Raw genomic sequence first — 64,944 nt, 5'->3', positions numbered from 1 at the left:
GAACGCCGTTTGAATTTTGAAAATCGGCCGGTAAATTACCGAGATCTTAGGGGGGGGGGCCGAAACGGCCCCTCCCCCTACGGGAGGTAGGGTCCGCCGATAGCCCTACGGGGCGCGGGTTAAGTGCAAACTGGTAATGCATTTTTGATCGTGGTCAATTTGCTTACACCAGTTATTACCACACCCCTCTGGCTAATGTATTTGAATAGGACAGGCATACAATAAGATGAAAAATATCAGCGCTCGTGCGATCTTTTCACTCGGGACGTTCGGTCTCTCGTTAAAGGGACTGTCCCACCTTCAAAAAATTGCTTTGATATACTGTTCTTGTGCTGCAAGACATAGATTATGGGCCCCTTTACACGAAATTGGCAAACATTCGGCCCATAGTTGGCTAATTGTTTAAAAATTCCAATTTAAACCTTTTGGATCGATTACGTCATATGATTGTTTTTTTTATCGGGCAAAGTTTTTTTCCTAGCTGCCAAATCGGTGGCACAAAGTTTTGTTACGCTTCTGCCGCGAATAGTACAAACATTGCGCATGAAATCAAAACTCAGGAAATTGGTATTTTAATGGAAAGGATTGAAATGAAAATTGGAAAAATTGAAGCTTGAACTTTGTCAAGAAGAAGGTCGCAAACTGCAAAGAAACAAGGCGTTATTTATCATTTTTAAAAGATTATAGAATGCTCCCTAATAACCAAAAGCAAGATTTGATATTTGATTATTGATGCTGCCCCTGCCCACAATGTCTTGGGCACATGGAAGTGAGCTCAACTTCAATAATCAGACCTAAGAATCACAATGGATATAGCCATGAGCCAGACTGCAAAGTATGGCAATTTTGTCAGTGCTGACTCCTTCGTCTGGTGCGGATTTAATGTGGTGCGGTGCGGATTTGGTTTAGTGTGGTGCAGATATAGCTAAGTGCGAATTTGGCTTGCTGTGGTGCAGATGTGTAGCATTGTGGGGATTTGAGGTCAGTGCAGATTTTGACTGGCCATTTTGGGGTTTGGTGCATTTTTTGTTTACTCTCAGCCCCCTTTGGTGTGATTTTTCTGGCTCTGTTTGAATTGTTTGTGTCAATTTTGAACTTGGGCCATTGCTCCTTGGCGACTTGCGAGCCATACTCTGCAGTACTGGCCTGGGCCCATGAGGGAAGTAATATAATATAGTCTGTTCAAGATTCAATATAATAAGTCTGCAAAACACATTCCAGCAATTGTAATTGAAGCAGAATGAATTGTAGTGACCTGCATTTGTATTTTTGTTGTGTCTGTGAAAGAATAATAAATATACCTAAATGGAAAAATCGTGGCCTTTCAGCACACTTGGCAGAGTTGTGTGATTCTGATTTAGTGGCTCATGTGGAACGCAACGAGCTGCGGAACAAGCTTGAATAGCATTTTGCCTCAGGGCTATCTGCCAGAAACATTTCATCTGCATAAATTTGCCTACAGGCAAGTCTGACAAATTTGTCGATTAACTGGGGACCTTGTAAGCCTGCATATTAAATTCTAGCCCACCAGCTCAGCCCTATTCTCAGTTTCAGCATTCAGCATGATAACAGTAATTCTGATTGTCACCACTGAGACCCCAATGGAGTCCTCTGAAATTTTGCCTTTTTATTTAATTATTTGTAAGAGTTTCAGCTACATTTAGACCAAACGTTTCACTCTCAAAGATCTGCGACCTACCCCACTCGTCCAGTAGGATGCCTGGCGCGCAGACAGTCCAGCAGTGTGCTGCCAGCCGGCACGCAGGGCAGCAGCAGGCAGCGGCAGCAACGGCAACTAGTGAACAAGTCTTGGACTGCAGCCACGCCCACGACATGATCTAGGCTAGCATCTATTCAATTTGTCCATGTACAAGTCCCACAGCTCCTGCCCGAGGTCGCGCAAGCCAGGGAACTGACCACATCCAGCCCAGGCGTGGTTCACTGACTCAAGACATTTCAACTGACCAGTCAGATTTCATGTTTTGCAACTTTTATCCAAGTTATTTGTAATTGTAATATTCTTAACTGAATTTTAGGCATGACTTCATTTTTCAAGAGCTACACAGAACACACCTTCCCTGTACAGCGCGTCTATTGTCCTAACATCAGTCACATAGTTGCAAGAAGCGACTTGAATGCGGAACCTGCCTGTTTAGAAGCCCTGCTGTCTCTTGGGTGACACTGCACACTGCACAGAGGTAAGGATGGGGTGTGATTTTGCTGCTGTTCGCCAGGTGCAATATGTGTGTCAATGGTCACAAAGTACTCTTAAGGTTTAAAAAATGCACAGAATGGCCTAACAAAGCACGTTACCTAGCTTTTGACAAGCAGCGCAGCGACTGTGGTACAAAGGCCCAGTCCCATGCTCATGTTAGTAGCTGGATCTGCTCCCAGGAAACAAAGGTAAAACACTATTGGCAGCTTTAAGATGAAATCTGCAGGAAAACTAAGCCATCTATAAAATCTAACATAAGCTTAAAAGCGCAACAGAGCATTTCTGATTCTACGTGCAGCACTTCCGCTTTTATCCGCCATCAGCAACTCAGTTCAAAGAATGATACATTACATCACTAAAATTTATTTCAAAACACCTCTGCATGGTGTTTACACAAACAACAGTTCTTTACTAGACATGGTCGACCTCAGGGCACCCACACTTCAGCAAACTGGGTATTATCAATGTTTAACGGCTCAGGTTAGTCGTCTTGGATGTTCAGAAATAAAAAGGTGAACATTCATTGTCTCTTCCTTAGTTGTCACCATCAATAGATTGTGGACTCCTCAGAGCATGTCTTGATTATGGAGTTGAAACAGCAGTGAGCAAATCATTTATCATTTTGATACTATGATTAATTTCAGTGAGTTGCACACTTGAACTTGACACCTGCCGTTGATAAGTTCATGGCTCTTGCATTCTTCAGTCACATTTAGGACGGCCTCTTAACTATTTAAATACAAAAATAAAAATACTACAAGAATTAGAAGACTATTAGAATTAGTTAGGCATATCAATTTAATTCTCCACCTTGTGGCGCCGGAACGAATGGGCGCGCTGTTCCAAGAGGCGTTGTTATTTTTCAAGGTTTCAATAAAAAACAAGTCGACAGATACAGAAACTTCGGAAAAGGCGGAAACGTCACAGGTTTTAAGTGCCAATACCAATACATTGTGGCACTTATTTGCACAGATGTCAAAATCAAACACAAATTTATTTGCGATGAAGTAATTGCTGGAGAAACGGTTTTTACGGCTCTGATTTTCAAAGAACGCCCATCAAGATGGCTATCTCAACTCAATTCTAATGTTAAGGTGGGACAGTCCCTTTAACCCTCGCCGGACCTATTGGTTTTCTACATACGCGCCGGCCGAGGGGGGGGGGGGCGGGTACGACCCCCCTCGCCGTTTCGCCCCTGGTGGAGCTAGCGCGTCGCGGAAAAAACGAGCGTGTGCGCCGTTACGAGACGCAGAGATTGGTACCCGATTTTAAGGTCCTAGGTCAACCGGTGACCTCTGAGGTCAGGTCAAGTGCCCCAAGGTACGGTTCAGTTTTTGGTGAATAACTTCGCAAAAAATGGCCGCAGAGCCGCGATTTTGGCAGCATCGTGTTCGCCTCGCTCAGGCGCGTCGAATGATATACTTTTTGTTCGGGTCAGGTCAACTTGGGGTGTTGACCTCAGGTCAAGGTCAGGTCAGCACCCTAAGGTCACGAAGTTGGTCGAAAGGGGTCATGTCGCATATCATTCGATTCGGCAGGTCTTCCTGAGTCCATTGGTGGCTTTCCCGACTCGCTAGCTCAATTTGATCAAGAGTTATTGACGAAAAACTAGTATGACCTTGATGACGTCATAAATGACGTCACGCAAGGTCAACATTGCAAAAGTGACGCATCTAACCTTGCAAGGAGTGCATCAAATCACGATTCTGTGTGCTTGAGATAGTTGGAGATCGTTCCCGGCGCCAGAATAACAGTTTTCATTTTTCCCCATTGACTTATAATGGTGAGGTCACGAAAATGACCTGACCTCATATGACCTTTAGGAAAAATCCGAGATATACAAGTTGTGAGACTCATAATGGATGCTAGGTCCTGCAAGTTTCATTTCCCTGTGACATCTCCTCTGGCAGTGAGGGCGTTGCGAAGTTGCGACATCTGAAGACCGTGCAGAGGTTCACTTATGACGTCATAGGTCAGTGACCTGACCTGACCCAAAAATGCGGTTGGTGTCAAAAGATGCGGCTTGGATCAAAGGTCAGGTATGCCAAGTTTCAGCTCTCTATCGCCAGCGTGTTCGGAGCTATCGCGAAAAAAACCTATGGGGGGGCGGCACCCGCCCCCCCCCCCCTCGGCCGGCGAGGGTTAAACGATTACCACACTCGTGCTGATAATTCTTTTTATCGTCCCGGCAGACCCATGCATAATATATGTATCTTCCACTCGGAGCCATGAAGAATCATCTATATCTTCCACTCAGAGCCATGCAGAATCCTATACATCTTACGTGAGCTTGTTCAACAAAGGAATTGTTTTTTTTTTTTAATGAGTCGAAATGAGCACGCGAGCCCTTGCTGTTGAATATACATCGAGTACTTATTTCATAGTTTTGTGTCAACGTCACAATGAAATATTGTGTCCAATACTGTCCTATCTCCTGATTAGTTAGGTATGCATTTCATGACACATAGCTAAGCGCAAGGGTGGGTGCATTGAGAGATGTGTATTTTTGTCGACATACAATTTCAGTCATTATCTTATCCCGATGATAAACACAGACACTTTGACACATTGGCAGCTAAGATGGCTAATAAGTGTCGACTTTCTGTGAAACTACACAGGTGACGTTTTTCACGTGGCTGCCACTTGACACGCGTAGTACTCGGACTTTCCGGAACAATCAAGGCCTGCCCATAGGCCCGAAATGCCATCGTAATAGTTCATCAGCGCACAGTCGCCGCCCACGTAGTCGGCGTCGTCCATGTACCAGAGACTGAAGTCGTACGGGCTCCCGTCGACCCAAGTCCACGGGGCTGAGCTGTTGGCTCTGGACAGACCGATCCAGCTAGTTCTATGAGCCAGCACCTCTTGAGCTAACAATGCATTCTCCTCGGCGTCATGAATGGTGATCATTGTTGCGCCATTGTGTAGTCTGGTACATTCATGCACGGCGTCCTTATATAGGCTCTCGGCGCTGGAGACCCAGTAGCATTTGTCCCCGTGTGCTTTGAAACGAAAGGGGCAGCCGCCGGCGACGACGGTGATGGCGGCGGCCACCAGCGTCAGGCGCATCGTCCACGTCATCATGATGACGGTGACGTCACTTATGACGGTAATGACGTGCTTCTCGGCTTGGCAGCTGTGGGGTGAAATAAAGCAAGGTAAAAGTCAGTGCCGTTCTTGGCAGTGTATTGTTGAGGTTTGAGATAAGACAAGATATCCATATTTAAAATGATGGCGTTGTTGCATATGATATTTTTAACCCGCGCACCGACGGGGGTCTGCGCCAACTTCGCACCGCCGGGGGGGGGGGGGCGGATGACCGCCCCCCCCCCCCTGAGATCTCGAGAACGAAGCAAGATAGCGACAAGCGGTAAACGGCATCGGATACGCACGGCCAAGATCTACAATTTTTACAAAGGTCATTTTCAGGTCAGGTCAAAGATGACGTCACAGGGGTCGAAAAAGTCAAAATGGCGGCGCTAGATATGGAGAGAGTTTTTCTCGAATAACTTTCGAATTGGTCAAGATAGGAACAAACTAAGGGCATCATCGTGATCCTCTCGTCAATCCACATCGAATGATATATATGTTGACCTCGAAAGGTCAAGGTCAAAGGTTGACCTCAGGTCACGTGACCTCGAGGTCATCATGTATATCATTCGATGCGTCTTGACGAGCTGAACACAATGAGACCATCCACGCGTCTGTATCTTGTTCCTGTACGGAGTTATTGGCCAAAAACCTTTGGTGACCTTTGATGACGTCACATGACCTCACAGCTGCCCAACAGCAAAACAGACCTCAAGGTAGTGAAGGTTGATCGTATATGAAGTCATGTATGGTATATGGGGCCATTCCGACCCGTTTTAGTGGTAAAAACAGGGAGTTGATTTTTCCCCCATTGACTTATAATGGGGAGGTCGCGAAATTGACCTGACCTTAGGTCACCGATATCAAAATTCCGAGATAGACAAATTGTAGCTACTAATGACCTAACAATATCCTGCGACTTTCAAAGGCCTCCGACATCTACTGTAGCTCTGGCACGGTGACAAAGTTGCAAAAAAGTGACTTGAGGTTGGGTCATTCAAAGTGACCTGGTGACCTGACCTTAAAAGGTAGGAGGTTCAAACTTGCACACCATGTGTAAAATTGATGAGGTTATAGTCATACAAAATTTCGCGGCGCTACGCGCCGCGGTTTTCCCGCTATTCGCGAAAAACCTCAGGGGGGGGGGCGGATATCCGCCCCCCCGTCGGTGCGAGGGTTAATTTATTCCTAGTTGCTGTCGAAAAAATGAAGGAAGATGTCAAAAATGGGATGTCATTCTGTCCCAGTTCATCACTATGTAGTGTCGTTGGCAGTTATCAAATTCCGTAAAATTCAATATAGCGAGTGGTCATGCTGTGCTTCAATTCATAATGCTACCATTTCATGACTTCTTACAGATGCATCACAAGCCTTGCGTTTGGTACACTCGGGCCGCTATACTGAAAGGTTAACCCTCGCCCATGTAGGGGGGGTTGGTGCAACCCCCCCCCTGAGGTTTTTCGGAAATAGTGCAAAAACGGCGGCGCGCAGCGCCGCCAAACTTTGGGTACCTTATGGGGCAAACATTGCGCATCTTTTGATAAAAAAAAATTTGACCGGGTCATGTCAGGTCACGGAGTTATGACGTCACAAAGGGAACAGCCTCCGGCCGGATTTTCACAAACTGAGTACCAACGCCCGAGGTTTCCTGCCGGTGGTACGGAGATCGGTTGATGGATCGTGATGAAACTTCCCATGCATGTTGGGGCAAGTATTGGCTATCATATGGTATAAGAAACTTGACCGGGTCAGGTCAGGTCACGGAGCTATGACGTCACAAGAGGAACAGCGTCCGGTACTATTTTTGAAAAGCGCCCGAACCACTATTTTGCTAATTCTTGTCACCTCAATGGGAATATGCAGCAATATTAGCTTCTATAGGGAGCAAATGGACCTCCCAAATCCAAAAATACAATCAGATTTCAAAAATTTAAATTTTGATTTTTCGAATTTCTGCCGCCGACTGTGACCTTGCCGACTTCCGGCGCTTCCAACGCGCCATTTTTAGAGCTAGGGAAACGAAATACATACCAAACGATAGAGAATTGATCAAGAAACACGATAGTGAAGGTTTCAAGTCGATATCTCCCACCGTTTTGCCGCAATCGCCGCCGAAAGTTGAAAAAAGTCTATTTTTCCGAAAATTTGACCTTTGACCGGTCAAAAGTAGGTCAAATGTTGACCTAGGACCAAAAAATATACCACCAATCGCGAGATCTCGGCGAGAGCAATCCGTTGGTCGTTTCCGCTAAGCTCTACGACGCTTCGTTTTCAAACGCCAAGGGGGGGTCGCACCAACCCCCCCCCTGCATGGGCGAAGGTGGCAGATCGCCGTTTACGGGCGAGGGTTAATTCGCCTGTATACTTACCAAGAAAACAAAAGCGGATATGTTACATTAAATGCGCTGGCGTTAGACACTAGAAGTTCTGAGCCTTGCGTGAGTCGGCACGTGTAGACAGTGCAAATAACTTTTCATAGAGTGCGGAGGGAAAAATACATATCCAACATCGATGGTCGCAAATGTTAACCCGCGCCCTGCTGGGGGGGGGGTGTTTGAACACCCCCCCTTGTGGTTTTTCGCGAATATCTCAAAAACAGCGGCGCGGAGCGCCGCCGTTTTTGGTACACCTTATCATACATCAATTCTACACATGTTGTAAAAATTTTAGACCAAGGTCATTCAAGGTCAGGTCACCAGGTCACTTGAAGTGACCTCACCTCATAAAAACTTTCAATGTCTGTCATAGCTACACCGAGTGACCGATCGCTTTGAAACTTTCAGCGATTGCTAAGAGCAATAGCATGTACAAAATGTATATCTCAGAATTTTGATATCGATGACCTAAGGTCAGGTCAATTTTGCGACCTCCCCATTATAAGTCAATGGGAGAAAATTGAAATGCGCCTCTTTTGGATGAAAGACATTATAAACACTCCCAAACACCGAATTACAAGTGGTTTAGACACACTGAACTTGAAAATGGTGTCCGTGACCCTTGTTTATGCCCTGAGGTCATCTTAGGTCACGAATGGTATCTATCAGTTTTTCGCAAATAACTTTTGATAGAGGCATGCTAGAGCGATGAAAACGCCTTAGATGTGTTCAGCTCGACGATACGGATCGACTGATATGCAACATGACCCTTTCCGGTCAGGTCATGACCTTGACCTGAGGTCAAATTTTCAAGTTGACCTTTCAAGGTCAAGTTATAGTTCATTCGATGCGTCTTGACGAGAGGAACACGATGCCGGTAAAAGTAAGCTCGTACAAGGCTTGGGTCAAAAGTTATTGCAGAAAAACTGTTTTCGAAAAAATCGGCTATTTTTGCAGTTTTTGCCCCCTGCAGGCAAAACCGTTGACGTTAGGTCAAATCTGAGAGAATTACTCAGAAAGGGCGTTAATAGGGCTATCGAATGCGCTTTTCCGCGGCGCTGTAGCTCTATTGGTTCCCGAGTTATGCGTTGGCTTCTTGGAAATTTTCGACATTCGACCTGGAAATCGGCGAAATTTTGCCTTCAATGACCTCTGGTGACCTGACCTTTGACCTGACCAAAAAATTGACCGAAGTGATTTCGTCATTATTTTTGACGCTCTTTCGAACGCCGCCTTCCGCGTATCGCTACGTGGCCCAGGAGCCGAGTTACAAGGGGGGGTGTTCAAACACCCCCCCCCAGCAGGGCGTGGAAATCCAGGACCCCCAGCAGGGCGCGGGTTAAGCCCCCAGATTGTATGTGTGATGGATTATTGAAAACACATGAGTTACCAAACAAGCCCGGCATGTGAGAACAGCAGGTATAAGAAAACAACTGACTACATCTGTAAGTACTGATCTAACTACAACATGATGTTTCACCTGTCACAAGCTATTAGTTGACTGTAACACGCTAGGTTTTTCCGCAAATCACACAATTGGTTTTAGGGAGCTAAGGGTCACAGGGATAGGCTGTCACTCAACATGCGTGATGCGGCGCAGCCGCAGTTCCTTTATGGAAAATGGAACGTCACTTTTTACTCAATCTCAGCTTGGTGAAAAATATGCCATGTCATCCCATACAAGTTCGAGATTCTCACCTGCTATTATTATCCGTAAATCGGTGTAGTTGCGTGTTGTTGCGTGTCGAACTGAACTACTTTCCACGACTGAGGCGCACGGCGCTTATAACGGCGTTTTAATGGTCTCTGCTATCTGCTCATGGCGTCGAGCGTTTTGTTATCGCCATTGGAGCCGATGGAGATGGGAACAAGACAGCCGTTAAAGTATACAAGAGGCGGAATGTGAACTGACAGGCGATGTTCTAGTTATTATCACTGAGCTGCCATCTTATTCTTGACGTGTAAACTAGCAAGCAGGCTTCCATTCTTAACGCCACATCATGGCCTCTAGATGAACTCAGGGTAAAGAAAAACGAGAGTAGGTTATAAAACCTGGAGACCCTAGCACTCCATGCATCCATAAATGAAACCGACGCAAAACCCTACTTTCTATAGAAAAATAATTGTTTTTTTAGAGTTACACTGATGCAGGGGCGGATCCAGAAAATCTCCAAGGGAGGGGCCATTAGAAACCAGGAGGCCCCCCCCATAATCCCACCTGTTGGAGGCCCCATCTTCCCACTTGTTGGGCCCCCCCCCCCAAAAAAAAAACTGCGTCTATTGAGCTTATCTAGCTGTTCAGGCAACATCTCAACATCTGTGCAGGCTTGGAGGCCCTCTGTGCAGGTTAGGAGGCCCTGTAAAAGTGGTCATCTCTGTGAGCATAAGAGACCTCCAAGTTATGAAAAGCTTTACCAATCTTCTAACAAAGAAGTCTTCTCAGCTAGTCTTCTAAGAAATAACTAAGTGGGTAGGTTTAAAAAAAAAACTCATCGGATTTCGGCCACTTTATTTTCAGGAGGCCCCCTTTTCAGCTTTTTAACTTTTTAACTTTTTATTTTATTTTTGAAAAAAATCGGCCAAGGGGGGGGCCATGGCCCCCATGGCCCCCCCCCCTTGTATCCGCGCCTGCACTGATGATGTACTAATTTTCGTGCCATAATGACTAGACCTGAAGTTACTGGAACTTCAAATTCTAAGAATGTGTCAAAAAATGTCCAATTAACCCGTGCCCCGTAGGGCTACCGGCGGAACCTACCCATTAGGGGGGGGGGGGTGTTTCGGCCCCCCAAAGATCTCGGAAATTTACCAGCCGATTTTCAAAATTCAAACGGCGTTTGATAGCCCCATCCGGGAACTACCTTGTGACCAAATTTCATTGACCTAGGTCAAACCGATGACGTCACAGGTCAGGTCAAAGGTCAGATTTTCACCGTTCACAGGCATTTCAAGAAATGTGTTGTGAAATCGAGTAAATTGGTAATTTGTTGAAAACCATCGATGGTACATTGTTCGTCAAACACATACTTTGGTATCGGAGGTCACTGATACCAGGTCAGGTCACAGCGAGGTCAGGTCACCGGGGTCACAATAGGAAAATGTCGTGTGATGCATGTTTTATGGTCCATTTTACATGACAAATGCGATTATGTGGGTTAGGCAGCCTTTGGGGCCAGCCTAGGTCACGGTTTGGTGAAGGTCAGGTCAAGTTCAGGTCAAATTAGGTCAAAGTTTAAAGTTGATATTTGTGCATAAAATGGGTATCGATTCGATGCAGCTTGTCACGGGGAGTCTAATGGTGGTCTTTGTTTTGCTCTACGAGGTCTAGAATTGCCAAAAATTGAGTTTGAAAATTTGACGTCATCATTTTTGAACCGTTTTTTCGCTATAACTTGGCCAAAAAACGAGGTATCGATCTCAAATTTGGTATGTAGATAGAAGACGATAGGTACCCAGTAAACATGACGACGTCGGCCCGACGTCGGGCCGAGGCTCGGCCCGACGTCGGCCCAACGTCGGTTCAACCTCGGCCCGACATCGGCTGGACGTCGGATATGCCCGCATGTTCCGACGTCCAGCCGAAGTCCAGCCGACGTCGAGCCGACGTCGGGCCGAGATCGTTTGCCGAGGTTGACGAGATCGTTTGTCGTTGGACCGACGGGGCCGACGTCGGCATGTTTATTGGGACAACGCTCCAAAAATATCAACCGGCGGCGGGAGTCGAACCCCCCAGTCGCCGACGTCGGCATGTTTACTGGGACAACACGCCAAAAGCATCAGCCGGCGATGGGATTCGAACCCTGTGTCTTTCGAACGCGAGGTTAGTGCGCTAACCACTACACCACGCAGCCAGTTAACAAATTCGGTTTGTTTTGTTGGGTTATGCCCTTTCGGTCTGACTAGACCATTTCAGAGCCGGAAGGATCATAGGATGGAGAGTGGAGACATTGGTCTTCTTGGCGAGCACCCTGCGTCCAGTTCATATAGAGTCCCTGGTCCCATTGCTGTTACGTGACACTTATTGGAAAGGGCGACCCCACAATGGATTCATATAGCCACTCTTACACACCTGCACCAACGTTTCTCAAAGTGTCCCTTTGATAAGTGGCACTTTGGCAAAGTGACACTTGCCGACTGGCCTTTCTATATGAACTGGGCCCGGCCCTGGTGAGTTGCCGGGGCTGAGCCTGACCAAAGGATAGGCTGAGCAGCCCCCAAGCACTCACCGCACCCGGCTACGGGCGAGCTCGGCCTACGGGCAATCCCAAATAGGATAAAGATTTCCCATCCAGTCCGGATCAGGGGGTTGCGGCGTGGAGGAAGATTTGAGTTTCCTGAGGATATTTTGAATACAGAAGCTCTTTATGAAACATGAAACATGTATTTTATATTATTTTAACGGTCAAAACAGCGGTCGATGTCGGTGCGACGTCGCCCCGACGTCGGCCCGACGTCGGCTGGACCTCAGCAATTGATCTCGGTCCGACGTCGGCCCGACCTCGGCTGGACCTCGGCTGGACGTCGGAACATGCGGGCATATCCGACATCCAGCCGACGTCGTGCCGAGGTTGGACCGACGTCGGGCCGACGTCGACATGCCGATGCCGAGTTGCCGACATCACCCCGACGTCGGCCGACGTCGGGCCGACGTCGGCATGTTTACTGGGTACTATCACATATATTCCGGTTTTTTCGAAACTCAAAAAACTTTTTGGATTTTTCGGCTAATATATCCAAAAAAATGCTTTTTTGATTTTTGGGGATCAAAACTGAAAAATTTCAAAAATCCGAGACAGCAGTTTTGTAGCCCTGTCAATTCTACATCCTTTATGTTTGATTATTTTTCTGTATCTTCAAAGCTGTAGGCTTGACAGGTCTTCTTGCGAAGGTCTTTTTTCGGTCGAAAATGACAGAACATGACGTCATTCTGACGTCATTTGTGGCCAACCTATCGTAGCCTCTGGAAAATTTTTGGTCACAATGTGTCAAATTGATGCGCAGAGGGGTCCTGAAAGTTTGGTGGCGATATCTCCAGCCGTTTACGAGATATCGACCGAAAAGGACAGGGGGGGGGGGGGGCCGTTTCGCCCCCCCCTACGGGGCGCGGGAAAATTAAAAGCTTGCCAAATTTGGCGATGCTGCGTATCACGGTTCACTAAGGTTCCCTAATTTTGGCGATGCCATTATTTTTTTACGCCACCTACAAAAGATCCAGGACTACCTAATTCCTTTCATTATAAATTCACCCTGACCAGCTTCTGTGGCCTGGTGACGTAACCACTGGAACATCAAAATTTTAAGAAAATGTGCTTTAAGCATGGTCTATAGGATATGATTGCTTTTGTAATGAAATTATGAGTCAAAGCGTTTTACCCTATCTGTGAAAAGGTTCAATAGCCCTCGCGATTCGCCTGATCTATCGGTTTTCTACATATATTCGTTCCGGCCGATAGGGGTAAGAGCTCTGTTTGTCTTGCGTCATTTTGTCTCAAAATAAGTTTGATAGAAGTTCCACGTTGCAGAGCCAGCTTCTCCATCCCAAGAACGGTTAAACCGATCGCGCTCAAGCTTGGTAAATGGTAACTACGCCAGTATAGACCCGCTAGGTGGATGGTCCTCAAATGCCAGCTAGGATCTTATTTTGCCCTTTCATGTCCACACGTTCGTCGCCCAATATGACCTAATGTTATTCAGTGTCCCAGAATGCCTTCGTTTATTCAATCTGCAGGTACTAAATTCATGCATTCAACATGAACTCAACATGTAATACAACATGGATTCAAATTCACCTGCAGCCGAATTTGCGCACCAGGATGAGGTGCGGTCCGTTGATAAGCGGCCATCACCTGTTGGTTCACATCCTCTCTAGTAGAAGACTGATCAGTGGCTGTTTTGTTCCCACCCCCAACCCTCCCCCTCCACCGAGCCCTCCTAAGGAGATAAGCCAGGCCTCGGACGAGCGACTGGCATCACAGCCGCGCACATCAGTCAACTGACTGGCAGTGTTTTATTATTCAGCGAGAAACGAACCAAAGATACGCAAAAATAATTCACTGCTAGTGTTTGGTGAGTATTAGACTTGAATATAATAAATTGATTTTTGAGGTTATGTTGTTTAGTGCTCTGGCGAGGAACATCTTGTTATAATAAAGTATAATATTTGTTATGACCTTTTCCTCGAATTAAGAAATGTAAAAAAGTCGAAATGTAAAAAATTCGGGGATCATTTTACACTACGAGTCTGCTCATCCTACATCAACCAAACATGGGGTTGCCAGAAACCAACTAAGTCGAGCTATCATGAACTCATCCAATTCTGTGAAAGAGGGACGTAGCATCGACAAAATCCGTAGTTACTGATGGAGAATGGTTATCCTAGAAAGCTCTTAGACAGGCTTCTAAGGGAGATTCGGAACAAACGAGTGCCAGCTAGTCGACGGGACGGTAACAGGCAGGCACACTATGATGGCTTTTTATGCTTACCATATGTAGAAGAGGAACTTCTGTGTAAAATTAAAAGTAAAGTAAGGAATTCCGGACTTAACGTAAAGATTGCGTGGAAAAACCAGAACAAACTCAGAGACAAACTAGTACGTTCAACGCTAGTGAAGCCGACATGTCCGGGTGGTCAAAGGTGCCATTCGTGCAAGTCTGGCTTTACGGGTGACTGCACACAGACAAATGTTGTGTACGAACTGTCGTGTGAGATCACGGACGTATAAGTAAACTAGACCCGCAACCACCTCCATTCAGGTGAAGCCGACAAGGCGCCATTTTACGTTGCCAAAAACCCCTGCTCTGAAAGGTCATCGAACCATTACACTTGGAATTGCGTCTAAACGGATGATCGGATCGAGATGCTGGTGGTACCGTTCGATGGGTAATGCCTTGAGGCAGGGGATGATGCATGTCACAGGTCATTCGGTGTCACGTGGCGCGTGCCACGTGCCGACAAAGTCGGGAAGGGCAAAAACCTTTAAGCGACGCTCCAAATTAAACGGTGGGGGGCACAGGTGCCAAATTCACAGGTCACATGTCCCGGTGTTTGATCATTAACATATGGCATGCTTGGCAGCAGGGGGTGCGGAATGCACGCGCCAGGGGCGAAAAACATGTTTTGAGGATGCATCCTCCGATTCCGGAAAACCTTGTCCTAGGCACACCACAATTGGCACACTGACACTACTGGACGAGCGCTTTAAGGCGCTGTGCAAATAGATGTGCTGGGGTACACGGTGCACGTGCTGTGCACGTGCAAACCTTTTGATGTTGCACTCTGTGACACATATACGGGCAGAGCGGGTAGCGCTAGCAAGCTCAAAGTGCCAAATTTACACAGGCCACCCAGAATGCATTCCAGCATAGTTATTGAGCATATCTATCTCCTGGTGGACCCCAAAGGTGCGCTCTGCACGTGCAAAAAATTATCCGCGCCGGGCGGTGGGGATGCTTGGACACCCCATGTAGGTTTATGTAAATATCTCGAAAACGGCGTTGTGGAGCGCCGCCGTTTTTAGCACACCCTTTCATGAATCTTTTTGGGGAATATTTGTTTCTGGTCCCTAAAAAGCTGTTTCTGGCATCTAATTGCTGATCAGCCCCAAAATGCTTATTAGACCCTAATATCTGAATCTGGCACCTAATTGCTTCCACACAGCCTTAAGTTGCCAGATCGTCTAGTTGAACTCCGTTTTTGCTGTTTGCTGATTCAGCACCAAAACCAAAACATCCAGCACCTATTTTATTCCACGTTTGCCTACCTAATTCGCGTAATCTTCCTGATTTTATGTATCCTAACAACATGAACGTTGCATTCGGTGATGTCAAGTGCCATTTTCGCCAGTGGAGATAATGATTAATGCCATTTCTAGCCAAAAGAGAATCACTAGCCAGCTATGGTGCAGCATAGCAAGACGCTCCTATACCAGCCCGCTATGTAGAGACTAGAGATTACTGCACCCTCAGCCATTTTAACGTGAAAAGTTTGGATCCGTCACTTCCAGCCAGGCTCTCAAGTCTCAGGTCATAAACTGGAGTAAAGCAAAATGTCAACTCTGAACAGACATGCCACGCAACCGGCCCTCTTTTCAATATTATTAGCTTTCTGCAATCATCGTCTGACTCCATCTCGATCAAACGCAGCATCCGGTTTCTACAGGGGCGTTTGACTGACCGGCCACACAATAACCAAAAACAAAATCAAAGCTTCATGCACACATATGACATAAGTAAGAAACGGATGAAAAAGGGACAACCACGGCACAACTCTGCGCGGCAAACAACGGACAATGTCCCACGCAAGATCCCGCGTTTCTTCAGCGGCCTTGAACGGAATGAAAACATTACATTTCTTTTTTGGAGCTATTTGATGACGTCAAAAAATACAATACCCGTTTTAATGGTCAAAATCGAGACAATTACTCACAAAAATGTTTCCCTTCAAGCATTACAAATAAATACTTTTAAATATTTAAATGACATTGTTTTTTTTTCAAACAAATCAATATTATTTGCTTACTTAAACGTCATATACAATGCTGAGATCACTACGGGGCTGTCTTAGAGTGTAGCTGCACTGGCAACCTTTAGGCTAGACCAAGGGCTAGACTCCAGGGGTCATTATACCAGAACAACATGATTCTACCAGCCAGTAGTTCATTTTTCTACTAGATTGGTGCTACGCTCAGCATTTAGGTGCCAGATTCAGAAAAAGAGTAAGGCGTACCGATGAATAGGTGCCAGAAACAGCTAATTAAGGTCATTTTCCATTATTGATGCTGGTATCCACCAAATAGGTGCTGAGGACCAATTTTGGGGCGAGTCAGCTTTTAGGTGCCAGAAATAGCTTTTCTGGGACGCAATTAAATGGCGTCCAATCTTTTTCACACATGCTGCATAACTTTCAGACCCAGGTCACTCAAGGCTAGGTCACCAGGTTACGTCCAAGTGGCCTTACCTTAGGAAAAGTTATAATGCCTGTCATAGGCATTGTTACAGAGGTTCTTTTATCACACATGTCGCGTGCACATATGTTTTGTGATGATTATCGTATTGAGGTCGGGGAAGACGAGAGAACGAGGGTGAAGAAAATATATAGAAAAATGAGAACGAGGCCATTAAGTTGTTTTAAGAAAGTTAAGCGAAGTTAAGATAAATAAAGCATTAAGTTACAAAGCTAAGCGTAACACAACGCGAGGAAATAACCATTAAGACTATCCGAACATTTGGTGCCAGTGAACACGGATGAAGCAATGCCGGGAAAAAGACAGAGAAGTAAGAAGACCGGAGGTGAAGAAATGAACAATACCAGCAACACTTCTGTAAACCCTGAGGAATCAATGATGGAAGCCAGTGTGCCTCATAGTTTGTATAGGCGAAAGCAAAAGTTAGTGACGCAGATACGTAACGACGAGTGTGAATTACATGCTATGCTCATAGAGGGAAACGCATCAATCTCAGTCATACAAGCACTGATTGCCAAGCTGGGAGAGCTAACGACACAGTTGTTGGACATAGTAGAAACTATGCAAGATGAAGATAACTCAGAAGACGGCTCATCTGTGCGATCAGGACCTCTGTGGAAGAATTATGAAGCTCTAGAGAATGACATCGCTGATTCGGTCTCGCTAGCAAATAAATACATTCGCCAAAAGATATCAGAGAACACAGATCGTTCAGATTCGCACAGCTCCAGTGGTTCAGTGAAAGAAGTTGAGAAAGTAGAAGCGTGCACGATTCCTGGTTTGAAAAAGCCTGAGCTGCCAGTCTTCAGTGGGGATCAGATGCAGTTTAGTGACTGGTCGGAGATGTTTAATGCATTCGTCGACAGCGAGAAAATACCGGCTAAGTTCAAGATGATTTACATGAAAAACTATCTCGCGGGAGAGCCTCTGAGAATTGTAGAAAGGTACAGACCCACAGAAACGGGATATGCAAAGGCGAAAGAAGAGTTAGACAAGAAATACGGTGGAAAAATGTTCAAAATCCGAAACGAGCTTGATTCAATAAGACGCACGCGGCCGATTCAAGTGGATGAAACCAAGCGGCTAGAAGAATTCTCTGACAGAGTGACAAGTTTAGTGACAAACTTAAAGGAAAGTGGATGCGTGTCAGATCTCACAAACACGTCTGCATACTACTTACTTGTTGTAGAGAAGCTCCATCATTTCTACGTGAAGAACTACAACAGATGGCTAAGCACTGAGCACAGAGAAGACAACTTCGAGTCATTCGCCGAGTGGCTGACAGATGAAGCGCTATTCGAGAAAAGAGCAAAGCAAATGACACAAACCACGAGCAGCATGCCAAACACTCGACATCAGCAAAGGAAGACATTCCGAGTGAAGACCCAGAATCAACATCAGCCAGCAGTGCGGCAGTCCTTCAGTCCGCCGTCAGATACAAACTGCATGGTTTGTCAAGCTGATCACGCCTTGGAGAGCTGTGCTGTTTTTCAGAGCTGGACAGTGGGCAAAAGATACGAGTTCTGTAAGCAGACAAGAATCTGTTTTAGATGTCTCGCCGGACAACATCGTGGAATAAGATGCCACCGGTTTCCTGGATGTCAGTTAGAGGGGTGTGGAGGAAGCCACCACACCTTACTGCATGCCAGTCTGCGACAAGATAAGCAACTGGAACAGAGAGGACGGCTGAAAGAGCAGCACCGACAGACGGAGAACACAAGTCAGAACCGTCAGACTACGAGCCATCTACCACAGCAAGGTCAACTAGAACAGAGCGGACAGTTGAGCTGGTCACAATACCGCCAAGAAGGAGCTCACAGCAGTGGATGTCAGCCATCGCGCAACACGCCAAACACCACCAGCAGTAGCAGTAGCGGGAACACACAAAGCTCCGGAATAAGCTACAATACGGCAGCCTCCAGATCACCACCAGGAAAAGGAGCGACCGCATTCCAGACAGTTCCAGTGCGCGTGCACCACAACGGCCGTTCGGTTACCCTCAACGCGCTACTGGACCCATGTTCTGACGCATCATTCATCAGTAAAGCAGCTGCATCCGAGATCGAATTCAATGGAACGAGCCAAAAGTTTGAGCTGGGAACGGTGACCGGCACACAAGACGTCACTATGAAAGCAGGTTCTGTGAAGTTATCCAGCCTGCACAGCAGTTATGAAGCCGCTCTGAACGTGTTCGTCATACCCAGTTTAGACGGAGCATCTGTGGGCATAAACTGGAACGACGCTAAGAAGAAGTGGGCGCATCTGCGACACATCCAATTCCCGGAGATGTCAAGAAGTCGTGGGGTCGATCTGCTGATAGGAATCAGCGCCAATACGATGCCCCTCTTCGTGCCACTGGATACTGTTCTTGGCACGACCGGAGAGCCAGTGGCAGTGCTCACACCGCTCGGTTGGACAGCGTTCGGCTGTATCGAAAGAGCAGCTGAAAACACCAGTGAAGATGTGTCATGCCTGAAAAAACATGTCAAACTTTGCAAAAACCCTGCGAACACATGTGAAGAAAAGAGTGTTTGAAGATGAGGTCCAGATCATGCAGTCAATGACTGACTTGGAACTGATGCAGGTGAAGTCAAGCGAAGAGCATCTTCTCTCACGTGAAGAACAGACTGCAGTTGAGAAGGTTAAGAAGTCTCTGAAGTACACGGGTAGTCGGTACGAAGCAGCAGTGCCATGGCGCAATGAAGAACCGTCACTCGAGAACAACTACGGCATGGCGATGAGTCGACTCGTGAATACAGAACGATCTCTTTTAAGGCGGTACGACGAAGATCTTCCAAAGAAGTACAATGATGTAATTGAACAGTACGTCCACAAAGGATATCTAACAGCAATCACAGACGAGGAGCACGGACAACTCGAAAGTAAAGTGTGGTATCTACCACACTTCCCAGTCGTTAGAAACGACAGATCGACGACGAAGGTCAGAGTCGTTTACGACGCAGCTGCCAAGTGTGGAGACATCAGCCTGAACTCACAACTGCTCCCCGGTCCATCTCTCTACAGTGACCTGACGGAGACACTCGTCGGATTTCGTCGACATCCAGTCGCCTTGATCGGAGACGTATCTGAAATGTTTCTCCAGGTGGAGCTGGCGCCGGAAGACAGACGATATCACAGAATACTCTGGAGAAACATGAGAACAGATGAAAACCCAACAATATATGAAGCAAATCGCTGGATATTCGGAAACGCTGCCGCTCCTTTTGTTGCTCAGTACGTGTTAAGGGAGCACGCTCTAAGACGGGCGGACGAATATCCACTTGGAGCTGAGGCCCTCACCAGCATGTTCTACATGGATGACTGCATTGCCTCCTATGAATCCAGCACAGTAGCCGCGGAGGCAAGAAGACAAGTAGCTAGGGTACTGCAAGAAGCTGGAATGAAGATAAGAAAGTGGATGTCAAACCGTGAAGAGGTGATGAGCACCATTCCTGAAGAAGACCGTGCGAATGAAGCTGAACATATCATTGAAGAAAGGAGTTCAGCCTCCACCAAAACGCTGGGCGTTGTCTGGTCGACAAAAGAAGACCGCTTGTCCGTCGATTCTTCAAGACAACGCTCGACTGAGATTCTCACCAAGAGAAGCTGCTTGAAGGAGATGGCAGCAGTCTTCGACCCTCTCTGCTTGTTCTCACCATTTGTAGTACGATCGAAGATGCTGTTCCAAGACACATGGGCCGCAGGCGTGGACTGGGATGATCCACTAACAGAAGACCTAGAAGGCAAGTGGAAAGAGTGGCTCTCTGAGCTCGGTGACCTCGGCAGTCTTTCAGTCCCAAGATGCCTGCATCCATATGAAGGAACACCAAAGCAAGAAATACACGTCTTTTGCGACGCATCAGAACAGGCTTACGCAGCAGCAATTTACGTAGTGTCTGAGTATGGTGGCGAGCGCTCCTCACATCTAGTTCTTTCACGTGCTAGAGTCACACCACGGGCAAAGCAGCACACCATTCCACGCTTGGAACTGATGGGGGCACTTCTCGGAGTACGTCTTGTGAAGAAAGTTTGTGAAGTCCTCAAGATACCAGTTGATGACGTTCACTTCTGGTCCGACTCCATGGACGTCTTGTGTTGGCTCCGAAATGAAGTTCGCCGCTTCCAAGCATTCGTGGCCCATCGTATCTCTGAGATCAGAGAGATGACCAAGCCTGACCAGTGGCAACACGTACCTGGTGTCGAAAACCCAGCCGACCTGCCAACGAGAGGTCTGACGATAGAGCAGCTGCGCGTCAATGAACTTTGGTGGCATGGGCCGGCCTACCTGTTGAAAGGAAAAGATCAGTGGCCTCTGAAGAAAGAGTTCAACAAAGAAGAGCATGATCAAACGGAGTTCAAGAAACAAGCACCTCAGAAAACAGTGCTGGCAACTTCTGTTCCAGACATGCCAGACGAATTCCGTCTTCGACCAGAGAACTTCTCTACATGGCGCAGACTAGTGCGTGTAACCGCTTGGGTGTGGCGATTCATCCAGGCGGTGAGGTGTAGAGTAGAACCAGCAAGTGAAGAACATGAAGTCCAAGAAGCTCAGAGAGTAGAGCTAGACCCAGACGAACTGCTGAGAGCCGAGAAGTTCTGGATACGTCAAGTACAAGAGGAGGCGTACGGTTCTGAAATCAAAGAACTACGAAGAGAGAGCGAAGTAACAGGGGGAATCTCAAGCAAGAAGTCACGTAAGCAGAGCTCGATCAAACAACTTACCCCTTTCCTGGATGAAGATGGAATTTTGCGAGTCGGAGGCCGGCTTCAGAAGTCTGAGTTGGCGTTTGATTCAAAGCATCCGGCTATCTTACCAAGGAGACATCACATCAGCAAGCTGATCATTCGACAGCACCATGAGGACGCAGACCATGCAATGGGGACGGAGCACACTCTGTCCGAAGTCAGACGTCACATCTGGATACCAGGAGCCCGTCAACTCATCAAGTCAGTGGTGAGAAACTGCATCGTCTGTCAAAAGGGCCGCAAGAAACCGGAAGCACAGCTGATGGCTCCTAAGATCGGCAGTCAAGTTTGTCCATCGTTTCGAGCGTTTGACAAATGCGCAGTAGACTATGCAGGTCCATTCGAAACCAGACAAGGAAGAGGCAAGACACGACAGAAACGATACTTGTGCCTGTTCAGCTGTCTACAAACAAGAGTTGTTCATCTCGAGATGGCCTATGGGCTAGACACGGACAGCTTCATCAGAGCTCTCATGAGATTTGTATCCAGAAGAGGCAAACCGTCTGAGATCACATCCGATAACGGCAGGAACTTTGTCGGAGCCACGAAGGAACTGAAGTGCTTGGTAAGAAGCATTGACTCAAGCAAAGTGCAGGAAGAGCTGTCAAAGCATTGTATCAGGTGGCAATTCACCCCACCAGGAGCTCCCCACTTCAACGGCGCGTGCGAGGCAATGATCAAGTGCGCCAAGCGGGCTCTGAAAAGAACACTCGAGAGGGCCGATCTTACCGATGAGGAGCTTCAAACTGCCTTCTGCCGAGACGAGGCACTGCTGAACACCAGACCAATCACAGTCGTCTCAGCTGACGCCAACGATGAGAAGCCACTGACGCCAGCAGACTTCATCTTGGGGACGGCTAGCATCGAGACCTCACCGGCATCACAGGATGACGCTACAACTCTTCGGCAGCGCTGGAAACGGCTCCAGCAACTATCCATAGAGTTTTGGAAGCGTTGGCTTCGAGAATATGTACCAGCTCTCCAGGCGAAGTCAAAGTGGTTGAAGCCTCAGACCGACTTGAAATCAGGCGATTTGGTCCTGGTGATCGACGCAAATACCCCGAGGAGTCAGTGGCCACTGGGGCGAATCGAGGAAGTGTTACCGGGGAAAGATGGCCACGTGCGTGTGGCTACAGTGAAACTGCACAATAAGGTCGTGACGAGACCAGTCGTGAAGCTGATTCACATCGATGTGCTCCAGTGAAGTAGTAGCCAGTAGTCAAAGTAGTGGAAATGTGAAAGTGATACCTCTATGTAGAATTGGTTGAATTCGTGTCAATTCAAAGTCGAGGGGGGTGTTACAGAGGTTCTTTTATCACACATGTCGCGTGCACATATGTTTTGTGATGATTATCGTATTGAGGTCGGGGAAGACGAGAGAACGAGGGTGAAGAAAATATATAGAAAAATGAGAACGAGGCCATTAAGTTGTTTTAAAAGTTAAGCGAAGTTAAGATAAATAAAGCATTAAGTTACAAAGCTAAGCGTAACACAACGCGAGGAAATAACCATTAAGACTATCCGAACAGGCATTATATATAATGCCTGTCCGTAATGCCTGTATATAATGCCTGTCATGTTACGACGCCATCAGTGGTGGTTGACACCTACTATGGATAAGCTACTTTACTATGGATAATTGATACTTCACTATGGATAAGATACTTTACGTATACCTATATGGTGCTCTTAGTAATCGCCGCCAACGTTTTAGACCGATTGTTCAGTCTGTGTAGCTATGACAGGCATTATAACTTTTCCTAAGGTAAGGCCACTTGGACGTAACCTGGTGACCTAGCCTTGAGTGACCTGGGTCTGAAAGTTATGCAGCATGTGTGAAAAAGATTCATGAAAGGGTGTGCTAAAAACGGCGGCGCTCCACAACGCCGTTTTCGAGATATTTACATAAACCTACATGGGGTGTCCAAGCATCCCCACCGCCCGGCGCGGATAATTTTTTGCACGTGCAGAGCGCACCTTTGGGGTCCACCAGGTGATAGATATGCTCAATAACTATGCTGGAATGCATTCTGGGTGGCCTGTGTAAATTTGGCACTTTGAGCTTGCTAGCGCTACCCGCTCTGCCCGTATATGTGACACAGAGTGCAACATCAAAAGGTTTGCACGTGCACAGCACGTGCACCGTGTACCCCAGCACATCTATTTGCACAGCGCCTTAAAGCGCTCGTCCAGTAGTGTCAGTGTGCCAAATTTGGTGTGCCTAGGACAAGGTTTTCCGGAATCGGAGGATGCATCCTCAAAACATGTTTTTCGCCCCTGGCGCGTGCATTCCGCACCCCCTGCTGCCGAGCATGCCACATGTTAATGATCAAACACCGGGACATGTGACCTGTGAATTTGGCACCTGTGCCCCCCACCGTTTAATTTGGAGCGTCGCTTAAAGGTTTTTGCCCTTCCCGACTTTGTCGGCACGTGGCACGCGCCACGTGACACCGAATGACCTGCGACATGCATCATCCCCTGCCTCAAGGCATTACCCATCGAACGGTACCACCAGCATCTCGATCCGATCATCCGTTTAGACGCAATTCCAATTGTAATGGTTCGATGACCTTTCAGAGCACGGGTTTTTGGCAACGTAAAATGGCGCCTTGTCGGCTTCACTATCTTCCATAGGAGGTCCACTGGGATCGTCAGTCCAGTTTATTTATACGTCCGTGTGTGAGATCTGTCATGAAAATGTCCATTACCGGGGTTACATGAGCGATCCGTTCCAAATACGCACTACGCTAATGCGCATCAGCTCCCCACAAACGGATCTACGGCACCGGTTACATGAGACTAATTCGTTTTATCTACGTCAAACGGATCTTGTTTGGCTCACCCGGGCTGACTCCTCGACGGCCGGTAATTCGCATCACAAACGGAATAGGATTAGCGTACAGTCATGGCGCAGTTGCGGCATTTACCGGGACGACTGAGCTAAATTTTAAATACTAATATCATTTGATAGGCTCAAAAAATTAAAATTAACATGAAATCAAAAAATGAAAACAAAGTTTTCTTGTTTTAAGTCAGTGGGCACTGATTCGCCATGCAGCGACAGCAGGGTGGTCAGAAAAAATTATCTATCAAAATATTTCATTCATTTTATTTCACATGCAAAGACTAAACCAAAATACCAACATTTTTTTTGCTATTTACTACGAGGCAGCCAATAAAAAAAAAAATGCTTAGTATTTTGCATTTTGACGCTTCCAGTCAGCAAAGAATAGTTCTTGTGAAATACGGCCCGAATCGTGTGCCTCAGACGTTTCGGTTACATGAGCTATCCGTTCCAAATACGCACTACGCTAATTCGCATCAGCTCCCCAAGAACGCATTCAGTGCACCGACTACATGAGCAAATTCGTATCAGTGACGTCAAACGGATCTAGTTTGGCTCTCGGCCCGATGCGCATTACAAACGGAATAGCATACAAATGTGGCGCACTTCCGTAGCAATAGAGGTGACTAAATTAAAAATTTATTATCTTATGTCTTTTTTGCATTTCATCTGCTCAAAACATTCTCAATTAACTTAACAAAAAAAAGTTGAACATAAAGTTGTCTTGCTTTGACTCATTGGGCAATTGCCTCTCTTGATTCGTCTGTAGTGCTGTCAGAAAAATGTTTCAACTGAAATTATGTGGATATTTACTATTTGGTTTTCACTATATTTATCGTTGAAAACTTGACAAAATACCGACATATTTTTTTAAATATTATTTCAAAAGAAGAAAATGAAAAAATACCTATTATTTTGCATTTTAATGTTTCTTTTTGCGAAGAAATAGTTCCTGTAATACGTATCTTGGTCCTATTCGCTTCTAAGCCTGTTTCCCAGCGGATTTTGTTCGGACCGCCGATTCGTATTAGCAGGTGGATACATGAGTCGGTAGTACGCTCCTGATTCGCATTAGCGGTGAATCCGATCGTGATACGTATTTGCTTTGCTCATGTAACCGCGGATCGGATCACCGATTCGTACTAGCAGGTGGCTACATGAGTCGGTAATGCGTTCCTAATTCGAATTAGCGGCTAAATACGTATTTACTGTGCTCATGTAACCCCGATACATGACAGCAAGTACATAGGAGAGACGAAGCGTCCTGTGCGTTTGCGTTTCAATGAGCACCTCAGAGATCCCCAAAATCAAACCCAAGACACTCCGATGGGTGATCATTTCAGGGTACACCACCACTCAGAGGATAGAGGCAGCGCGTCTAAAACTTCGTATTCTATATCGTTCAAGGGATCATCCAGACAGGAAGATAACAGAGTCTCCATTAATACAGAAGAAACGACCCCAACTGAACTATAATCAGTCTTCTTGGCCTATTCTCTAGGTCCCCCTGGCGCCGAACTACACTTATCACTCTGCTTCTTATCAATGTATCATATTCTATACAGTGTGGTCCACACGATTCAGTTTTACGAATACAGCGAATACAGCGAATAGCAACGAATAGTAACGAATAGCAACGATTAGCAACGAATAGCAACGAATAACTACGAATTTTACGATAGCGAATTTACTGATTACTGATGTGCAACACTCGTTGTTAATTTGAGATACGAACTCGATCACATGTACAGTCTGTCTTGAAAGTACCGCAGCATGGGCTGCGGCGGCCCGGCGAACTAAAGGTCGGGAGCTCGGTGGTTTGAGAGCCTCAGAGCACGTGACGGCAGTGAGCCAGGAGAGAGTGACCGGGCAGGTCGCGTGGGGTGCCGCTCTCCCTTACTCTTTCCACCCCGCTGCGGCGCCTGTCGCCCGGGGGCACGGGCCGTCTGCGAGCACGAGTGGAGAACTTGACCGGCCCGGCCGATCCCTCGGTGGCCGGATCACCCTTGGAACCGTTTTATTCTCGACGAAAAGACAGACGAAGCCAATCTAAAGGCTGAGCGCGACTACTTGCATTGCTATCAGAACATGACATATATTGAACAAATGAACAATAATTTACGATCATGGAACGGAGCAGAATAAATGTAATAAAACTGAAATAACAATGTGAATAACAACACAGAACAATGTCAACGCAGTAGTTTGTCGAAAATCTCAGATTCACTATGGGTTTAAATCTGATGATCGATTAATCCAGTAACTTAGGATAAAGTAATTTGTTTCGTATTTATTTATGCGAGATAAAAAGTAAAAAAAAAAACTCCCATTCTCACCACCCTTGTTGAGATTGAAACACAATAGTATTTAAACGAAAGCCAATGGAAGTAAGATGGAATGGTAACTAAACCTTTTGCTCATGGAAGCCAAAGCAAATCCTACACTTGGGTGTTTTTGTCTTTCTTTAGTTATGTGCCAAAGATTACTATTCCATCTTATTAGAAGTATAATCATTATCATGCAAAAAAAACACTAGAAGGCAAATGGCTGCTACATAAAAAAACATCACAAAATAACTAACACATTATACCTACTCCTTACTTCCTATACATAAAAGTTATAGGCAAATATTTTCATTTTACGATCGACTGGCCAAGCACTTGTTCGTAGCGCCTACTTCCAGTTAGAGGATTGATAATCGTAGGTATACCAAACACGGAGTATGCGTATTTGTGCGGAAGGTCACTGAGATTATGGGTATGAACAGCTAGCGGCATATTAATATTTCAGTTCCTGAGTGCTCACTGTTCACTGTTCAGCTCAAGATGAGAGTTGAGATCATACAAGGCTGTATGGTGTGAATTTTATTCGTTTAATTTTATTAATATATTTATATATTTAATTTTATTCTATCAAAACTCCTCTCTCTCTCTCTCTCTCTCTCTCTCTCTCTCTCTCTCTCTCTCTCTCTCTCTCTCTCCTCTCTCCCTCTCCCTCTCCCTCTCCCTCTCCCTCTCCCTCTCTCTCTCTCTCTCTCTCTCTCTCTCTCTCTCTCTCTCTCTCTCTCTCTCTCTCTCTCTCTCTCTCTCTCTCTCCATAAGATGCTGAAAATTTTAGCGGACTCCAACAAATGTTGCAGAGTCCAAAATAGCTACCAAAGCAGTCCGGAAGAGTTACGTCAATCCCTGTGCCTGCAAGTGATACGTTTATGCTTATGGCAGTGCACTGGTCCGGAGTCAGAGTCGGAGTCGGAGCCGATCACCAGCCGAAGTCAGATTTGGAGTTGCAGTCGTAACAGCGCCGTCGCGACTCAGAACCCTCATCTTCTTTATATTTTCGGCTTCAAAGTAGCTGGCTAGATTTACTGCTTCACAAAGCAGGCTCTCTGCACACTGCTGCGTGGGGGGGGGGGGGGGGCTGCAACGTCCCTCCACACATACCTGACATTGCATCTTTTTTAAACACTTTGATGGCGGAAAGAATCAGACCCAGATCTTTTAAGGTCGGGTCACTTAGGTTACCTACATTATAGTGTCCTAGCCTCAGGAAAAGTTATGATGCTCGCCGGCACTAAAGAATGCTCGAGAGGTCACCGGTTGACCTGAGATCTTAACCTTCACACTTACAGGAGGAGGTTCCTCACGGCTTTTTCACGAATAACTCGCGTAAAATACGACCGACCGACCGACCACGACAAAACTTTCAATATCCTCGAATTTATCAATGTTATATCTTTCCTGAAAATGACCCTGAACCCAATGGCCTTTGACCCGTAACTTCCTTCTCGACACCATGTCAGGCCAAAATGCCGACTCCGCGCATGTCAGCGCATATCATCTACGCGTTTCCAGGCATTTTGTGATTTAAACATCAGGTCCCAGCAGGTGAAATGATCAGGGCCGACCTGATCATTTCACTTATCCGATCAGGAGCCGAACGGCTGTAAGGCGGGTTCCTACGGACCATTTCCATCAGTAGACGCTATAAAGCAGCCAATACTGTCAATGTGTGTCTCGTAACCACGCACACAACTTTCTGGAAGCCCTAGCTTAATCTGAGCGAAACGACGGAGGCCGCATCCGCTGTCCTCTGGCCGGATTACAAGTGTAACACGTAAATGTCTGGCGAGGCTCGAAAGGGAAGCTTCACTTTCCATTTATCAAAACTTTCATGTCAGGAAGAGAATTACTACGCTTAGCTGGTGTCTCTGTATATCGTATTCATAAAACAGCGCCTTGTCTGCCGCACTGGCAGCACCGAGAGCCCGCTCACTCGCGCCCACCCCTCTCCTCCCTCCCTCCCTCCCCTCCCTTCCCCCAAGGGTCAGGCGATCCAGTGGCCCTCAAACCTGACCGCCCTCCGCTGCGCCGGCCCACCAGCGCCACCCTGCCATGCTGCGGTACTTTCAAGACAGACTGTACACGATACGAATAACCTGAACCGATGTGCAATACTCGTATGTTACGTTTATATTTTTGTATGTCACTCGCGGCCGCCTCTAAGCTAAGTGTTGTGCATTAATGTTGGAGGTACGTAGGTAATAACTAATAGGTATAGGTATCTATAACGTACTACAATGTATTACATACTGTCTGATGCGTATAATGTGTATATCTCGTTTCATTCGGACATCTGCCTGTCTCTAATTGTACAACGGTGTATGTACAGTCACCAGCACTTACTACCCATCACCCCCGGACGGCGGGGGAGCAAGCTACCACCGCCCTTGCGAGACTAGCGCCGCCATGCGCCAAGAAGTGGAAACACCACGTGACTGAGGCCACGTGAGGGCAGGGTCACGTGATGGAGGGGCGGAGCATAGTAGCTTTTGCGCCCGGCACTAACTGAAATGCGGCGCTGTGATTGGGCGCTTTAGCATGAATGAAGCCCCGGCGCCAGAATCAGCCGTTCGCCTTATATGGAAGGTAAGCCTGTGCGTTTCACTGTTCTGTGTTGGTTTGAGAGCCACAGCACCATACGAATTGTGAGCCCCTGTTCCGGAGGATCCCGGATAATACTCTGGTGTTACTCTCGAAAGTAAAACAGCAGAAATAGCGTGTGCCTCCATGCGCGAGGAACTAAAAAAAATTGTGCTGAAATAGAGTGTTTTGGATGTCTAGAAAGAGGAAATACAGAAACTAGAGAAATGTGAAAACAGTTTGTGAATATAAAGTTAAGTTTAATTAAGCTATTAAGAAACAAGAACAAAACGCGAGAACACTATCATCAACATCTGGAGCCGTATTGACCCGGATTCGCCGGTGATTAAGAAATCTTTGAACGCCTTGTGCAAATTTAAAGAGTAAAGTAATGTGAAGTAACGTAGGTAATTGGTGTCTTGAATTGGCTTTGAGTAATGTAAGTATCTGTTAAGCATTAATTAAGTGTACTCTTTGACAAGATGGCAGGGAAGAAGAAAAGGAGAGCTGACAATACAGAAGCTGCCGATCAAGATAACTCGGAAAGTTCAGATAAATCAGATTCAACGATGCCTCTGAAAAGGGACATTAGCAAGACTATGCGTGAATTTCACCGAACACAAAGACGACTCACTTCACTTGTAGAGAGCGGTGAGATCACAACTGGAAACTCAACCGATGCCATCGAATCACTAGAGGATTTGATCGAGCATATGCATGGACTGACGGAATCACTTTGTGAAGAAGTAAGTGATCAAGGCGAAAAGGAAGAACTTTGGCAGGAACTGGAGCAGGTTGAGAAAGAATCGCGAGAAACCATTCGGTTGACCAATAAAGCCATTCGCGAGAAGATTAACCGGCAGCCTGCAAACGCACCAAGTTCAACTGATGCGAGCACGTGCGGAACCCAAGCAAACAAAGGAGTGAGAAGAACACAGATGGACTGGACCACCCATGGTCTAAGAAGTCCTCAACTGCCGGTGTTCTCTGGAGAGGGCTATGAAAATTGGAAGATAACATTCGACGCATTTGTGGGAGACGAGGACATCCCGGAAAAATTCAAGATGATACAGCTCAAAGCCTGTCTCGGCGGTGACCCGCTGAAGCTCGTCAGCCGATACAATCCCACGGCAGCCGGGTATACAAAGGCCAGAAGCGAGCTGGAGCGCAAATACGGCGGAACGGGAAGACGGATCAGACGTCAACTTGAAGAGATCCGAGCGATGAAGCCGGTACGAGCCGGAAACTGCAAAGACTTGGATGATCTTGCTGACTGCGTCCAGAACCTAGTGACCAATTTGGAAGACAGTGGATGTGTGGCGGATCTGACCGAAATGTCAGCATACTACATTTTGGTCAAGGAGAAGCTGCCGGCATCATATTTGAAAACCTACAAGCGGTGGCAACAGGATGGGAACAGGACGTACAGTTTGATTCTGTTCGCTGACTGGCTGGCAGATGAAGCTGTATGTGAGCGGGAGGCGCAGGAGATAAGCTTGGCCGGTCAGCAGAGACCTGAAGGCAGAAGCAAGGCGGAGACCGTACCGAAGAAGCCGAGAAGAGTTTTCAGCACGGAAACCGTCGGACAGCCTGAACGAAGAGCAACGTGTCTGTACTGCAACGAGCCGCACAGTCTGGATAACTGCCCGCACTTCACCCGGTGGACTGTCAGCAGTCGCTACCACTACTGCAAAACTAACAGGATATGTTTCCGCTGCCTGTCTGGCCATCATCTGGGGCGTAACTGCCGGCAGTTCAATGGCTGCTCGGTGAATTCATGTGAAGGCACGCACCACACACTGCTGCACGCTACAGCCAAGCCCGCGACTACTGGCCGTGAGGGAGCCATGGGAGGCCGGTCGGTACCTCACGAAGCTGAAGTAGCTGGTGCAGAATACGTCCCATCCACCCAGACACAGAGAAGTTCCAAGCAGTCGTTTCGCACAAAGAAGTCATCTGGAGACGCTCAATCGAACCCCTATCGAGTGGCGTTTCAGACGGTGCCAGTGAAGCTCTCTGCGAATGGGAGATCAGTCATTGTGAGTGCACTTCTGGACCCGTGTTCTGATGCCAGCTACCTGACGGAGGCCGCTGCGAATGAGCTACAGCTGCAGGGAGAAGATGAAGATGTGGACCTGGAGACGGTGAACGGAAGCTCACAAGTGAGGATGAAGAAAACTCAGGTTCAACTCAGCTCAGTGGATGAAGGCTACAAGGCCAAGCTCAGCGCATTCGTCATCAAAGATCTGTCCAGCGCATCAACAAAAATCGACTGGAACCTGATGAAAGATCGCTGGGATCATATGAAGAAGATCCCGTTCCCGACCGTATCCAGGAAAGGCGGCATTGATATGCTTATCGGCCTGACGGGCGACACCATGTCCCTGTTTCTACCTGAGGAAACCATCCAGGGGCCTCCCGGTGATCCAGTGGCGGTGAAAACCCCACTGGGCTGGACCGCCTTCGGGCCGGTCAGTGGAGCCGAAATGGAAAGCATCAAGACCCTGAGAACCCATATCCGAAGCAAGCTGAAAGTGGAAAATGTGGGACCGATTCCCTTCTTCCATATCATGATAAAGAGAGTACACGTTCAAGCTTTGTTACATAGAAATAGCCGTCACTTTCCCCCACGTGTCGGCACCGTCCACCGACCCGGCGGGTCGGCGGACCGGTCCTTCATTGTGCAACCACCTTGCATATAACGCAGACGCACTGGCGAATCAGAATCAGAACCACAGTTGCAATACAAGTCTCGGCCCGCTCAGTCTTCTCTCCTTCCGCGCCTCCGCGACAATTACCCCGTTTACATGAGTCAGCGAAAATGACGTTTAGAACGGATATTTCCGTTTAGCGAAAAGTGCGCAAGTTTCGACTCATGTAAACTGGTTTGGGCGCGCAAAAATGACGATTACGCGGAACGGAAATATCCGATGAATTAATGGGAAATATCCGTTTAGGACGTCAGGCCTAAACGGATTTTTTGCGCATCTAGCAGAAAATGACATGAATATGCATGTTTTATAGATGAAATTTTTTAGTTTACACATCAAAATACATGTTTATGTTGAATGGTAGGTCTAATGACAATGAAATCCACTTTTTGCCCCTGATTTCGCGCCATTGTGGCAGATTCATGAAGTACCTACATAAGTGTTGAGAGGAACGTCCTATGCTTCAAAACGGAAGCATTCTAGTTGAGGGGTAATTTCCTTATTTCTTAGATTCAACAATCAGGGTTCAATTCCAGGGCAACCAACATAGCCTTCCCAGCCAGTCGCTCCCTATAGCCACTTGGAACAGCATGGTAGTGCCATTTAGTGCTTAGTACACTGGATATGATGCTTGATTTATTTTGCTTTAGTACATGCTCCCAAAAATGTTCTCTACCTAGGTACTGCAAACTTCCTAGCAGTGATTCAGATAACTTATGCTTCAGCGAACAGCCACCAGACGGCAGGGCACGCAGGCTGGTTGAGACAGGAACTTGGCTGCATGCCAAAATATACACAAGACACACAGCCAAATTTACTCAGTGACATTGCCATCTGCCCCCCCCCCCCCCCACCAATATTTAAATGTTCTTAGATAATTGTTCCAAAGAAGTAGATTCTTCAGTGGTGGGAAGGCCTCTGAAAGTTTGGTTAATCTCGGGTGGTGGAAGCAGGTAGGTACCTGGCAAGTTTTGTGGAATTTGTAGAATCATACCTAACCTTACCTACCAACCTAACTTTCAACCTACCATCCTTCAAACACACCTACATGCCTACAACCTATCATACCAAACTACTTCCTACCAATCTACAAGGTCAACCAACCTACCAAACCACATAGGTACCACTCGGACTTCATCTTCACATCTTACCTGGTGTGATTGAGAGTGGATTATTCTATGCATTTTGAAAATTGCACTGATAGTGTCTCAAAGTTTGGTGGTGAGTAGATGTAACTTCTGATATGAATAAAACACATGGAACTGATGGATCCTGTGTTGCACTCGACAGTCAAGCAATGCAATGCACAGCACAGGTCACATCTACTACACAATTCACCTAGTACTGATCTGACCCCTGTCTTTGAAGAACTGAGCAGCTAAAAGCAAAACATGAAAATAAAGTGCTGGAATATTCAAGTGCTTCAAATGTGTTAACCAAAATGTATGCACAATCCCGCACCACCCACTTTCATACCAATGTTTTCTGAAGTGTGGCACCATCCTGCACATCCTTTCATGCATTTTCATTTTGTCAACTTACTGGAGGTCAATCATGATGATCTATGACTATTATGAGCTGTCTTAGCCTTTTTCTGAAACCAAAAAGACTTTCAATATAGATGTGCGCTTCAATGTTGTCCAAGACCTCAATTGTTTTCTTGCTTTCTGACAGTTAATCACGCTTCTTTTACAGCACACAAGTAAAATAATGGCTTGTGCCATGATTATTTCTAATTCTACATACAAAACTTAAAAGAATCAAGTAAATTAAGCCTAAAACAAGCACAAATAATGCTTGATAGGAGCTGCGCCAGACATGTAAAAATGCGCAAAATATCCGTATTTTTCGGATGTGCGTGAAGTTGGCGTCGGATTCGGATTCGTATTCAGCGTCGAGTACCGAATCACTTGAAAACGTCATATCTGGTCAATTCGGGGACGGGGAGCACGAATATGACATTAATTTTGCCCTAGCAGGTATCCCTTATCCCTTAATCGTCCCTTAAACGACGGGGCGCGCCAAAAGTGCCTCAGGGGCTCTTCCGATCACGAAAATAATGGTCCCAGGCGATTCCCCGGGTCGATATCTAGCCGCACCACCACTAACTTCACACGTGCCTCATATCCCTTATCCCTTAATCGTCCCTTAAATGACGGGGCGCGCCAAAAGTGCCTCAGGGGTTCTTCCGATCGCGAAAATAATGGTCCCAGGCAATTCCCCGGGTCGATATCTAGCCGCACCACCACTAACTTCACACGTGCCTCACATCCCTCATCCCTTAATCGTCCCTTAAACGACGGGGCGCGCCAAAAGTGCCTCAGGGGTTCTTCCGATCGCGAAAATAATGGTCCCAGGCGATTCCCCGGGTCGATATCTAGCCGCACCACCACTAACTTCACACGTGCCTCATATCCCTTATCCCTTAATCGTCCCTTAAATGACGGGGCGCGCCAAAAGTGCCTCAGGGGTTCTTCTGATCGCGAAAATAATGGTCCCAGGCGATTCCCCGGGTCGATATCTAGCCGCACCACCACTAACTTCACACGTGCCTCATATCCCTTATCCCTTAATCGTCCCTTAAATGACGGGGCGCGCCAAAAGTGCCTCAGGGGTTCTTCTGATCGCGAAAATAATGGTCCTGGTCCCAGGCGATTCCCCGGGTCGATATCTAGCCGCACCACCACTAACTTCACACGTGCCTCATATCCCTTATCCCTTAATCGTCCCTTAAATGACGGGGCGCGCCAAAAGTGCCTCAGGGGTTCTTCTGATCGCGAAAATAATGGTCCCAGGCGATTCCCCGGGTCGATATCTAGCCGCACCACCACTAACTTCACACGTGCCTCATATCCCTTATCCCTTAATCGTCCCTTAAATGACGGGGCGCGCCAAAAGTGCCTCAGGGGTTCTTCTGATCGCGAAAATAATGGTCCCAGGCGATTCCCCGGGTCGATATCTAGCCGCACCACCACTAACTTCACACGTGCCTCATATCCCTTATCCCTTAATCGTCCCTTAAATGACGGGGCGCGCCAAAAGTAAATGACGGGGCGCGCCAAAAGTGCCTCAGGGGTTCTTCCGATCGCGAAAATAATGGTCCCAGGCGATTCCCCGGGTCGATATCTAGCCGCACCACCACTAACTTCACACGTGCCTCACATCCCTCATCCCTTAATCGTCCCTTAAACGACGGGGCGCGCCAAAAGTGCCTCAGGGGTTCTTCTGATCGCGAAAAGAATGGTCCCAGGCGATTCCCCGGGTCGATATCTAGCCGCACCACCACTAACTTCACACGTGCCTCATATCCCTTATCCCTTAATCGTCCCTTAAATGACGGGGCGCGCCAAAAGTGCCTCAGGGGTTCTTCCGATCGCGAAAAGAATGGTCCCAGGCGATTCCCCGGGTCGATATCTAGCCGCACCACCACTAACTTCACACGTGCCTCATATCCCTTATCCCTTAATCGTCCCTTAAATGACGGGGCGCGCCAAAAGTGCCTCAAGGGTTCTTCCGATCGCGAAAAGAATGGTCCCAGGCGATTCCCCGGGTCGATATCTAGCCGCACCACCACTAACTTCACACGTGCCTCATATCCCTTATCCCTTAATCGTCCCTTAAATGACGGGGCGCGCCAAAAGTGCCTCAGGGGTTCTTCCGATCGCGAAAAGAATGGTCCCAGGCGATTCCCCGGGTCGATATCTAGCCGCACCACCACTAACTTCACACGTGCCTCATATCCCTTATCCCTTAATCGTCCCTTAAATGACGGGGCGCGCCAAAAGTGCCTCAGGGGTTCTTCCGATCGCGAAAAGAATGGTCCCAGGCGATTCCCCGGGTCGATATCTAGCCGCACCACCACTAACTTCACACGTGCCTCATATCCCTTATCCCTTAATCGTCCCTTAAATGACGGGGCGCGCCAAAAGTGCCTCAGGGGCTCTTCCGATCGCGAAAATAATGGTCCCAGGCGATTCCCCGGGTCGATATCTAGCCGCACCACCACTAACTTCACACGTGCCTCATATCCCTTATCCCTTAATCGTCCCTTAAATGACAGGGCGCGCCAAAAGTGCCTCAGGGGTTCTTCCGATCGCGAAAAGAATGGTCCCAGGCGATTCCCCGGGTCGATATCTAGCCGCACCACCACTAACTTCACACGTGCCTCATATCCCTTATCCCTTAATCGTCCCTTAAATGACGGGGCGCGCCAAAAGTGCCTCAGGGGCTCTTCCGATCGCGAAAATAATGGTCCCAGGCGATTCCCCGGGTCGATATCTAGCCGCACCACCACTAACTTCACACGTGCCTCATATCCCTTATCCCTTAATCGTCCCTTAAATGACGGGGCGCGCCAAAAGTGCCTCAGGGGCTCTTCCGATCGCGAAAATAATGGTCCCAGGCGATTCCCCGGGTCGATATCTTGCCGCACCACCACTAACTTCACACGTGCCTCATATCCCTTATCCCTTAATCGTCCTTATCCCTTAATCACGTGTGAAGTTAGTGGTGGTGCGGCTAGATATCGACCCGGGGAATCGCCTGGGACCATTATTTTCGCGATCAGAAGAACCCCTGAGACACTTTTGGCGCGCCCCGTCGTTTAAGGGACGATTAAGGGATGAGGGATGTGAGGCACGTGTGAAGTTAGTGGTGGTGCGGCTAGATATCGACCCGGGGAATTGCCTGGGACCATTATTTTCGCGATCGGAAGAACCCCTGAGGCACTTTTGGCGCGCCCCGTCATTTAAGGGACGATTAAGGGATAAGGGATATGAGGCACGTGTGAAGTTAGTGGTGGTGCGGCAAGATATCGACCCGGGGAATCGCCTGGGACCATTATTTTCGCGATCGGAAGAGCCCCTGAGGCACTTTTGGCGCGCCCCGTCATTTAAGGGACGATTAAGGGATAAGGGATATGAGGCACGTGTGAAGTTAGTGGTGGTGCGGCTAGATATCGACCCGGGGAATCGCCTGGGACCATTCTTTTCGCGATCGGAAGAACCCCTGAGGCACTTTTGGCGCGCCCCGTCGTTTAAGGGACGATTAAGGGATGAGGGATGTGAGGCACGTGTGAAGTTAGTGGTGGTGCGGCTAGATATCGACCCGGGGAATTGCCTGGGACCATTATTTTCGCGATCGGAAGAACCCCTGAGGCACTTTTGGCGCGCCCCGTCATTTAAGGGACGATTAAGGGATAAGGGATATGAGGCACGTGTGAAGTTAGTGGTGGTGCGGCAAGATATCGACCCGGGGAATCGCCTGGGACCATTATTTTCGCGATCGGAAGAGCCCCTGAGGCACTTTTGGCGCGCCCCGTCATTTAAGGGACGATTAAGGGATAAGGGATATGAGGCACGTGTGAAGTTAGTGGTGGTGCGGCTAGATATCGACCCGGGGAATCGCCTGGGACCATTCTTTTCGCGATCGGAAGAACCCCTGAGGCACTTTTGGCGCGCCCCGTCGTTTAAGGGACGATTAAGGGATGAGGGATATGAGGCACGTGTGAAGTTAGTGGTGGTGCGGCTAGATATCGACCCGGGGAATCGCCTGGGACCATTCTTTTCGCGATCAGAAGAACCCCTGAGGCACTTTTGGCGCGCCCCGTCGTTTAAGGGACGATTAAGGGATGAGGGATGTGAGGCACGTGTGAAGTTAGTGGTGGTGCGGCTAGATATCGACCCGGGGAATCGCCTGGGACCATTCTTTTCGCGATCGGAAGAACCCCTGAGGCACTTTTGGCGCGCCCCGTCATTTACTTTTGGCGCGCCCCGTCATTTAAGGGACGATTAAGGGATAAGGGATATGAGGCACGTGTGAAGTTAGTGGTGGTGCGGCTAGATATCGACCCGGGGAATCGCCTGGGACCATTATTTTCGCGATCAGAAGAACCCCTGAGGCACTTTTGGCGCGCCCCGTCATTTAAGGGACGATTAAGGGATAAGGGATATGAGGCACGTGTGAAGTTAGTGGTGGTGCGGCTAGATATCGACCCGGGGAATCGCCTGGGACCATTCTTTTCGCGATCGGAAGAACCCCTGAGGCACTTTTGGCGCGCCCCGTCGTTTAAGGGACGATTAAGGGATGAGGGATATGAGGCACGTGTGAAGTTAGTGGTGGTGCGGCTAGATATCGACCCGGGGAATCGCCTGGGACCATTATTTTCGCGATCAGAAGAACCCCTGAGGCACTTTTGGCGCGCCCCGTCGTTTAAGGGACGATTAAGGGATGAGGGATGTGAGGCACGTGTGAAGTTAGTGGTGGTGCGGCTAGATATCGACCCGGGGAATCGCCTGGGACCATTCTTTTCGCGATCGGAAGAACCCCTGAGGCACTTTTGGCGCGCCCCGTCATTTACTTTTGGCGCGCCCCGTCATTTAAGGGACGATTAAGGGATAAGGGATATGAGGCACGTGTGAAGTTAGTGGTGGTGCGGCTAGATATCGACCCGGGGAATCGCCTGGGACCATTATTTTCGCGATCAGAAGAACCCCTGAGGCACTTTTGGCGCGCCCCGTCATTTAAGGGACGATTAAGGGATAAGGGATATGAGGCACGTGTGAAGTTAGTGGTGGTGCGGCTAGATATCGACCCGGGGAATCGCCTGGGACCATTCTTTTCGCGATCGGAAGAACCCCTGAGGCACTTTTGGCGCGCCCCGTCGTTTAAGGGACGATTAAGGGATGAGGGATATGAGGCACGTGTGAAATTAGTGGTGGTGCGGCTAGATATCGACCCGGGGAATCGCCTGGGACCATTATTTTCGCGATCAGAAGAACCCCTGAGGCACTTTTGGCGCGCCCCGTCGTTTAAGGGACGATTAAGGGATGAGGGATGTGAGGCACGTGTGAAGTTAGTGGTGGTGCGGCTAGATATCGACCCGGGGAATTGCCTGGGACCATTATTTTCGCGATCGGAAGAACCCCTGAGGCACTTTTGGCGCGCCCCGTCATTTAAGGGACGATTAAGGGATAAGGGATATGAGGCACGTGTGAAGTTAGTGGTGGTGCGGCTAGATATCGACCCGGGGAATCGCCTGGGACCATTATTTTCGTGATCGGAAGAGCCCCTGAGGCACTTTTGGCGCGCCCCGTCGTTTAAGGGACGATTAAGGGATGAGGGATGTGAGGCACGTGTGAAGTTAGTGGTGGTGCGGCTAGATATCGACCCGGGGAATCGCCTGGGACCATTCTTTTCGCGATCGGAAGAACCCCTGAGGCACTTTTGGCGCGCCCCGTCATTTACTTTTGGCGCGCCCCTTCATTTAAGGGACGATTAAGGGATAAGGGATATGAGGCACGTGTGAAGTTAGTGGTGGTGCGGCTAGATATCGACCCGGGGAATCGCCTGGGACCATTATTTTCGCGATCAGAAGAACCCCTGAGGCACTTTTGGCGCGCCCCGTCATTTAAGGGACGATTAAGGGATAAGGGATATGAGGCACGTGTGAAGTTAGTGGTGGTGCGGCTAGATATCGACCCGGGGAATCGCCTGGGACCATTCTTTTCGCGATCGGAAGAACCCCTGAGGCACTTTTGGCGCGCCCCGTCGTTTAAGGGACGATTAAGGGATGAGGGATATGAGGCACGTGTGAAGTTAGTGGTGGTGCGGCTAGATATCGACCCGGGGAATCGCCTGGGACCATTATTTTCGCGATCAGAAGAACCCCTGAGGCACTTTTGGCGCGCCCCGTCGTTTAAGGGACGATTAAGGGATGAGGGATGTGAGGCACGTGTGAAGTTAGTGGTGGTGCGGCTAGATATCGACCCGGGGAATCGCCTGGGACCATTCTTTTCGCGATCGGAAGAACCCCTGAGGCACTTTTGGCGCGCCCCGTCATTTACTTTTGGCGCGCCCCGTCATTTAAGGGACGATTAAGGGATGAGGGATATGAGGCACGTGTGAAGTTAGTGGTGGTGCGGCTAGATATCGACCCGGGGAATCGCCTGGGACCATTATTTTCGCGATCAGAAGAACCCCTGAGGCACTTTTGGCGCGCCCCGTCATTTAAGGGACGATTAAGGGATAAGGGATATGAGGCACGTGTGAAGTTAGTGGTGGTGCGGCTAGATATCGACCCGGGGAATCGCCTGGGACCATTCTTTTCGCGATCAGAAGAACCCCTGAGGCACTTTTGGCGCGCCCCGTCATTTAAGGGACGATTAAGGGATAAGGGATATGAGGCACGTGTGAAGTTAGTGGTGGTGCGGCTAGATATCGACCCGGGGAATCGCCTGGGACCATTCTTTTCGCGATCGGAAGAACCCCTGAGGCACTTTTGGCGCGCCCCGTCGTTTAAGGGACGATTAAGGGATGAGGGATATGAGGCACGTGTGAAGTTAGTGGTGGTGCGGCTAGATATCGACCCGGGGAATCGCCTGGGACCATTATTTTCGCGATCAGAAGAACCCCTGAGGCACTTTTGGCGCGCCCCGTCGTTTAAGGGACGATTAAGGGATGAGGGATGTGAGGCACGTGTGAAGTTAGTGGTGGTGCGGCTAGATATCGACCCGGGGAATCGCCTGGGACCATTCTTTTCGCGATCGGAAGAACCCCTGAGGCACTTTTGGCGCGCCCCGTCATTTACTTTTGGCGCGCCCCGTCATTTAAGGGACGATTAAGGGATAAGGGATATGAGGCACGTGTGAAGTTAGTGGTGGTGCGGCTAGATATCGACCCGGGGAATCGCCTGGGACCATTATTTTCGCGATCAGAAGAACCCCTGAGGCACTTTTGGCGCGCCCCGTCATTTAAGGGACGATTAAGGGATAAGGGATATGAGGCACGTGTGAAGTTAGTGGTGGTGCGGCTAGATATCGACCCGGGGAATCGCCTGGGACCATTCTTTTTGCGATCGGAAGAACCCCTGAGGCACTTTTGGCGCGCCCCGTCGTTTAAGGGACGATTAAGGGATGAGGGATATGAGGCACGTGTGAAGTTAGTGGTGGTGCGGCTAGATATCGACCCGGGGAATCGCCTGGGACCATTATTTTCGCGATCAGAAGAACCCCTGAGGCACTTTTGGCGCGCCCCGTCGTTTAAGGGACGATTAAGGGATGAGGGATGTGAGGCACGTGTGAAGTTAGTGGTGGTGCGGCTAGATATCGACCCGGGGAATTGCCTGGGACCATTATTTTCGCGATCGGAAGAACCCCTGAGGCACTTTTGGCGCGCCCCGTCATTTAAGGGACGATTAAGGGATAAGGGATATGAGGCACGTGTGAAGTTAGTGGTGGTGCGGCTAGATATCGACCCGGGGAATCGCCTGGGACCATTATTTTCGTGATCGGAAGAGCCCCTGAGGCACTTTTGGCGCGCCCCGTCGTTTAAGGGACGATTAAGGGATGAGGGATGTGAGGCACGTGTGAAGTTAGTGGTGGTGCGGCTAGATATCGACCCGGGGAATCGCCTGGGACCATTCTTTTCGCGATCGGAAGAACCCCTGAGGCACTTTTGGCGCGCCCCGTCATTTACTTTTGGCGCGCCCCGTCATTTAAGGGACGATTAAGGGATAAGGGATATGAGGCACGTGTGAAGTTAGTGGTGGTGCGGCTAGATATCGACCCGGGGAATCGCCTGGGACCATTATTTTCGCGATCAGAAGAACCCCTGAGGCACTTTTGGCGCGCCCCGTCATTTAAGGGACGATTAAGGGATAAGGGATATGAGGCACGTGTGAAGTTAGTGGTGGTGCGGCTAGATATCGACCCGGGGAATCGCCTGGGACCATTCTTTTCGCGATCGGAAGAACCCCTGAGGCACTTTTGGCGCGCCCCGTCGTTTAAGGGACGATTAAGGGATGAGGGATATGAGGCACGTGTGAAGTTAGTGGTGGTGCGGCTAGATATCGACCCGGGGAATCGCCTGGGACCATTATTTTCGCGATCAGAAGAACCCCTGAGGCACTTTTGGCGCGCCCCGTCGTTTAAGGGACGATTAAGGGATGAGGGATGTGAGGCACGTGTGAAGTTAGTGGTGGTGCGGCTAGATATCGACCCGGGGAATCGCCTGGGACCATTCTTTTCGCGATCGGAAGAACCCCTGAGGCACTTTTGGCGCGCCCCGTCATTTACTTTTGGCGCGCCCCGTCATTTAAGGGACGATTAAGGGATAAGGGATATGAGGCACGTGTGAAGTTAGTGGTGGTGCGGCTAGATATCGACCCGGGGAATCGCCTGGGACCATTATTTTCGCGATCAGAAGAACCCCTGAGGCACTTTTGGCGCGCCCCGTCATTTAAGGGACGATTAAGGGATAAGGGATATGAGGCACGTGTGAAGTTAGTGGTGGTGCGGCTAGATATCGACCCGGGGAATCGCCTGGGACCATTCTTTTCGCGATCGGAAGAACCCCTGAGGCACTTTTGGCGCGCCCCGTCGTTTAAGGGACGATTAAGGGATGAGGGATATGAGGCACGTGTGAAGTTAGTGGTGGTGCGGCTAGATATCGACCCGGGGAATCGCCTGGGACCATTATTTTCGCGATCAGAAGAACCCCTGAGGCACTTTTGGCGCGCCCCGTCGTTTAAGGGACGATTAAGGGATGAGGGATGTGAGGCACGTGTGAAGTTAGTGGTGGTGCGGCTAGATATCGACCCGGGGAATTGCCTGGGACCATTATTTTCGCGATCGGAAGAACCCCTGAGGCACTTTTGGCGCGCCCCGTCATTTAAGGGACGATTAAGGGATAAGGGATATGAGGCACGTGTGAAGTTAGTGGTGGTGCGGCTAGATATCGACCCGGGGAATCGCCTGGGACCATTCTTTTCGCGATCGGAAGAACCCCTGAGGCACTTTTGGCGCGCCCCGTCGTTTAAGGGACGATTAAGGGATGAGGGATATGAGGCACGTGTGAAGTTAGTGGTGGTGCGGCTAGATATCGACCCGGGGAATCGCCTGGGACCATTCTTTTCGCGATCAGAAGAACCCCTGAGGCACTTTTGGCGCGCCCCGTCGTTTAAGGGACGATTAAGGGATGAGGGATGTGAGGCACGTGTGAAGTTAGTGGTGGTGCGGCTAGATATCGACCCGGGGAATCGCCTGGGACCATTCTTTTCGCGATCGGAAGAACCCCTGAGGCACTTTTGGCGCGCCCCGTCATTTACTTTTGGCGCGCCCCGTCATTTAAGGGACGATTAAGGGATAAGGGATATGAGGCACGTGTGAAGTTAGTGGTGGTGCGGCTAGATATCGACCCGGGGAATCGCCTGGGACCATTATTTTCGCGATCAGAAGAACCCCTGAGGCACTTTTGGCGCGCCCCGTCATTTAAGGGACGATTAAGGGATAAGGGATATGAGGCACGTGTGAAGTTAGTGGTGGTGCGGCTAGATATCGACCCGGGGAATCGCCTGGGACCATTCTTTTCGCGATCGGAAGAACCCCTGAGGCACTTTTGGCGCGCCCCGTCGTTTAAGGGACGATTAAGGGATGAGGGATATGAGGCACGTGTGAAGTTAGTGGTGGTGCGGCTAGATATCGACCCGGGGAATCGCCTGGGACCATTATTTTCGCGATCAGAAGAACCCCTGAAGCACTTTTGGCGCGCCCCGTCGTTTAAGGGACGATTAAGGGATGAGGGATGTGAGGCACGTGTGAAGTTAGTGGTGGTGCGGCTAGATATCGACCCGGGGAATCGCCTGGGACCATTCTTTTCGCGATCGGAAGAACCCCTGAGGCACTTTTGGCGCGCCCCGTCATTTACTTTTGGCGCGCCCCGTCATTTAAGGGACGATTAAGGGATAAGGGATATGAGGCACGTGTGAAGTTAGTGGTGGTGCGGCTAGATATCGACCCGGGGAATCGCCTGGGACCATTATTTTCGCGATCAGAAGAACCCCTGAGGCACTTTTGGCGCGCCCCGTCATTTAAGGGACGATTAAGGGATAAGGGATATGAGGCACGTGTGAAGTTAGTGGTGGTGCGGCTAGATATCGACCCGGGGAATCGCCTGGGACCATTATTTTCGCGATCAGAAGAACCCCTGAGGCACTTTTGGCGCGCCCCGTCATTTAAGGGACGATTAAGGGATAAGGGATATGAGGCACGTGTGAAGTTAGTGGTGGTGCGGCTAGATATCGACCCGGGGAATCGCCTGGGACCATTCTTTTCGCGATCGGAAGAACCCCTGAGGCACTTTTGGCGCGCCCCGTCGTTTAAGGGACGATTAAGGGATGAGGGATATGAGGCACGTGTGAAGTTAGTGGTGGTGCGGCTAGATATCGACCCGGGGAATCGCCTGGGACCATTATTTTCGCGATCAGAAGAACCCCTGAGGCACTTTTGGCGCGCCCCGTCGTTTAAGGGACGATTAAGGGATGAGGGATGTGAGGCACGTGTGAAGTTAGTGGTGGTGCGGCTAGATATCGACCCGGGGAATCGCCTGGGACCATTCTTTTCGCGATCGGAAGAACCCCTGAGGCACTTTTGGCGCGCCCCGTCATTTACTTTTGGCGCGCCCCGTCATTTAAGGGACGATTAAGGGATAAGGGATATGAGGCACGTGTGAAGTTAGTGGTGGTGCGGCTAGATATCGACCCGGGGAATCGCCTGGGACCATTATTTTCGCGATCAGAAGAACCCCTGAGGCACTTTTGGCGCGCCCCGTCATTTAAGGGACGATTAAGGGATAAGGGATATGAGGCACGTGTGAAGTTAGTGGTGGTGCGGCTAGATATCGACCCGGGGAATCGCCTGGGACCATTCTTTTCGCGATCGGAAGAACCCCTGAGGCACTTTTGGCGCGCCCCGTCGTTTAAGGGACGATTAAGGGATGAGGGATATGAGGCACGTGTGAAGTTAGTGGTGGTGCGGCTAGATATCGACCCGGGGAATCGCCTGGGACCATTATTTTCGCGATCAGAAGAACCCCTGAGGCACTTTTGGCGCGCCCCGTCGTTTAAGGGACGATTAAGGGATGAGGGATGTGAGGCACGTGTGAAGTTAGTGGTGGTGCGGTTAGATATCGACCCGGGGAATTGCCTGGGACCATTATTTTCGCGATCGGAAGAACCCCTGAGGCACTTTTGGCGCGCCCCGTCATTTAAGGGACGATTAAGGGATAAGGGATATGAGGCACGTGTGAAGTTAGTGGTGGTGCGGCTAGATATCGACCCGGGGAATCGCCTGGGACCATTCTTTTCGCGATCGGAAGAACCCCTGAGGCACTTTTGGCGCGCCCCGTCGTTTAAGGGACGATTAAGGGATGAGGGATATGAGGCACGTGTGAAGTTAGTGGTGGTGCGGCTAGATATCGACCCGGGGAATCGCCTGGGACCATTCTTTTTGCGATCAGAAGAACCCCTGAGGCACTTTTGGCGCGCCCCGTCGTTTAAGGGACGATTAAGGGATGAGGGATGTGAGGCACGTGTGAAGTTAGTGGTGGTGCGGCTAGATATCGACCCGGGGAATCGCCTGGGACCATTCTTTTCGCGATCGGAAGAACCCCTGTAGTTGCCCTCTAGCTATAGCAGCAGTCTAGCGCCGGCAGTCACGCTATAGCAGCGGTTTAGCGTTCGATCGTCGCAACATCTATATTAGTTAAGCGCCGATAGTCACGCTATAGCAGCAGTTTGGCGTTCGATCGTCGCGACATCTATATTGACCGAGTGTGATTACGCGTGGGTATTTACAAGTACTCGAATGTGGCAGGTACTTTAAATACTCGAATACCATTCTGATGAATATTTCCACGGTTTTCTTTGAATGCTATGAACAATATTTTGTACAACGTTTTCCGAAACAAATAATTCTGCGTTTTGTGTTTCACGTTTTCGAATCTAAGAACCTAAAACATTGTGACGTGTCAGCATTTTCGGTATGATAGTGGTGGGCACTGTCGTGTTCCTGCCACGCCCGTTTTGTGCGGCCGACATTCTTGTTCAGGATTGTTTCTGAGGATGGTTTGATTTCCCTGGCGCTAATGAGTGAGTTTAGGAAGTGAAATCTTGCATAACTCTATGTGGATTGAATCAGATAAATGCCCGTTGTTGATGGTGATATGAAACTAGCAGATTTACCGTGATCTCTGTCTGATATCAGCACTTGAACTCTGCGCTGGATTTGTATTTGTTTGCCGCATTTCATGTATGTAGAGCTAAAGGTCCGCGATAAGGCCTAGAAACTAGAAAGTATTTTGAGAATGTTATTTTGTTTAAGGCTGTGAATAGCCAAGCCAAAGGTGTTTCAGGTTTGTCCGTGTTTGAGTACCAAACTGATAACTTTGTTTCTGCAGGAATAATATGAAGAGACTGTTTCGACCGTGTGTCAGAGGGAATCAGCCCCCCCAGTTAGTCCGGCATGAGGTGCACACAGTCAGTAAGTTTAACCGAGTGAACTGGTCGTTTTCAGTCTTATGATAGTATGTGCCTAGTATGTGCTACTTGCAGTCGAAATGTGTCAAGGACGAACGAGTATGGGTCATGTCAAGGTCTAATCGTCAGATCGAGTGTGGCTCAGTTGTTGTGTTAGGGAAGAGCTCACTGCTGCTATATGTGACGATTGTTCTGACGTGTTGCAGAAACGGATCTATAGACAAGATGAATACAAGGTCCTGTGTTTGACTACACCTGTTTTGGGACGGAGACATGCCGGAACTAACAGTTTTGACTGTCTGCTACAAGACTGCTCATCCGACTGCAACTGGAGTGCATCTACCACGAGACTGCTCACCCGACTGCAGTGAGTGCATCTACCACGAGACTGCTCATCCGACTGCAGTGAGTGCACCTGCCACGAGACTACTCAATGAAACGCAGTGAGTGCCATCTAAGAACTGAGAATGCATAAACTGAAGTCCAGTGAGTTGAAGGCTGAGCTGGAGAGGCGGGGTCTTAACACTAAGGGGACTAAAGCTGAACTATGTGAGAGACTAGAAGCTGCAGTTGGGGATGAACTTGTTGATGCTGGTGCTGACCCTGATGCTCGTGATGTGAGAGGTGTACAGCAATCTGATGGTGCTCATGTCGTAGTGGCAGCCAATGTAAACTCAAACATGACTGATAAGGATTCAGGTGTTAAAACCGATGGTTGTCCTGCTGCTGTTGATAGTGGTAGATCTGTCACTGATGTTGATGGTCAGAGTATAGGAGTTGAATTAGGTGTGAGAAGTGATGTTCTTTCGCACGAACAGGTTGTGCATCCCCAGGATAGTGCATCCAATGTATCCAGAGCATCCCGTTCCTCTACCTCCTCGGTCAGGTCTAGGATAGCTAAAGAAGCAGCAAACAGAGCTGAGTTGGAGGTCAAGCTCAAGCGTATGACAGAAAAGCAAAAGCTGAGCAGGGAGTTAGCCAGATTGCAGGAAGAAAAGGAGCTGCTTGAGATAAATGAAGCCCTTGATGTGTCCAAAGCTCGAGAAGTTGCCTTGTCTGAACAAGTGAAAATGATTGAACGCTCTCAACAGGTGCAAGCAGAGGCGAACATCACTCAACCTCAGTCCGGAGTGCACTGTCAGCAACAACAGCAGGTACTGACGACCCAGCCTCCACATGGAGTACTACAGCCGCAGATGCAAGAGCGAAGACAGTTCGTGGAAGCTCAAGGAGCTCCGACTTCGGTGAGCGCTAGAGGACCAGTTCTCGGTCAGGTCGCCAGTCAGGAACCACTCACTTCAGTAGGACAGTCTTTGGTGTTCCAGCACAGGTTTTCAGACGCTATCCCGGATCAGTATGCTGCATGTTCACAGGCATCACAATTAGCAGGTCAACATGTCGTTCAACATGGTGCTATTCCACACTTCCCACCGATAGATGAACAGAGCATCCATCAAACTACCTCGCGTCCAGTGAATCACCAGGTCGGCGAACGAGTCGTCCGCTCGGCCGGCGCACACACAGTTTCACACTCGTCAGGGGAGAGCGCTCAGCGTGCTCTCGCCGGGTTCATGCGTCTTCCATCAGTGGAGATAGCGAGATTTGAAGGTGACGTCACTGAATATCCCCAGTTCATCCGAGCATTTGACTTGAAGATCGCGTCCAAGTTAGACGACCCTGATGAGAAGTTGTACTACTTAGAACAGTACATGGTTCCTGGTACAAAGCCGCACCACATCGTGTCTGCTTGTATGTATCTTCAGGAGGGCTACGACGAAGCCCGACGGTTGCTAGATAGTAGATACGGACGGCCTAGTACTGTATCAGCGGCGTTCATTGCTCGTCTAGAAAATCACAGTCAGATTCGAGCGGATGATGTACAAGGACTTGATTCTTTTGGTATCTTGCTCACCAAGTGCAGGAACGCTCTGAGTAGTTGCGGCACACACGAGACTCTTCGCGACCCCAGGACACTGAGAACAATCGTGGGGAAGCTCCCTGGGCTACTGATCAACAAATGGAGACACAAAGTTGATGACATCGAAGAGATTGGAGGTCGAGAAGCGAACTTTGACGATTTGGTCGCGTTTGTAACAAAGGAAGCGAGAGTTGCGTCTAACCCCACATACGGTAGGGACATGTTTGGCGGGAACCCCATGAGTAGGACACCGGTGACACGAACGAGTCCACGGATGAGCTCTGGTCGAGCAGTGGTAACGGCGACTCATGTCACGCCGCGTCCCGAGGAGAGCCACTGCGTATTTTGTAACCGACGAGGTCATGATGTGTGTGAGTGTGAGAGTCTCTCCGCAGTCACGAGTCAACAGAAGCAAAACTTCGTCCGGGAGAAGGCTCTGTGCTGGAGCTGTCTGAAGCAAGGACATCGAAGTCGCGACTGCAGGCGAAGAGCGTCGTGCAGGACATGTGGAAGGCGACATCCAACCTCACTACACTGGGAACGATCTGAACAGTACGTGCGGCAATATCAGCAACAGAGTGGACAGCACCCGGATCGAGACGACACTCAGCATCAAAGGGAGGAACAACAGCCACGAGAAGGACAACAGGGCCGTCAGCATGACCAATCACATGTTGTCCAACATCAGCATGGACGTGGACATGAGCTGAATCACACCCAGCAGCAGCAACGAGAGGGGCCTACCGACGCCGCCAGAGTAACAACATGTCAAACAGCGGGTGAGTCTGAGGCTAGCAAGCCAGTTCTCCCTGTTGTGCCTGTTGTTGTTCGTGTTGGTACGAGTACGTGTCAAACATACGCTTTTCTCGATAGCGGCTCGACACATTCCTTCATCTCCTCAGCGTTGATCAAAGAGCTCAACATTGACAACATGCCACGCAAACAGCTTTCACTGACGACAGTCGACAGAAGCACGAAGGTGGAAACACATGTAGTAGAGGGAGTAACGGTTTCGGACCTACGTGGGCGGCACGCGCTCCGGCTGCCTCCGCTGTTCGAATTGGAGCGTATCCCGGTGGACCCAGAGGAGTTCCCCAGCCACCAGCTCGATGTCAGTAGGTGGGAACATCTCACAGGAGTAGAATTCGAGCAGGCAGACGCCACATGCGTTGGACTTCTCCTCGGCGCCAACGCGTTTCTCAGCATGGAGCCGCTGCAAGTGATACCCAGTCGCAACGGAAGCCCGTATGCTGTGCGCACGAGGTTCGGCTGGATCCTGAGTGGGGTGACGTCTTCCTCAGCCACAGACAGCGGAACAAAGGTCTACAGAACGTCGGTGAATGACATCGAAGATATGATACAAGGAATGTATGATCGGGAATACGAAGAGAACCTCAACTCAATGAAGAGAGGCCTGTCTGAGGAGGACAAGAAGTGGCTCACGGTGATGGAGGCGTCCAAGAAAGTTGACAGAGGACACTACCAGTTCAGCATTCCGTTGAAGGATGAAGACGTCGTACTGCCGAACAACCGCGTCCTGGCAGAGAGAAGACTGACTAGTCTAGGTCGCCGAATGAAGAACGATGTTGAGTTCGCTGAGCAGTACCGAGATTCTGTGGAAGAAATGATCGACAAGGGATACGCTGAGCCCGTACCAGTAGCAGACATTCATCGTGACGACGGCAGAGTGAACTACTTGGCGCACCATGGAGTGCGCCACGCGTCAAAGAACCGCATCCGCGTCGTCTATGACTGTGCTATGAAGTACGGCGGTGTCAGTCTGAATGACTGCTTACTGCAAGGCCCCGACATGACGAACTCGCTACTCGATGTCCTGATGCGCTTCAGGATGGAACGAGTCGCCTTCATGGCTGACGTGGAAAGTATGTTCAACCAGGTTCGGGTGCCAGAGTCTGAGCGCGATCTCCTCAGATTTCTGTGGTGGAGAGACGGGCGCCCCGACTCTGGTGTGGTAGAGTATCGGATGACTGTCCATATCTTCGGAGCGAAGTCTTCGCCAAGTGTGGCGTGCTACGCCTTGAGAGAGACGGCGACGGACTTCGCAGAAGAGGTATCACCTGAAGCAGTGAAGACTGTAAACAGCAACTTCTACGTCGATGATGTGTTGAAGAGCACTGACGACGCTGACATGGCCATCTCGTTGGCTCACGACCTGAAGACGCTGCTGGAGAAAGGTGGGTTCAGTCTCAAGAAGTTCACCAGCAACAGCTCGGCGTTTATGTCCTCGATCCAGACAGGCGACAGGTCAAAGGTGATGCAGACATGTACAGGAGTCGGTGAAAGTCTACCAGAAGAGCGCGCCCTGGGCGTAGTCTGGGATACAGAGAACGATCTGCTGAGGGTATCTGTCAACGCGACCAGTCTGCGGGCGAAGCCGTTGACCCGCAGAGGCATCCTTTCAGCAGTGAGTTCTATTTACGACCCGCTCGGTCTCGTTTCGCCAACGATAATCTGTGGCAGGAAGATCCTACAAGATCTCTGCAGGACGAGAGAAATCTGGGACAAGGAGATTCCAGCTCAACAGCGCAGCGACTGGATGAAATGGCTATCTCATCTGGATGCTACTCAAGATCTGTGTGTCCCACGGCATCTGAAGCCAGCTGAATTCGGTGGAATGGCGACGCTCCAGATGCATCATTTCAGCGACGCTAGTGAGTGGGCGTATGGTACAGTCACCTATGCTCGCTTCACTGACCAGCAGGGAGATGTCCATGTCGCTTTCGTGAAAGGTACATCACATCTGGCTCCACTGAAGAAAATAACGATTCCTCGTCTGGAGTTGATGGCTGGAGTGACGGCGGTACGTGTTCGGTTGCTGATAGAGGACGCGATGGAGCTCGGTTCGGAGACAGAACATTTCTTCTGGACGGATAGTACTACCGTTCTCGCATACGTGCAGAACACTGCGACTAGATTCCACACGTTTGTCAGCAACAGGTTGGCGATCATCCACGATGGATCAAAGACTGAGAACTGGAGGTTCGTGAGAGGTGAAGAAAACCCGGCCGATGACAGTTCACGAGGTGTTCAGAGTGAGAGGTGGCTTTCTGGACCGGCTTTTCTTCGGCTTCCAGAGGAGCAGTGGCCCATGATGCCTCCAACCAAGGTGAAGATAGCGGAAGAAGACCCTGAAGTGAAGAAGGTGAAGGTCTGTGCAATGAAGGTGTCAGAAGAGAAGATGAAGGATCCAATCGAAGTGCTCATTCGTCATTACAGTAAGAAGCAGGCTCTTCTAAGGGCAGTGGCTTGGCTGCTGAAGGTGAAGAAGAGATTGCAGGAAAGAGCGACAAAATCGCAGGGTCGAGAAACGGAGCGTCCATCTCGACTCCAGCTGATAGATCTCGAAGAAGCAGAGAACTGTGTCGTTAGGTGGGTACAGGAGCAGAGTTTTCCTGATGAGCTGGAGACACTCCGCAATGGGAAGGAAGTGAAGGGAGCTCTCAGTAAGCTGAATCCATTCCTGAGTGATGGGATCCTCCGAGTTGGCGGACGTTTGAAGAATGCTGACGTCACCCTGGACCAGAAGCACCCAATTGTACTCCCGGATTGCTATTTCGCCGAACTAACTGTTCAACAGGTGCATGAGAAGGTCGGACACTCTGGACGTCAACATGTGTTAGCTGAGATACGGAGACGTTTCTGGATCGTGAAAGGGAACTCGATCGTCAGACGAGTGATTGGACGTTGCCTCGGATGCCGCCGACGACATCGCCCACCAGAATCTCAGAAGATGGCGGACCTGCCGAGTGACAGAGTCACAGCGGAAGAACCTGTATTCACTCGAACCGGAGTCGACTATTTCGGACCGTTTTTTGTCCGACAAGGACGGAAGCAGGTGAAGAGGTACGGAGTCGTTTTTACTTGTTTGGCGGTGAGGGCCGTCCACATCGAGGTCGCCGAAAATTTGTCAGGAGATTCATTCCTGTGCGCCTTACGTAGATTCGTCGCACGGAGAGGTCACGTCAAGGTGCTCAGATCAGACAAGGGGACAAATTTTGTTGGTGCCAGTCGCGAGCTTCGAGAGGAGTTGGAGAAACTGCGAAGCAATGAAGATGTGCTGCATCGTACGCTGTTGAATCAAGGAGTAGAATGGAAATTCAACACAGCCGCAGCGTCCCACCACGGAGGTGTCTGGGAACGACAGATACGCTCAATCCGAAGAATCCTGGGATCATTGCTGGACTCGCAGACGTTCACGGAAGAAACTCTGTTGACTCTATTGTGTGAAGTAGAGGCAATATTGAACAGTCGGCCACTCACCCCAGTATCCTTAGATCCGGTTGATCACGAGCCACTCACTCCCAACCATTTGCTGATTGGTACCGGCAGCGTGGTGATGCCGTTCGGGGTAGTAGGCCAGAGTGACTCAGATAGTGTCAAACGTTGGAAGCAGGCGAGGTATCTCGCGAATCTGTTCTGGAAGCGGTGGCGAGCAGAATACTTACCGTTGTTACAGGAACGACCGTATAGGGTGACAAGGAAAATGACTAACCTTGTTGTAGGAGACGCGGTTCTAGTTGTTGATGATGCTGTGCCGCGAGGCCAGTGGCCATTAGGAGTAGTGGAGCGAGTCCGAGTCGGAGCAGACGGATTAGTGCGCTCGGTAGAGATTAAGACCAGAGGCGTCACGCTTCAGCGACCGGTGACTAAGCTGATTAAGCTGTAGGCGAGATCGTGTACTCTGTATGGAAGATGTTCCTGTGCGTCATGTTCGTGTCGTAGACTAAGGTTGAAGCCATGTATTGCGTGGTGGCTTCAAGGGGGCGGGTGTAGTTGCCCTCTAGCTATAGCAGCAGTCTAGCGCCGGCAGTCACGCTATAGCAGCGGTTTAGCGTTCGATCGTCGCAACATCTATATTAGTTAAGCGCCGATAGTCACGCTATAGCAGCAGTTTGGCGTTCGATCGTCGCGACATCTATATTGACCGAGTGTGATTACGCGTGGGTATTTACAAGTACTCGAATGTGGCAGGTACTTTAAATACTCGAATACCATTCTGATGAATATTTCCACGGTTTTCTTTGAATGCTATGAACAATATTTTGTACAACGTTTTCCGAAACAAATAATTCTGCGTTTTGTGTTTCACGTTTTCGAATCTAAGAACCTAAAACATTGTGACGTGTCAGCATTTTCGGTATGATAGTGGTGGGCACTGTCGTGTTCCTGCCACGCCCGTTTTGTGCGGCCGACATTCTTGTTCAGGATTGTTTCTGAGGATGGTTTGATTTCCCTGGCGCTAATGAGTGAGTTTAGGAAGTGAAATCTTGCATAACTCTATGTGGATTGAATCAGATAAATGCCCGTTGTTGATGGTGATATGAAACTAGCAGATTTACCGTGATCTCTGTCTGATATCAGCACTTGAACTCTGCGCTGGATTTGTATTTGTTTGCCGCATTTCATGTATGTAGAGCTAAAGGTCCGCGATAAGGCCTAGAAACTAGAAAGTATTTTGAGAATGTTATTTTGTTTAAGGCTGTGAATAGCCAAGCCAAAGGTGTTTCAGGTTTGTCCGTGTTTGAGTACCAAACTGATAACTTTGTTTCTGCAGGAATAATATGAAGAGACTGTTTCGACCGTGTGTCAGAGGGAATCAGCCCCCCAGTTAGTCCGGCATGAGGTGCACACAGTCAGTAAGTTTAACCGAGTGAACTGGTCGTTTTCAGTCTTATGATAGTATGTGCCTAGTATGTGCTACTTGCAGTCGAAATGTGTCAAGGACGAACGAGTATGGGTCATGTCAAGGTCTAATCGTCAGATCGAGTGTGGCTCAGTTGTTGTGTTAGGGAAGAGCTCACTGCTGCTATATGTGACGATTGTTCTGACGTGTTGCAGAAACGGATCTATAGACAAGATGAATACAAGGTCCTGTGTTTGACTACACCTGTTTTGGGACGGAGACATGCCGGAACTAACAACCCCTGAGGCACTTTTGGCGCGCCCCGTCATTTACTTTTGGCGCGCCCCGTCATTTAAGGGACGATTAAGGGATAAGGGATATGAGGCACGTGTGAAGTTAGTGGTGGTGCGGCTAGATATCGACCCGGGGAATCGCCTGGGACCATTATTTTCGCGATCAGAAGAACCCCTGAGGCACTTTTGGCGCGCCCCGTCATTTAAGGGACGATTAAGGGATAAGGGATATGAGGCACGTGTGAAGTTAGTGGTGGTGCGGCTAGATATCGACCCGGGGAATCGCCTGGGACCATTCTTTTCGCGATCGGAAGAACCCCTGAGGCACTTTTGGCGCGCCCCGTCGTTTAAGGGACGATTAAGGGATGAGGGATATGAGGCACGTGTGAAGTTAGTGGTGGTGCGGCTAGATATCGACCCGGGGAATCGCCTGGGACCATTATTTTCGCGATCAGAAGAACCCCTGAGGCACTTTTGGCGCGCCCCGTCGTTTAAGGGACGATTAAGGGATGAGGGATGTGAGGCACGTGTGAAGTTAGTGGTGGTGCGGCTAGATATCGACCCGGGGAATCGCCTGGGACCATTCTTTTCGCGATCGGAAGAACCCCTGAGGCACTTTTGGCGCGCCCCGTCATTTACTTTTGGCGCGCCCCGTCATTTAAGGGACGATTAAGGGATAAGGGATATGAGGCACGTGTGAAGTTAGTGGTGGTGCGGCTAGATATCGACCCGGGGAATCGCCTGGGACCATTATTTTCGCGATCAGAAGAACCCCTGAGGCACTTTTGGCGCGCCCCGTCATTTAAGGGACGATTAAGGGATAAGGGATATGAGGCACGTGTGAAGTTAGTGGTGGTGCGGCTAGATATCGACCCGGGGAATCGCCTGGGACCATTCTTTTCGCGATCGGAAGAACCCCTGAGGCACTTTTGGCGCGCCCCGTCGTTTAAGGGACGATTAAGGGATGAGGGATATGAGGCACGTGTGAAGTTAGTGGTGGTGCGGCTAGATATCGACCCGGGGAATCGCCTGGGACCATTATTTTCGCGATCAGAAGAACCCCTGAGGCACTTTTGGCGCGCCCCGTCGTTTAAGGGACGATTAAGGGATGAGGGATGTGAGGCACGTGTGAAGTTAGTGGTGGTGCGGCTAGATATCGACCCGGGGAATTGCCTGGGACCATTATTTTCGCGATCGGAAGAACCCCTGAGGCACTTTTGGCGCGCCCCGTCATTTAAGGGACGATTAAGGGATAAGGGATATGAGGCACGTGTGAAGTTAGTGGTGGTGCGGCTAGATATCGACCCGGGGAATCGCCTGGGACCATTATTTTCGTGATCGGAAGAGCCCCTGAGGCACTTTTGGCGCGCCCCGTCGTTTAAGGGACGATTAAGGGATGAGGGATGTGAGGCACGTGTGAAGTTAGTGGTGGTGCGGCTAGATATCGACCCGGGGAATCGCCTGGGACCATTCTTTTCGCGATCGGAAGAACCCCTGAGGCACTTTTGGCGCGCCCCGTCATTTACTTTTGGCGCGCCCCGTCATTTAAGGGACGATTAAGGGATAAGGGATATGAGGCACGTGTGAAGTTAGTGGTGGTGCGGCTAGATATCGACCCGGGGAATCGCCTGGGACCATTATTTTCGCGATCAGAAGAACCCCTGAGGCACTTTTGGCGCGCCCCGTCATTTAAGGGACGATTAAGGGATAAGGGATATGAGGCACGTGTGAAGTTAGTGGTGGTGCGGCTAGATATCGACCCGGGGAATCGCCTGGGACCATTCTTTTCGCGATCGGAAGAACCCCTGAGGCACTTTTGGCGCGCCCCGTCGTTTAAGGGACGATTAAGGGATGAGGGATATGAGGCACGTGTGAAGTTAGTGGTGGTGCGGCTAGATATCGACCCGGGGAATCGCCTGGGACCATTATTTTCGCGATCAGAAGAACCCCTGAGGCACTTTTGGCGCGCCCCGTCGTTTAAGGGACGATTAAGGGATGAGGGATGTGAGGCACGTGTGAAGTTAGTGGTGGTGCGGCTAGATATCGACCCGGGGAATCGCCTGGGACCATTCTTTTCGCGATCGGAAGAACCCCTGAGGCACTTTTGGCGCGCCCCGTCATTTACTTTTGGCGCGCCCCGTCATTTAAGGGACGATTAAGGGATAAGGGATATGAGGCACGTGTGAAGTTAGTGGTGGTGCGGCTAGATATCGACCCGGGGAATCGCCTGGGACCATTATTTTCGCGATCAGAAGAACCCCTGAGGCACTTTTGGCGCGCCCCGTCATTTAAGGGACGATTAAGGGATAAGGGATATGAGGCACGTGTGAAGTTAGTGGTGGTGCGGCTAGATATCGACCCGGGGAATCGCCTGGGACCATTCTTTTCGCGATCGGAAGAACCCCTGAGGCACTTTTGGCGCGCCCCGTCGTTTAAGGGACGATTAAGGGATGAGGGATATGAGGCACGTGTGAAGTTAGTGGTGGTGCGGCTAGATATCGACCCGGGGAATCGCCTGGGACCATTATTTTCGCGATCAGAAGAACCCCTGAGGCACTTTTGGCGCGCCCCGTCGTTTAAGGGACGATTAAGGGATGAGGGATGTGAGGCACGTGTGAAGTTAGTGGTGGTGCGGCTAGATATCGACCCGGGGAATTGCCTGGGACCATTATTTTCGCGATCGGAAGAACCCCTGAGGCACTTTTGGCGCGCCCCGTCATTTAAGGGACGATTAAGGGATAAGGGATATGAGGCACGTGTGAAGTTAGTGGTGGTGCGGCTAGATATCGACCCGGGGAATCGCCTGGGACCATTATTTTCGTGATCGGAAGAGCCCCTGAGGCACTTTTGGCGCGCCCCGTCGTTTAAGGGACGATTAAGGGATAAGGGATACCTGCTAGGGCAAAATTAATGTCATATTCGTGCTCCCCGTCCCCGAATTGACCAGATATGACGTTTTCAAGTGATTCGGTACTCGACGCTGAATACGAATCCGAATCCGACGCCAACTTCACGCACATATTTTTCGGGCTGCCGGCGTAAAGGGAATTATCCGTTCCGGAACGGATTTTTCCGATAAGGCTCATGTAAACGGGGCCACCGAAACGCATTTTTCCGTTCCCTGGCTAATCGGATATTTCCGTTTAGGCTGAATGACTCATGTAAACGGGGTAAATGGTGGCAGCGGCGGTCGAGGGGACTTGTGCCCCTCACCACGGACCCCAGCCTCTACATCTGCACTGAGATCGCAGACTGGTTAGTCCGTGCTCCGTGACAGTGTATCGCCCCTAAGTCGCGTCATCGACTAGAGAGCTGACCATCCTGGACTCGTCATCGTCCAGCAGCACCGTCTCCAGTGAGTAGCTCTGCCCGGCAATACCATCTGCCCTGCGGCACAGTCATCAGCTGCCCTGGACTAATACGGAGCCCGCCGATAGCGCACGGCTCATCAGCCCGCACCATCCTCAACGTCATCGAGTGATGGACACCACCTCGCTGAAGGACTCAAGCTCGGAGGAGAGAAGATAAAACAAAAACTTCAACGCTAAATTCAAGACAAGTTGGCACCGAAATCAAGAGAATTCACCCATTATGAACTTTTGCTGTATTTTCGTCAAAAAGTGACAGTGAAATTGTGCTGTGAAATTTGTTTTAACTTCGATGTGTTTCAAAAACCGTACTGTTTCATTATCCGTTTTCATCAGTGTTCTGTCGTTTGTTGTGCTTCATTGTGGTTGCTCACCCCAAAATTTACGGAGAAATTGCAAGTGCATTTAATTTTTGCCTGCACTTTGCCGTGTCATTTTGACACTAGTAAACGTAAAAAGAGCCTGCTCTCAACGGTATGAACATTCAAATACGTTAATCGTGGTCAATTCACTGAAATTATATTGTATTGATATTCGGCCAGAGATGCCGAGGGCCATGGAGATGCCCAGGGACGGTCCCCGCCAAGAGTGCGGAGGGATCGCCCGGTAGTAGGTGTAATTGTCATGAAACTTACTTATCTGTTCATACCATTTTGTGATACGCTCATATGGAAATTTCTTTCTCCGTCAGCTAAACGTTTCCTCTCTTTGTTATGATCGCTTCGGTTCCCTACGCTTCCCTGGGGGAGGGAAGATAATGTGGGACCGATTCCCTTCTTCCATATCATGATAAAGAGAGTACACGTTCAATCTTTGTTACATAGAAATAGCCGTCACTTTCCCCCACGTGTCGGCACCGTCCACCGACCCGGCGGGTCGGCGGACCGGTCCTTCATTGTGCAACCACCTTGCATATAACGCAGACGCACTGGCGAATCAGAATCAGAACCACAGTTGCAATACAAGTCTCGGCCCGCTCAGTCTTCTCTCCTTCCGCGCCTCCGCGACAAAAATCAGGAAGAGATTAAGGCCATGCGAGAGATGACAGAGCTAGAAGTGATCGGTGTAAGGGAGCAGAAAGAAAAGATTCTGTCAGTTGAAGACAAAGAAGCGATGAAGAAAGTTGAGAAGATGAAGCATGAAGGAGGGCGATATGAAGTGAATGTCCCCTGGCGAAATGATGAGCCCAATCTGTCCGGAAATTTCGGATATGCGCTCAGCAGGCTGAGAAAAACGGAGGAAAATATGAAGAAACATAAAGATGAAGCCATGGAGAAAAAGTACGGTGAGATCTTAGAAGATTACGTGAAGAAAGGCTACTTTCTGAAGATAGCCGCCGGTGATGAAAACTGGACAGCCGCCACCTGTGAAGGGTGGTTCTTGCCTCACTTTCCAGTGATAAGACAAGACAGGGCAACAACAAAGGTCAGACTGGTCTTCGACGCTGCGGCAAAGTACCAGGGAAGGAGCTTGAACGACGAGCTGTACCCAGGTCCTTCAATCTGCAGCGATCTGATCGAGATTCTACTGGGATTCCGGCGTCATCCCATCGCTCTGACGGGTGATGTCGAGGAGATGTTTCTCCAAGTGAAGCTGGCGACCGCAGACAAGAAGTATCACCGCGTCCTATGGCGCGACGGTGAAGCAGAGAGGGCGCCAGATATATACGAAGCCCAGCGATGGATATTTGGAAATGCGGCTGCACCTTTCGCTGCTCAGTATGTCATGAAGGAAAATGCTCAGATACACGCTGCCGAGTTCCCTCTCGCCGCTCAAGCCGTGGAAAGATCATTCTACATGGATGATGCGCTCTGCTCCTTCAAAACTGAAGAGGAAGCCAAAGAAGCAAGAGAGCAGCTCACTGATGTGATGAAGCAGGCAGGCATGCACATACGGAAATGGCGAAGCAGCAGCTCGGATGTAACAGCAAGTATCCCGGAAAAGGAGCGCGCTAAGGAGCCGGAATTCAAGATCGAAGATGGCCCAAATCAGACAAGCAAGACGCTGGGTCTTCTGTGGAATGCTGATGAAGATACTCTTGGAATCTGCGCTACCACTTCCTCAGACGCCGCGCCTGAAAACCGGCCAACAAAAAGACTCTGTCTCAAGAAAATAGCTGCGGTTTTCGACCCGCTGTGTCTGATCTGCCCGCTCACCATCACCGCCAAGATCATCTTTCAAGAGACTTGGGCTCGCGGTCTGGATTGGGACGATCCACTGCCGCCCGACATGGAAGCTGAATGACTGACCTGGCTTGAAGATATTCAGGAGGTGAGCTCATTGACTGTCCCAAGGTGCGTTCATTCATTTTCCAGTGAAAACGCACAACAACTGCATGTATTCTCAGACGCATCGGAGCAGGCGTACGCCGCTGTGATTTACGTCGTCACTGACTGTGAAGATGGGATCGTGTCAAGAATAGCTCTGGCTCGAGCTAGGGTCACACCAAGGTCAAGAAAGGTCACCATACCTCGACTCGAGCTTATGGCTGCGCTGCTTGGCCTGCGGCTCGTGAAGAAGGTCTGCGCTGCGTTTGAGATTCAGCTGACGGACGTGGTGTTCTGGTCGGACTCGCTCAACGTTATCTGCTGGATAAAAAATGACGTCAAGCGCTTCCAACCGTTTGTCGCCCACCGCGTCTCAGAGATCCGGGAGTTCACGAGTCCTGATCAGTGGAGACACATTCCTGGAACGGAAAATCCAGCAGATCTCCCCAGTAGAGGTGTCAAGCTGGAAGACCTGAAGCACATCAGCCTCTGGTGGGAAGGACCTCCATTCCTTCTGGAGTCACCTGAGAACTGGCCAAAACAGAGAGACATCTCTGGACAGGCATGCGACCCCAGTGAGTTCCGCAAAGAAAAAGTAACTACTCACTCAGCGCGGGCGAAGGAGATGGACACAGACTTCCGGCTACAGCCAGCACGCTACTCGAAGTGGATGAAGCTCATCAGAGTGACAGCATGGGTGCTCCGCTTCGTGAAAAGGCTGAAACAAAGAAGAACCAAGGCTGAATCTGAGAACTCGGATAGCTCCTGTGGTTCTCTCTCGAGTGAAGAACTGACTCAAGCCGAGTATTTCTGGTTCCTGAAAGCTCAGGAGTGCTTCGAGGACGAGCGACGTCATCTGCAAGCACAAGAGGAAGACAATGACGTAGTGCACTCAAGGCACGTGTGCAAAGACAGCAAGATCCGTCGCTTGTGTCCAGTGCTGGATAGCAACGGATTAGTGAGAGTTGGCGGCCGTCTACAGCAGAGTGGACTGTCCTTCGACGCCAAACATCCGGTGCTGCTACCGAAGCATCATGAAGTGACGAAGTTGTTCGTGCGATACGTTCATGAAGATGGTGATCACGAGCTGGGAATCGAACACACCGTCTCTGAGCTTCGTCAGAGGGTGTGGATAATCGGCGCCAGAGAGCAAGTGAAAAAATGCATTTGGTCATGCCCAGAATGTGTGAAGAGGCGCCGACTGCCCAGAAGCCAGCTCATGGCTCCAAAACGCACCAGTGAAGTAAAGGGTCCCTATCGGGCTTTCTTGAGATGTGCAGTGGATTTTGCTGGGCCGTTTGAAACCAAGCAAGGCCGATGCAAGTCAAGAACCAAGCGCTACTTGTGCCTCTTTCTGTGTCAGCAGACCAGAGCGGTGCATCTCGAGGTCGCCTTTGGCCTTGACACAGACAGCTTTCTCAGAGCTTTCATGCGATTTGTAGCTCGCAGAGGTGTACCTGCTGAAATGACCTCAGACAATGGGAAGAACTTCATCGGAGTGAGCCGTGAACTACAGAAGCTGGCGAGCAGCCTGGACCAGGGCGACATCACAACGCGGACCGCGCACTTGCGTGTCAAGTGGAACTTCACGCCTCCAGGCGCTCCTCACTTCAACGGAGGCTGTGAAGCGATGGTGAAGAGCGCAAAACGTGCGCTTCGGAAGACGCTGGAATCGGCTCATCTCAGCGATGAAGAGCTACAGACAGCGTTCTGCCGCGCTGAAGCTCTGCTTAACTCGAGACCTTTGACGAGTGTCTCATCTGATCCGAATGACCAGCCGCCCATCTCTCCGGCGTCGCTCATGTTGGGCCAAACCAGGCTCGACTTCATGCCTGATGATGATGGAGATGCAGAAACGACAAGAAGGCGCTGGCGCCGCCTGCTGCAACTGAGCTCGGAGTTCTGGCGACGCTGGATTCGCGAGTACCTCCCAACTCTGCAAGGCAGGCAAAAATGGACTGAGCAATCTGAAAACCTGCGTGAAGGTGAACTGGTGCTGTTGGTGGATCCAAATGCACCCAGAGGACTGTGGCCGCTAGCCAGGGTCACGAAGACGTTCCCAGGACCAGATGGGCTCGTCCGTGTTGTAGAAGTTAAGACGGCAAAAGGTGTATATAAGAGGCCAGTCACGAAGACTGTTCGACTGGAGCTGGATGTCTGAAGAGGATGACTGTAGACGCCATCGATGGGTAACTGTCATGATCCAGGGATGCAGCTGATGTGGTCTGAAGTGATTCTGAATGACCGGAGGTTCATTCAGAGTGGGGGGTGATGTTCCGGAGGATCCCGGATAATACTCTGGTGTTACTCTCGAAAGTAAAACAGCAGAAATAGCGTGTGCCTCCATGCGCGAGGAACTAAAAAAAATTGTGCTGAAATAGAGTGTTTTGGATGTCTAGAAAGAGGAAATACAGAAACTAGAGAAATGTGAAAACAGTTTGTGAATATAAAGTTAAGTTTAATTAAGCTATTAAGAAACTAGAACACAACGCGAGAACACTATCATCAACAGCCCCTTTGAACGGATCACCGCCCGAGGCACTGAGGCGACGGCTGTGCCGGGCAAAGCCTAGCCTGGTGGGAGAGGTGGGCCAGGGAAAGTGCGATCGAGCAGCCACACTGAGACGTGGATTGGTATTATCTAACCAGTAACCGCGACAAACGATGTCAGCAGCCTCTTCTCGTTGACACGAAAAGTTTGACAGACAACGTGGGCAGTGCCCAATCAAAAGCTACTAAACGATTCAGTTAAGAAGGTGGCAAGATAACCAGACCCAATAAAAAGTTTTAATTCGAATTTGATTGACAAATGACATACAAGCCCGCTGTGATGGACCAAAAAAGGAGCTGAACAGTTCATACAACTTCTAAAAAGCTCAACGGTAAAAATTTTTAAAGTCAAATGTTAAAATTCAGCCTGCATGTTTCAACTCGGGTCCGGCGCTGGCAGGAAGCTTATATTGCCAAGCTTGCAATTCCACTATGTTGTAATATAACCAAGAGTTATGTGAGAACAACAACTGAAAGCCTCGAGCCCTGTTTGGGGGAGGGGGGGGGGGGGCGAAACAGCCCCCTCTCCTCTTTAGTCGATATCTCCTAAAGTATAGCGTAGGTCGCCACCCAACTTTCAAGACCCCTCCGGGCATCATTTTACACCTTGTGACCAAATTTTTCCAGAGCTCTTATGAAAGTTTAGTCACAAATGACGTCAGAGTGACGTCATGTTCTGTCATTTTCGACCCAATAAAAGGTTTAGCGGGAGGAGCTGTCACGCTTACAGTTTTGAAGATAACAAAAAATAGGTAATTCAAGATAAATAAGATGTATAATAAACAGCGCTACAAAACTGCCAACTCTGATTTATAAACAAAAATTGATTTCGACCATCAAAACTATGGAAGTATAAACTATAACACCCCGAAAATACCAACAACATTCAAAATTAAAGCTGGAATATATGTTATAGAACTATCTGCTCTAGATATGCCAAACTTAAACTCGACAGGCGACATCTCCATTTTTAGCAAAGTTATGAAAAAAAACACTACTCAAAATGTATTACGTAAAATTTTCAAACTCAATTTTTTTTTTTTGCCGTCACAGAACACACAAAGCAAGCCCAAGACCACCATTGGATTTCCCGTGATGAGCTGCATCGAATAGATACCCCTTTTATGCAAAATATCAACTCTGAAATTTAACCTTTTTTGACCTGACCTTGACCTGACCTCCACCAGAACGTAATCTAAACCGGCCCCAATGGCCGTCTAGCCCACACCATTGAATTTTAAATGTAAAATTGACCATAAAACATGTATCATGCAACCCTAGCAATTAGCATAGTTGGGTTCATATTGTGACCCTTAGTGACCTGACCTCTTTGACCTGACCTGGCATCAGTGACCTCTTTAGGCAATATATGTATTGGGCAACCATGCTCCATCGATGTTTTTCGATAACATACCTTTTATTTGATGTGTTAACTGACTGTAACGCATTCCTTAGACTAAATCGGTGAAAAAATGCAACCTTTGACCTGACTTGTGACGTCATGGGTTGCACCTAGGTCAACGAAACCTGGTAACAAGGTTCGATAGCCCCTGGTGGGGCTATCGAACGTTCTTCGAATTTTCAAAATCGGTCGCTAACTTTCCGAGATCTCAGGTGGAGGACGAAACGGCTGCACCACCCAATCAGGTGGTAGGGTCCGCCAATAGCCCAACGGGGCGCGAATTATTTACTCATTCATACAGTATGATCTATTTTGAGAACACCTTTCTCACGCCATGACATGTGGTCCTCTCGTAATAGATCGAGATGAGGAGAGTGTTTTCACGCCTCCTTATCACGGCTCTAGTGTATTTGAGCTATCAACTGTCAGCGGTTTTCGGACAATGAAGGAAGGCTTTTGGTCGTTTTTAGGTAACTGATCTTGGGTCAGATCATTTCAGTGGCGGATCCAAAGGGAGGGCATGGGGGCCATCCTCCCCCCTTGGGCCTCCCGGGGGCCCATCACGGAGATTTTTTTTAAAATTCATCACGGAGGTCACCGACGGGAGCTTTAACCCAGAGGTCTCCTAAGGGGGCACCATCCAGAAGATCTATCGGAATAGGGTACCGTTTTCGGGGTCTCCCGGAGGCCCATTTCTGTCCTTCTTCTCGTTTTTTTTGTTTAGTTGAGTTTTTTAGTTTTAGGTTAACCCGCGCGGGGCTGGGGTCTCCAGCCGAACGCGCGGGGCTGGGGGGGGGGGGGGAATAATTTTTACCCCCCCTGTTATCTCCCGAACTAACGGTCCGATTTGGAAAATTCAAACGCCAATCGAAAGCTCTCATCACGAACTACTAAAAATATGTACTTAATTTAAAGTTTGAGGTCAAGGTCAAGGTCAGGTCAAGGGTACAAATTGCAAGTTTCTACAGTATCGGCCTTGCACCGTAGTTGCCGAAGAATGGAGTCATGGACTGAGACTGATCGCCCAAAACGTGTTCTTAGGCTACCAAGACAATATTCGTTGCATACAATATCATTCAGAGGTCAAGGTCAAGGTCAGGTCAGGTCAGGTCAGGTCACCAAAAAACAAAATATAGAAAAGGGCATGTGCGACACATGTTTTATGGGTCATTTTACTCATAGAATTCAATAGGCACACTCAATAAGTGATATGGACCACCTCTGGATGAATTTCAGGTCGAGGTCAGGTCAAGGTCAGGTCAAGTGAGGTCAAATTTTGAAGTTGGTTGTTAAGGCCTAAAAAGGTGTCTATCTGATGCAGTTT

General features: G+C 49.2%; 3 protein-coding genes across 11 annotated transcripts; 2 read left to right on the top strand and 1 right to left on the bottom strand.

The window, feature by feature from the left end:
* Positions 1-4,696: 4,696 nt before the first annotated feature.
* Positions 4,697-33,670, bottom strand: LOC122365110 (lectin BRA-3-like). 3 transcript variants are annotated; one of them, XR_006253677.1, is made up of 2 exons: positions 14,164-14,359; positions 4,697-5,351 (listed from the first exon to the last, which is right to left on the bottom strand). XR_006253677.1 is itself a non-coding variant. In XM_043336056.1 (2 exons), the coding sequence occupies exons 1-2, from the start codon at positions 33,421-33,423 to the stop codon at positions 4,844-4,846; spliced, it is 522 nt and encodes a 173-aa protein (XP_043191991.1). In that variant the 5' UTR covers positions 33,424-33,670; the 3' UTR covers positions 4,697-4,843. The 3 variants fall into 3 exon arrangements, 1 of the variants encoding a protein (XP_043191991.1); XR_006253676.1 differs by lacking the exon at positions 14,164-14,359 and adding an exon at positions 9,379-9,467; XM_043336056.1 differs by lacking the exon at positions 14,164-14,359 and adding an exon at positions 33,410-33,670.
* LOC122365109 lies at positions 16,781-22,756 on the top strand. The gene is made up of 2 exons (XM_043336054.1): positions 16,781-18,592; positions 22,017-22,756. The coding sequence occupies exons 1-2, from the start codon at positions 16,932-16,934 to the stop codon at positions 22,591-22,593; spliced, it is 2,238 nt and encodes a 745-aa protein (XP_043191989.1). The 5' UTR covers positions 16,781-16,931; the 3' UTR covers positions 22,594-22,756.
* An 11,649-nt stretch (positions 33,671-45,319) lies between the features above and the next one.
* LOC122365108 lies at positions 45,320-53,999 on the top strand. 7 transcript variants are annotated; one of them, XR_006253673.1, is made up of 4 exons: positions 45,320-46,182; positions 46,385-46,545; positions 53,672-53,753; positions 53,956-53,999. XR_006253673.1 is itself a non-coding variant. In XM_043336053.1 (3 exons), the coding sequence occupies exon 1, from the start codon at positions 46,646-46,648 to the stop codon at positions 52,781-52,783; it is 6,138 nt and encodes a 2,045-aa protein (XP_043191988.1). In that variant the 5' UTR covers positions 46,637-46,645; the 3' UTR covers positions 52,784-53,363; positions 53,672-53,753; positions 53,956-53,999. The 7 variants fall into 7 exon arrangements, 3 of the variants coding, with proteins under 3 accessions (XP_043191988.1, XP_043191986.1, XP_043191987.1); XR_006253672.1 differs by having other exon boundaries at positions 45,320-46,545; XR_006253675.1 differs by having other exon boundaries at positions 45,320-46,583.
* The last annotated feature ends 10,945 nt before the right edge of the window (positions 54,000-64,944 follow it).

The sequence above is a fragment of the Amphibalanus amphitrite genome, unplaced genomic scaffold, assembly GCF_019059575.1.
Source record: "Amphibalanus amphitrite isolate SeventyFive unplaced genomic scaffold, NRLGWU_Aamphi_draft 000715F_arrow, whole genome shotgun sequence".
NCBI lineage: Eukaryota > Metazoa > Arthropoda > Thecostraca > Balanomorpha > Balanidae > Amphibalanus > Amphibalanus amphitrite.
The sequence above is the reverse complement of the archived record's forward strand: the minus strand, read 5'-3'. Positions and strand labels throughout refer to the sequence as shown.

Bases quoted from the DNA above. Each gene is read 5' to 3' on its own strand.
- LOC122365108 (XM_043336051.1), top strand. From the start codon at position 46,646: ATGCATAAACTGAAGTCCAGTGAGTTGAAGGCTGAGCTGGAGAGGCGG.
- LOC122365109 (XM_043336054.1), top strand. From the start codon at position 16,932: ATGCCGGGAAAAAGACAGAGAAGTAAGAAGACCGGAGGTGAAGAAATG. The intron at 18,593-22,016 runs ATTCCAGACAGT...TATCAGGTGGCA, and splicing joins CCAGGAAAAGGAGCGACCGC to ATTCACCCCACCAGGAGCTC.